Genomic DNA, 72089 nt, shown 5'->3' with positions numbered 1-72089 from the left:
TGAGAAGTAATCTCTATGGAGTTAGAGACGCATCCATTTGCGTCAAAGGTCCTAGATACATAACTGCTCAAGATATCATCTTACCGCCTTCTGTAGAAATCGTTGATACGGCACAACCTATAGCTAACTTGACAAAGCCCGTTGATTTCTGTATTGATTTACAGATCAAGAGAGATCGTGGATATCAGACAGAACTCAGAAAGAACTATCAAGATGGAAGTTATCCTATAGATGCTGTATCCATGCCTGTTCGAAATGTGAATTATAGTATTTTTTCTTGTGGGAATGGAAATGAAAAACATGAGATACTTTTTCTAGAAATATGGACTAATGGAAGTTTAACCCCTAAGGAAGCACTTTATGAGGCTTCTCGTAATTTGATTGATTTATTTCTTCCTTTTCTACACGCGGAGGAAGAGGGCGCTAGTTTCGAAGAAAATAAAAACAGGTTTACTCCACCCCTTTTTACTTTTCAAAAAAGATTAACTAATATAAAGAAGAACAAAAAAGGAATTCCATTGAATTGTATTTTTATTGATCAATTAGAATTGACTTCTAGAACGTATAATTGTCTAAAAAGGGCCAATATACATACACTATTGGACCTTTTGAGTAAGACTGAAGAAGATCTTCTGAGAATTGACAGTTTTCGTATGGAAGATAGAAAACATATATGGGACACTCTAGAGAAGCATCTCCCAATTGATTTTATTTTCTTCTTTTCTTTTTCGAGTTAGAATAAAAAGAAAACAATTTAGCATCTTTGGTACAATCTATATTTTCGCGAAATGGATCATAATAAGATGGATTTTAGGTATCTAGGGAAGATTCACTTGGAAGTAACTATTTCCTAGATACCTATGGTACTTCACGGTTGAATGAATCAAAAAATATCTAAAAAAGACCTAAAGTTAATGATTTATCAATGGGTAATGTTGCTCCAATACCTAACCAAAGAGCTACTACAGTACGGATTAAAAAACGGTCGTAGCTACTGGGCGGCGAAATGGATTTTGGAATTTATTGACATTCTCTAGAAAAGGTAATGTTAATAAGCCTGTTAGCACAGAAACCATTAAAAGAACGCCCAATAACTTATTGGGTACCGTACGGAGTATTTGAAACACGGGAAAGAAGTACCACTCGGGTAATATTTCCAGAGGAGTTGCAAACGGATCTGCCGGTTCACCAATCATTGATGGCTCGAGAACCGCTAAACCTACATTACATGCAATAGTACCTAGAATTACTACTGGAAAAATATATAAAAGATCGTTGGGCCATGCGGGTTCCCCGTAATAATTATGTCCCATCCCTTTAGCTAATTTAGCTCTTAATACAGGATCATTTAAGTATGGTTTCTTTGTTATTGGGATAGGTGAACTCTTTAGGATCCATCCCCCAAAGGAACCGGACATGAGAATTTATCATCATCCAGCTCGAGCAAGAGTGAAAGAAATAAGACCGCGGAAGATCCTTAATAGAATTAAGGTTTATAATGACTCAATGACTCTAGGCAAGAAAAGCTTTATCAGATTCTCTTTTCCGAAGTTGCACCTACAACTACTCATTGAAAATAATCCTATTCTTATGGGTAAATGCTCAATATCCAAGTGGGCTTACAAATTTGATCATGATCAATTGCTTTGTGGATTGTCTCATGTCTCTTGATTAGTTGGTATTTATCCCCTCAATATCGCAAGTTTCTTACCTCCAAACAAAATATTTACTTGTTACTAATAAAAAATCAAAAAGTTTAGCCTACATTCTTCCTTAGATCCCTTCTTTTACTTCGATAGTATTGCGGATCACAATCGATGCAAAGAAAATGAATGCATTTCCATACTATAATAAAAAGGTAAGTGTAATAAATAGAGAACTGGATCATGTCACATGACTTATTCCATTTCTACTCTATGGGATCTTACGGAGCCTGTTCATGGATGACATGGTTGCGGTATGATCATAGAAGATATTCTCCTCAAGTGAACCAGCCTATCCTTCCTAGGTAGGGGAATTACATGTTGATTGGATGCGGAGACACCTTTGGTTGTGAATTCTAATGTGGCAGATCCAATTCTTTATCTGCATGGCCAAATAAATAATTCTAGTCACACACTCCCATAATCCACCTTTTTTGTTTCGTAAAATTAACTTCAGCTATTTGTATAGTGGTCATATAACAATTGTAAGCAATGCATGTGTTTACAAGAAAGTGAGTGGGAGCTCTGTAGCATTTCTCATATTATATGTGGATGACATACTATTGATGGGAAATGATATAGAACTCTTGGAAAGCATAAAGGCCTACTTGAATAAGTGTTTTTCAATGAAGGACCTTGGAGAAGCTGCTTATATATTAGGCATCAAGATCTATAGAGATAGATCGAGACGCCTCATTGGTCTTTCACAAAGCACGTACCTTGACAAGATATTGAAGAAGTTCAATATGGATCAGTCCAAGAAGGGGTTCTTGCCGGTATTGCAAGGTGTGAGATTGAGCACGGCTCAATGCCCGACCACGGCAGAAGATAGAAAAAAGATGAGTGTCATCCCCTATGCCTCGTACATAGGGTCTATTATGTATGCCATGTTGTGTACCAGACCTGATGTAAACCTTGCCGTAAGTTTAGTAGGAAGGTACCAAAGTAATCCCGGCATGGAACACTGGACAGCGGTCAAGAATATCCTGAAGTACCTGAAAAGGACTAAGGATATGTTTCTCGTTTATGGAGGTGATGAAGAGCTTGTTGTAAAGGGTTACGTCGATGCTAGCTTCGACACAGATATGGATGACTCCAAGTCACAAACCGGATACGTGTATATTTTGAATGGTGGGGCAGTCAGCTGGTGCAGTTGCAAGCAAAGCGTCGTGGTGGGATCTACATGTGAAGCGGAGTACATGGCAGCCTCGGAGGCAGCACATGAAGCAATCTGGATGAAGGAGTTCATTACCGACCTAGGAGTTATTCCTAATGCGTCAGGCCCGATGGCTCTCTTCTATGACAACACTGGAGCTATTGCCCTGGCCAAGGAGCCTAGGTTTCACAAGAAGACTAGGCATATCAAGCGTCGCTTCAACTCCATTCGTGAAAATGTTCAAGATGGAGACATAGATATTCGTAAAGTGCACACGGACCTGAATGTCGCAGATCCGTTGACTAAACCTCTTCCATGAGCAAAACATGATCAACACCAGAACTCTATGGGTGTTCGATTCGTCACATTGTAACTAGATTATTGACTCTAGTGCAAGTGGGAGACTGTTGGAAATATGCCCTAGAGGCAATAATAAAATGGTTATTATTATATTTCCTTGTTCATGATAATTGTCTATTGTTCATGTTATAATTGTGTTATCCGGAAATCGTAATACATGTGTGAATACATAGACCACAACATGTCCCTAGTGACCCTCTAGTTGACTAGCTTGTTGATCAATAGATGGTTACGGTTTCCTGACCATGGACATTGGATGTCGTTAATAACGGGATCACATCATTGGGAGAATGATGTGATGGACAAGACCCAATCCTAAGCATAGCACAAGATCGTGTAGTTCGTCTGCTAAAGCTTTTCTAATGTCAAGTATCATTTCCTTAGACCATGAGATTGTGCAACTCCCGGACACCGTAGGAATGCTTTGGGTGTGCCAAACGTCACAACGTAACTGGGTGGCTATAAAGGCACACTACGGGTATCTCCGAAAGTGTCTATTGAGTTGGCACGAATTGAGACTGGGATTTGTCACTCCGTGTGACGGAGAGGTATCTCTGGGCCCACTCGGTAAGACATCATCAAAATGAGCTCAATGTGATCAAGGAGTTGAACACGGGATGATGTGTTACGGAACGAGTAAAGAGACTTGCCGGTAACGAGATTGAACAAGGTATAGGGATACCGACAATCGAATCTCGGGCAAGTATCATACCGGTAGACAAAGGGAATTGTATACGGGATTGATCGAATCCCCGACATCGTGGTTCATCCGATGAGATCAGCGTGGAACATGTGGGAGCCAACATGGGTATCCAGATCCCGATGTTGGTTATTGGCTAGAGAGATGTCTCGGTCATGTCTGCATGATTCCCGAACTCGTAGGGTCTACACACTTAAGGTTCGGTGATGCTAGAGTTGTTATGGGAAATAGTATGCAGTTACTGAATGTTGTTCGGAGTCCCGGATGAGATCCCAGACATCACGAGGAGTTCCGGAATGGTCCGGAGGTGAAGATTTATATATGGGAAGTCATCATACGGTCACCAGAAGTGTTCGGGGGTTTATCGGTATTATACCGGGACCACCGAAGGGGTTCCGGGGGTCCACCAGGAGGGTCCACCTACCCCAGAGGGCCCTATGGGCTGTATGTGGAAGGGAACCAGCCCCTAAGTGGGCTGGGATCCACCCCCCTTAGGGCCCATGCGCCTAGGGTTTGGGGGGAACCCTAAAGGGGGCGTCCCCTTGCCTTGGGGGGCAAGCCCCCTCCCCTTGCCCCCCCCCCTCTAGATCTCATCTAGAGGGGCCGGCCTCCTCCCCCCTTCACCCTATAAATAGAGGGGTGGAGGGAGGGCAGCAACAGCACTTCCAAGGCGCAGCCCTCCCTCTCCCAACATCTCCTCCTCCTCCGTTGAGCTTGGTGAAGCCCTGCCGGAGAACTGTGAGCTTCACCACCACGCCGTCGTGCTGCCGGAGTTCTTCCCCAACTTCTCCTTTCCCCTTGCTGGATCAAGAAGGAGACGTCCCCGGGCTGTACGTGTGTTGAACGCGGAGGCGCCGTTGTTCGGTGCTTAGATCGGAATCAACCGCGATCTGAATCGCTGCGAGTACGACTCCTTCATATGCGTTCTTGTAACGCTTCCGTTTCGCGATCTTCAAGGGTATGAAGATACACTTCTCTCTCTCTCGTTGCTAGTCTCCCCATAGATTGATCTTGGTGATGCGTAGAAATTTTTTAATTTCTGCAACGATCCCCAACAGAAGTTTGTGATTCCCGTAGCATGCACGTATGGTGAACCGTTATGTGATGAAGTCGGAGCATGATTTATTTATTGATTGTCTTCCTTATGAGTGGCGGTCGGGGACGAGCAATGGTATTTTCCTTACCAATCTATCTCCCTAGGAGCATGCGCGTAATACTTTGCTTTGATAACTAATAGATTTTTGCAATAAGTATGTGAGTTCTTTATGACTAATGTTGATTCCATGGATTATACGCACTCTCATCCTTCCACTATGCATTGCTAGCCTCTCTAGTATCGCGCAACTTTCGCCGGTATCATAAACCCACCATATACTTTCCTCAAAACAGCCACCATACCTACCTATTATGGCATTACCATAGCCATTCCGAGATATATTGACATGCAACTTTCCATCGTTCCGTTATTATGACACGCTTCATCATTGTCATATTGCTTGCATGATCATGTAGTTGACATCGTATTTGTGGCAAAGCCACCGTTCATAATTCTTCATACATGTCACTCATGCATCTTTGCACATCCCGGTACACCGCCGGAGGCATTCACATAGAGTCATATTTTGTTCTAAGTATTGAGTTGTAATTCTTGAGTTGTAAGTAAATAAAGTGTGATGATCATCATTATTAGAGCATTGTCCCAATGAGGAAAGGATGATAGAGACTATGATTCCCCCACAAGTCGGGATGAGACTCCAGGCGAAAAAAGAGGCCAAAAAAAGAAAAAGAAAGAAGGCCCAAATAAAAAAATGAGAGAAAAAGAGAGAAGGGACAATGTTACTATCCTTTTTCCACACTTGTGCTTCAAAGTAGCACCATGTTCTTCATATAGAGAGTCTCCTATGATATCGCTTTCATATACTAGTGGGAATTTTTCATTATAGAACTTGGCTTGTATATTCCAATGATGGGCTTCCTCAAAATGCCCTAGGTCTTCATGAGCAAGCAAGTTGGATGCACACCTACTTAGTTTATTTTGTTGAGCTTTCATATACTTATAGCTCTAGTGCATCCGTTGCATGGAAATCTCTACTCACTCACATTGATATTTATTAATGGGCATCTCCATAGCCCGTTGATACGCCTAGTCGATGTGAGACTATCTTCTCCTTTTTGTATTCTCCACAACCACCATTCTATTCCACCATAGTGCTATATCCATGGCTCACACTCATATATTGCGTGAAGATTGAAAAAGTTTGAGAACATCAAAAGTATGAAACAATTGCTTGGCTTGTCATCGGGGTTGTGCATGATTTAAATATTTTGTGTGGTGAAGATAGAGCATAGCCAGACTATATGATTTTGTAGGGATAAATTTCTTTGGCCATGTTGTTTTGAGAAGACATAATTGCTTAGTTAGTATGCTTGAAGTATTATTATTTTTATGTCAATATTAAACTTTTATCTTGAATCTTATGGATCTGAACATTCATGCCACAATAAAAGAAAAATTACATTGAGAAATATGTTAGAAATCATTCCACATCAAAAATTCTTCTTTTATCATTTACCTACTCGAGGACGAGCAGGAATTAAGCTTGGGGATGCTTGATACGTCTCCAATGTATCTATAATTTTTGATTGCTCCATGCTATTGTATTATCTATTTTGGATGTAAATGGGCTTTATTTTACACTTTTATATCATTTTTGGGACTAGCCTACTAACCGAAGGCCCAACCCAAATTGTTGTTTTTTTGCCTATTTTAGGGTTTTGGAGAAAAGGAATATCAAACGGAGTCCAAACGGAATGAAACCTTTGGGAACGTGATTTTCTCAACAAACGTGATCCAGGAGACTTGTAGTGGCCGTCAAGAAACAAGGGAGGAAGGCACGAGGCAGGGGGCGCGCCTACCCCCCTGGGTGCGCCCTCCACCCTCGTGGGCCCTCCGTTGCTCCACCGACGTACTTCTTCCTCCTATATTTATCCACGTACCCCCCCCCCAACATCCAGGAGCACCACGGAAACCTAATTCCACCGCCGCAACCTTCTGTACTCGAGAGATCCCATCTCGGGGCCTTTTCCGGAGCTCCACCGGAGGGGGCATTGATCACGAAGGGCCTCTACATCAACTCCATGGCCTCTCCGGTGATGTGTGAGTAGTTAACTTTAGACCTACGGGTCCATAGTTATTAGCTAGATGGCTTCTTCTCTCTCTTTGGATCTCAATACAAAGTTCTCCTCGATTTTCTTGGAGATCTATTCGATGTAATCTTCTTTTGCGGTGTGTTTGTCGAGATCCGATGAATTGTGGGTTTATGATCCAGATTATCTATGGACAATATTTTATTCTCCTCTGAATTCTTTTATGTATGATTGTTTTATCTTTGCAAGTCTCTTTGAATTATCAGTTTGGTTTGGCCTACTAGATTGATCTTTCTTGCAATGGGAGAAGTGCTTAGCTTTGGGTTCAATCTTGCGGTGTTCGATCCCAGTGACAGAAAAGGAACCGATACGTATTGTATTGTTGCCATCGAGGATAAAAAGATGGGGTTTATATCATATTGCATGAGTTTATCCCTCTACATCATGTCATCTTCCTTAAAGCATTACTTTGTTCTTTTGAACTTAATACTCTAGATGCATGATGGATTGCGGTCGATGTGTGGAGTAATAGTAGTAGATGCAGAATCGTTTCGGTCTACTTGTCTCGGACGTGATGCCTATATACATGATCATACCTAGATATTATCATAACTATGCTCAATTCTATCAATTGCTCGACAATAATTAGTTTACCCATCGTAATACTTATGCTCTTGAGAGAAGACACTAGTGAAACCTATGGCCCCGGGGTCTATCTTCCATCATATTAATCTTCCAACACTTCGTTATTTCCTTTGCCGTTTATTTTACTTTGCATCTTTATTTATCTTTATCATAAAAATACCAAAAATATTATCTTATCATATCTATCAGATCTCACTCTCGTGAGTGACCATGAAGGGCTTGACAACCCCTTTATCGCATTGGTTGCGAGGTTCTTATTTGTTTGTGTAGGTGCGTGGGACTTGATCGTTATCTCCTACTGGATTGATACCTTGGTTCTCAAAAACTGAGGGAAATACTTAAGCTGCTTTACTGCATCATCCTTTCCTCTTCAAGGGAAAACCAACGCAGTGCTCAAGAGGTAGCAGTGGACACACACCCATCTCAACATACGCATCTCCGCCACACCTAACTGTTGAACATGTCGCCTTTTAGTCAGACAACACTCAACGCCATACAACATTGTGGGTCGAACCGTCGTCCTATAGAACTTGCCTTTTAGCTTTTATGGCACTCTCTTGTCAGAGAGAATGCAAGAAGCTTGGCGCCACTTCATCCATCCAGCATTGATTCGATGGTTCACATCTTCATCAATACCCCATCCTCCTGCAGCATTGACCCCAAATACCGAAAGGTGTCCTTCCGGGGTACCACCTGGCCATCAAGGCTAACCTCCTCCTCCTCACACCTAGTAGTACTGAAACCGCACATCATGTACTCGGTTTTAGTTTACTAAGCCTAAACCCTTTCGATTCCAAAGTTTGTCTCCATGATTCTAACTTCCTATTTACCCCCGTCCGACTATCGTCAACTAGCACCACATCATCCGCAAAGAGCATACACCATGGGATATCTCCTTGTATATCCCTTGTGACCTCATCCATCACCAATGCAAAAAGATAAGGGCTCAAAGCTGACCCCTGATGCAGTCCTATCTTAATCGGGAAGTCATCAGTGTCGACATCACTTGTTTGAACACTTGTCACAACATTATCGTACATGTCCTTGATGAGGGTAATGTACTTTGCTAGGACTTTGTGTTTCTCCAAGGCCCACCACATGACATTCCACGATATCTTATCATAAGCCTTCTCCAAGTCAATGAACACCATATGCAAGTCCTTCTTTTACTCCCTATATCTCCCCATAAGTTGTCGTACCAAGAAAATGGCTTCCATGGTCAACCTCCCAGGCATGAAACCAAACTGATTTTTGGTCATGCTTGTCATTCTTCTTAAGTGGTGCTCAATGACTCTCTCCCATAGCTTCATTGTATGGCTCATCAGGTTAATTCCACGGTAATTAGTACAACTCTGAACACCCCCCTTGTTCTTGAAGATTGGTACTAATATACTCCGTATCCATTCTTCTGGCATCTTGTTTGCCCGAAAAATGAGGTTGAAAAGCTTGGCTAGCCATACTATCGCTATGTCCTCGAGACCTTTCCACACCTTAATGGGGATACAATCAGGGCCCATCGCCTTGCCTCCTTTCATCCTTTTTAAAGCCTCCTTGACCTTAGACTCCTGGATTCGCCGCACAAAATGCATGCTAGTCTCATTAAAGGAGTCGTCTAGTTCAATCGTAGAACTCTCATTCTTCCCATTGAATAGCTTGTCAAAGTACTCCCGCCATCTATTCTTAATCTCCTCGTCCTTCACGAAGAGTTGGCCTGCTTCGTCCTTGATGCATTTGACTTAGCCAATATCCCTCGTCTTCCTATCTCGGATCTTGACCATCTTATAGATGTCCCTTTCGCCTTACTTCGTGCCTAACCATTGGTAGAGGTCCTCATATGCCCGACCCCTTGCTTCACCAACAGCTCGCTTTGCATCCATCTTCACCATCTTGTACTTCTCTATGTTGTCTGCACTCCTATCCAGGTATAGGCGTCTTAAGCAATCTTTCTTCTCTTTAATCGCCTTCTGGACATCATGATTCCACCACTAGGTATCCTTATCTTCGCTTCTCCTTCCCATGGACACTCCAAACTCCTCCGAGGCCACCTTACGAATGCAAGTCGCCATCTTCATCCACACATTGTCTGCATCCCCTCCTTCCTCCCAAGGGCCCTCCTTAATGACCCTCTCCTTGAACGCCTGAGCTACCTCCCCCTTGAGCTTCCACCACTTCGTTCTAGCGTCTTTGGCATGCTTATCCCGCTAGACACGAATCCGAAAGCGGAAGTCAGCAACCACCAGCTTATGTTGGGGTACAACACTCTCTCCAGGTATCACCTTACAGTCTAGGCACGCACGCCTATCTTCTCTTCTCGAGAGGATGAAATCAATCTGGCTAGAGTGTTAGACACTACTAAAAGTCACCAAATGTGATTCTCTCTTTCTAAAGAGGGTGTTAGCTACAATCATGTTGTAGGCAAGAGCAAAGCTTAAGACATCTTATCCTTCTTGATTCCTGATGCCATAGCCAAAGCCCCCATGCGTCCCTTCAAAACCTGTGTTAGATGTACCCACGTGGCCATTGAGGTCTCCTCCTATGAATAGCTTCTCACCAATCGGTACACTCCTAACCATGTCTTCCAGGCCTTCCCAGAACTCCCTCTTGGTGTTCTCATTGTGGCCTACTTGCGGGGCATACGAGCTGATAACATTGAGAACCAAGTCCTCAACTCTCAGCTTGACCAGGACAATCTGGTCCACACGTCTCTTGACATCTATCACTCCATACTTGAGGCTCTTGTTGATCAAGATGCCTACGCCATTTTTGTTTGCAGCCGTCCCCGTGTACCACAGCTTGAAGCCGGTATCCTCCACCTCCTTCACCTTCTGTCCACTTCATTTGGTTTCTTGGACGCAAAGGATATCAACACCTCTCCTCACCGCTGCATCAACTAGCTCCCGAAGCTTCCCTGCCAGAGACCCTACGTTCCAGCTACCCAAGCGAATCCTCCTAGGCTCGGCTAGCTTCCTTACCCTTCGCACTCGTCGAGTTAAATGTGAAGACCCTTGCTCATTTCCCACTACATCCGGGCGCCGATGTAGCGCGCGCGCCACCTGGGGGGTGATGGCCTGGCCCTTGCCCATTTTCCACCACACCCGGGTTCCGATGTGGCGCGTCGCTAAGAGGGTTACACCCCAACGAAAATCTTTTGGGTTTCATCGCCATAAGAGTGGTTTAGTTTTACGTTGGCTCGCCAAGCCTATCAAAACCCTCCTCCTTTACCAAGGCTTGGGACCGGCTATGCTGAGACAACATAGGTAGATTTATTACATTATTTTCCATCACATGTATATAATACAATTGGCATTTGTTTCCTTGGAAATTAATTACTTTAAATTCCCGCTGCAACGCATGGGGTATCATCTAGTATATGATAAAGATAGACCTAGGGGCCATATTTTTCACTAGAGACTTCTCTTTTGAAAATAGCATACGGTGGGTAAACAAATTACTGTTGGGCAACTGATAGAAAAACGAATAATCATGACGATATCCAAGGCAATGGTCATGTATATAGGCATCATGTCTAAGACAAGTAGACCGACTCCTGCTTGCATCTACTACTATTACTCCACACATTGACCGATATCTACCATGCATCTAAAGTATTAAGTTCATAAAGAATGGAGTAACGCCTTAAACAAGATGACATGATGTAGACAAAGTAAACTCAAGCAATATGAATAAACCCCATCGTTTTATCCTTATTGGCAACAATACAAATACGTGTCTTTTCCCCTTCTATCACTGGGATATAAGTCACCGCAAGATTGAACCCATCACAAAGCACCTCTCCCATTGCAAGATAAATCAATCTAGTTGGCCAAACCAAATCAATAGATCAGAGAAAAATACAAAGCTATAATAATTCTACATAAAAGAGTTCAAAGAAGACTCAAATAATATCCATGGACAATTTGATCATAAACTCACAATTCATCGGATCCCAACAAACACACGCAAAAAAGGATTACATTGAATATATCTCTAATAACATCGAGGAGACCATTGTATTCAAGATCATAGAGATAGAAGAAGTCATCTAGCTGTTGGGGAACGCAGTAATTTCAAAAAAAAAATCCTATGCACACGCAAGATCATGGTGATGCATAGCAACGAGAGGGGAGAGTATCGTCCACGTACCCTCGTAGACCGTAAGCGGAAGCTTTATGACAACGCGGTTGATGTAGCCGTACATCTTCACGATCGACCGATCCTAGTACCGAACGTACGGCACCTCCGCGATCTGCACACGTTCAGCTCGGTGACGTCCCACGAACTCATGATTCAATAGAGCTTCGAGGGAGAGTTCCGTCACCACGACGGCGTGACGACGGTGTTGATGAAGCTACCGACGCAGGGCTTCGCCGAAGCACCGCTACGATATGACCGAGGTGGATTATGGTGGAGGGGGGCACCGCACACGGCTAAAAGATCAATGATCAACTTGTGTGTCATGGGGTGCCCCCTGCCCCCGTATATAAAGGAGCAAGGGGGAGGCTGGCCGGCCCTAGGAGGGCGCGCCAAGAGGAGGAGTCCTCCTCCTAGTGGGAGTAGGACTCCCCTTTCCTAGTCCCACTAGGTGGGGGAAGGAAGGAGCGGGAGAGGGGAAAGGCAAGGGGGGCGTCGCCCCCCCCCCTTCCTTGTCCTATTCAGACTCAAGGGGGGGCTGCCCTGGTCGGCCCCTCTCTCTCTCCACTAGGGCCCAACAAGGCCCATTAGCCCCCGGGGGTTCCGGTAACACCTTCGGCACTCCGGTTTTCTCCGAGATCACCCGAAACCTTTCCGGTGTCCGAATATAGCCATCCAATATATCAATCTTTATGTCTCGACCATTTCGAGACTCCTTGCCATGTCCGCGATCACATCCGGGACTCCAAACTACCTTCGGTATATCAAAACACATAAACTCATAATACCGATCATCACCGAACGTTAAGCGTGCGGACCCTACAGGTTCGAGAACTATGTAGACATGACCGAGACTCATCTCCGGTCAATAACCAATAGCGGAACCTAGATGCTCATATTGGTTCCTACATATTTTACAAAGATCTTTATCTGTCAAACCGCATAACAACATACGTTGTTCCCTTTGTCATCGGTATGTTACTTGCCCGAGATTCGATCGTCGGTATCTCAATACCTAGTTCAATCTCATTACCGGCAAGTCTCTTTACTCGTTCCGTAATACATCATCCCGCAACTAACTCATTAGTTGCATTGCTTGCAAGGCTTATAGTGATGTGCATTACCGAGAGGGCCCAGAGATACCTCTTCGACAATCGGAGTGACAAATCCTAATCTTGATCTATGCCAACTCAACAAGTACCATCGGAGACACCTGTAGAGCACCTTTATAATCACCCAGTTACGTTGTGACATTTGGTAGCACACAAAGTGTTCCTCCGATATTCGAGAGTTGCATAATCTCATAGTCATAGGAACATGTATAAGTCATGAAGAAAGCAATAGCAATATACTAAATGATCAAATGCTAAGCTAACGGAATGGGTCAAGTCAATCACATCATTCTCTAATGATGCGATCCCGTTAATCAAATGACAACTAATGTCTATGGTTAGGAAACTTAACCATCTTTGATTCAACGAGCTAGTCAAGTAGAGGCATACTAGTGACACTTTGTTTGTCTATGTATTCACACATGTACTAAGTTTCCGGTTAATACAATTCTAGCATGAATAATAAACATTTATCATGATATAAGGAAATATAAATAACAACTTTATTATTGCCTCTAGGGCATATTTTCTTCACTAGCTACTAGCTATGGACCCGTAGGTCTGTGTTAAACTACTCACACATCATCAAAGAGTAAGGGTGATGTAGAGGCCCTCCATGATCGAATCCCAGTCTGGTAGAGTGCCGGAAAAGGCCTCCAGATGGGATCTTGCGAGAACATAAACTTATGGTGACGAAAAAAGTGTTTTGGGTGGCTCTTTGTTGGTTTCCCGATTTCAAAGAATTTATAAAGGCGGAATTAGGTCAAACGGAGCAAAGGTGGGACCACAAGGCACCAGGGTGCGCCTACCCCCTCCCTCGGGCGTTCCCTGGTGGCTTGTGGTTACCTTCTTCGCCTTCTGAATTCCCCCCGAAGCTTCATGTCCAGAAAAAAAATCATCAAATTTTTTTGTGACATTTTGACTTCGTTTAGTACTGATTTCCTGGAAAACAAAAAATAGGCAAAAAACAACAACTGGCACTTGGCACTAAGTTAATAGGTTAGTCCCCAAAAAAGATATATAATGACATATAATTGCATATAAAACATCCAATGTTCATACTATAATAGCATGGAACAATGAAAAATTATAGATACGTTGGAAACGTATCACTGCTCTGGGCGTGGGCCTCCTAGGCACAATGTACACCATCGTCGACGCTCTCTCAACGACACATTCCCTAGGTCCGCTCAGGCCCTGTCGTTCACTTGCCGACTTTCCCTTGGCGCAAATGGGTGGTGATACATTTGTTTGTTTTGGCCTTTTTGTTGTAGAGGTCTCGACATTGGTTGTGGTGTGGCTTGGTTGCCCTGTGGGTTGCCTCATTGTCATTGGCATGAGGTTGGACTAGGAAAGTATGTGCCATAGTAAGCAGGGTGGGTGTGCATGGTGGGTGTGGCGGCTAATTCTCGTAATTTGTAATGGTCGAAATGCCTCGTACCCGCCTTCTTTGTTATTTATTCTTTAATACAATGGTACACATATTTATGCATATTCTACAAAAAATATCTCGACGCAATTGTGATGTATCATACCATTTTTATAGAAGGTAGTGAGCAATTACAAAAAGACTACCCCTCACTGCAAACAACAAGCATCGACAAACTCGAGACCATAGCTAATCTGAAGACTAGCCACCATAGCCATTTCAACCGCGCCACAAAAGGGTACCTCCCTAGACTGAACATCTCCGAAGAGCAACAACTCCAATGAAACTTTCAATGTCGACGCACAAACCACTCTTGAAGGCCTAAAGGAGTCTACGAGAAAGTGGCGGGACACGGTTACACCCTCAAGAAAGTCGTCCTATTGGGCTTACTAATGACACCTACGTTACACCCTCGAAGTTCAACCCAGAACAACGACAAGCACCGGAGGAACGTAACACTGAACTTCCAAGCCATGTCTCTAAACACAATGCTCTCAGCATAGGAACGATATCGAGGACCCTGCCATCGCAGGTCGGGATTGGGCAACACCGTCCTTGTTGGTTTGCTCCGCCGTCTGAGCCATAATCCGGAGCAGAATCCAACCACATTTGATGAGTTTGTTTAAATGCATGAACAAATTCGGCATCAAGCCAACCAAAGAAAGATTTGATTGAGCATCTCTGAATGGTTAAAGGGGACAACTAGTACCTATGTGCGAGTTAAATTCAAATATGAACTATTACAATTTGAATACTTTGTTGGATTGTAACATTTACATTAGAACTAGTGCTACATTTGAACATTTGAATATTTTTTAGCCAAACTGGAACTAGATATGCAACTATTTTGAGCGTGTGGACTTTAAAAAATTGGTGGCGGATGTATGCGGCTAACTTTGGATGGCCGACTCCCGCATTAGTGTCCGCGGACTGATGGATCTGTCTGCTGACGGATGTGATGTCCGGTTTGCGTGTCAGCGTTGAAGATGCCCTAAGGCCTTTCTCAGTGTCACACGATGTACATGTGCTAAAAGCATCTCCAATAGCTTGTCTATATGGATGTCTATACTCGTTTTCCACGACGTGAGCCCAAAATAGGCGTCCAACAGCTTGTCTATATGGTCATCCAAGTATACACATCCTCTAAATCGACCTCGACAATGTCCACGCCTGGACATTGTGAAGGCGTTGTCTAAATTCAGCTGCAGTCATAATTTCTCCCCCTCCCCCCTAGCGACGGCCCACATGTCATGGTCCCTGTATATAGACATTTTAATGCAAAACTGGAGCGTGTATACAAAGGGAATATTTTTAGACCATTGTCTATATGAATATATAGACATCCAAATATACACATGCTATTGGAGATGCTTTAAACATGCCACATAGACAACAAATCTGACATGACAAGGTATTTAATAGGAGAGAGAGGAGTTTGATGACCCTAGAAAAAAACCAATGCCAAAAGCACGAACCTATGCAAAACACTTCAATAAAATAAGTTTGCCCTATGCATGAAATATTTAGTTGTTAAACAACTAAATTAAGGAAGCTTAGCAACAACACAATACACACCTATGCATTGGGGACTTTACTTGCTATTTTTTAATGCATCTAGCATCCCATCTAAGAACTCATGTGCTGCAACAGCCTAAAGGCATCTTCAAAGTGGTCCTCAAACCTTCACTATATGCATGGACCATAGTGTCCAACCACTTTTGTCATCCAACACGGACCTGTTTATGTCCGCTTAGCAGTCCGAACATACAAATTCCGGTATCATAGAGACAGACACGGGGGTTTTGTTGGAGTCCGGACATTCAATTGATCAACCAAGAACCTTGGCGTGCTTCTCCTTTTTCTCTCTCTTCACATGCATGATCCTCCTCTAGTCTCTCTACTCCCAACCGAACAACACACCACAGCTTCACAAGTCCCACCACATGCATGGTCTCCCTCTACCCTCTCTCTTCTTCAACGGATTAATCTATGAATAATTTTGAATGGCTCGATCGACATAATGTTCATGGACTACATCCGAACATAAAAACAAACACATAGGGAAACATTTGCGGGTCAGCTTTGCGTCGCTACAGTGTTGATCTCCAAGTGAGATCATCCACGCGTGAGCCTAACCATAACCAGGGCACCGTTACACGTGATCAGAGAAACACATCGTCGTCAGAGGGTCTGTCTATCCATCTATCATCCTCTGGAGGCGCGCATCTACCTATCCGAAGGAACATGGAACATCACGACACGAAAGCACCCCCGTAACAGGAAATCGATCGACCTCGTGGCCGCGAGCCGCCCAGCGCTGCCGCTGCCCCGTCCGTGTGCCGACGCTGGCTGATACGATACTGCTGCAGAGGCGCCTGTGAGCCAAGCAAACGATCTCCCTCCCTCCCGGTCAATCGGCGGGAGCCGTCCCAGCCAAGCGAACGATCTCCCCGCCCGGCCACGCGGCGCTGCAAAGTATCCCCAGCCAAGCAAACGATCTCCCCGCCCGGCCACGCGGCGCTCCAAAGTATCCCAGCCAAGCAAAACTATCTCCGCGCGCCACAAGTATCTCGGTGGGTGCGCAGCTGCACGGCTCGGCGCAGCGCAAGTGGTGGTGGGTGGCGATCGGCCCGGCCAATGGCGGAGGAGCAAAGGATATTTGCGCATCTCCCTGCGGCGCCGGGCCCGCGCGTCAGGCCGTGGTGGGCTCCAGCCGCCGGGCCGCGACGAGAGTGGGCGGAAGGAGACCGCGGGCTCCCGCTGGTTTGCCCACGAAAGCGAAAGGCCGGAAGAGTCTGCGAAGCTACTACGCCTCCTGGATTATTTTTTTTGCGTGGAGAGTGGTATGGAAAGGTTGACGTGACATGACAAAATATAAGACGGAATGTCTTTTTTTTTCACCCAAGTCAACGGCGAGAGTAGAAAAGATCGAAATGCTGCTGCCTGGACGTCGCCGTCGTCAAACATATGAACCAGAGTGCTTTGCGAAAGTGTCGAGCACTAGCAATGGTAAAGCCATGGATCGCTGCCATTAAGCAAAGTAATAAAGCTAGTTCATCGCAAAAAACAATGAGTAAAGCTACTGTACAGGCCACTAACCGGACATGTGTTAGGGAAACTTTGGAGGGAGCATGTATTATATATGATAAGAAACTAATTAAGCAGCGATCGGTCCATGATAGTGCGTGTAACTATCTCGACAGCCAGCTGCACCTCACGAGCATGCTTAGGAATGCGCATATGTGCAGGTGAGATGGCAGCGTGCCAGCGTTAGCTTTACTACGGTTGTAGTGGAGTTGACTTAACCAGGTCCGTTTTTCGTACCACTTAATTCCAGCACGTTATTTATGCAAAATAACCAGAGATAGATAGAAGAGTGGCCCGGTGGTGTGGGCGAGCTGCATGAATAGACTGAATGCAGTGCAGAGAGGAAGCGACGGACCGTCCCAAAAATAGTAATTGGCCGTCGTGATCAGCAAAGCAAAGCTTTAACGCGAACCGTATCGTGTGAGACACCTCGACGTCGCACTCGTGCGGGCATCTGCGTCTACTAGCTGGACCAGCGCCCAAAAGTAGAAAAATGATGGAGTAATATCCCGGCGCGAAATATCATCAGCTCGGCCGTCGGGAGACAAGTCGATCCATCCATGCCGATTAAATTCCTCGCTCGAGAAAGAAGAAGAGCCGATCAAATTTCCCCACGCAACCCGTGTAGTAGATCAGACCGGATGGGCGTCCATGATCCATCCGTCGACGGCAGCTGCACCCAAATGATTAGCCTGGCCTGGACGGTTCCAAAGGCAGCCGAGCCGATCACGCACGTACTGACAAGTCCGAGCATGGGCGGCATGCCGCGTGGCAGGGTATTTCGGGCGACGCCGGAATGGATAAGCCGCTGCCCACCTGCTTGCGTTGGGCTCCGGCCGGATGCCGGTCGAGGCGGCACGCCGAGCCCGAAACGGCGACGCAGTGCGCGGCGCGCGGGTTGAGTCGTGTCGGGGTTTACCATGTCGGGCGCCTGTGTGTGAGAGGCGGCCGCGTGTGCCACGGTTCGACGAGGATAGCCACAGCCGCGGATGGCTAGCTAGGCCGTGTGCGTGACCAGCTCTCAGCCTCAAGACGGGGGAAGGATAGTATACTCGGAACAGATGGACCTTTCCGCGACTACAAATTTCTCCCTGAAATAACATGCGCCCATTCATGCTTCGGTACGAGCTGCCAAGAGTGCTGCTATACAAACGACGCTGCAGAGCCGATTTGGGGACGATACAGTCAATCTAACCATCCATGCAAAGGAAAAACTGCAGCACAGCCATTGGATGTAGCGTCGTCTTCAATGGGCGTGATTGCACGGTCCGCTCACGGATGCAATTTTGCATGCATATACCGTGTGCGCCGACGGGCGACGGCGTGTGCAAGTAAAACAAACTGAATGAAAGAAAAACACTAAAGGCAGTGAGCAGATTCGCCCCGAATGAGCTGCGATGTTTGGAGGAAAAACGAACCATTCTTCCGAATTTCGGGAGCTCCATTTATTTTGAGGGTCAATTTCGGGAGCTCCCACGACGCGCAAGGTAAAATTATCTCGTGTAAACATGCCGCTGCAACGGACGAAGTGTTTCGCTAACCACTACAGCTGCCAAGCGCTAGTGATTGAAAGGAACCCGGAATTTTTAAGAACCATTGTATCCACGCTATTCATTAGATTTTTGATTTTTTTTTTAGAAAATTGATTTGTTTATGAAAAAATAGTTCAACAAAATTTAAAAAAAGTTCATGAGTTTTAGAAAAATTTACGAATTTGAAAAAATAGTTCTTCAACTTCGATAAAAAGTTTATCGAATTGGAAAAAAGTCCATCCATTTTTTAGTTAAAATCACTGATTTCAAAAAACTTCACCCAAATTTTTAAATAAAGTTCGTCAAAACTGAAATAACTTAAAAGTTCATCAAATTTTAAAAAACATCAAATTGAATAAAAAAGTCATCAATTTTGAGAAAAAAGTTCCGATTTTCAGAAAAGTTCATGAATTTTAAAAAAAAATCATCAAACCACGAAGAAGAAAAATAAAAACAAAAAGCGAAAAAACATTAAAAGGAAAAAAGAAAAGGAAAGAAGATAGAATAAAAGATGGAAGATGATGTTATTTATCATACCGGGCATGTTGGCGCGGTGGTTGCTGCCGCATATGCAGAGATGGTCTAAAACATATTTAATAGAATCCTTTTATTGAGAACTTTCTCACGATTTGATGCAGATTCCAAACATTGCTTCAACTTACAAATAATGCATTGGTATGACTTTTAAAAAAATAGGTTCTTTAAGATCATAATCGTACAAAAACTGCACCAAAAGAATTGTATGTGTAGCATGCTTACTACTGAAATGAATTTCTGCTAGACCTCGGTGTGCACTTCTCTGTCGTGGCTGTGCCCAGTTCAGATGTTGTTGGGTCGTGCTGACAAATATTTCAGTGGATACGTCAATTATCTCTCCCGTTGTGACGCACGGGCATATGTGCTAGTGTGTACTAACGGGTGATGAAGCGCCAAATAGGAATTCGCCTGAATTTCCTATGTGACGCTCGATGCATCTTATTGTTGTTGTTTCACACAGAGCCGACAAGGAGCGATCCAACTAGACCGGCCAATTAACTTAGGTTTCTGTTTCCCTAGTTTTACTGGTTTTAGGAAATTCTAGAATTTTCTAGTTTTTAAGGACATTATTTTGTTTCGCATGGAGTCGATGAAGAGCGATCCAACTGGGCCAACCCATTTAGTCAGGTTTATGTTTCCCTAGTTTTTCTGGTTTTAGGAACTTTCTTGAAGGTTCCAGTTTTTAAGGACATGCTTTTTTTTTCTTTTCCTGTTATTTCTTTTATATTTTTATTTGTATTTTCTTAAAAGGTTTCCTTTTTGAAAATGTATTTGGAAATTAATAAATTTGTTCAAAATTTCAAAACATGTTTGCTTTCCAAAAATGTTCATGCTTTCAAATATTTTGTTTGGAATTTATAAAAAAGTTCCCATTAAAAAAATTCTTCAAGCAATAATAAAACTGTTTGGGTTTCAGAAAATATTCGTTTTTCCAAAAAAAATCACAAATTTTAAAAATGTTCTCATTTTAGAAAAGATTCAGTATTTTTTAAGTCCTTTTTTCAATTTGTTTTGCTCATCAGTTCAAAACTTGTTCGTGCTTTCAAAAATTGCTCAGAAATATTCAAATGCGCTCACCTTTTTTAAAAAATTGTATGGAATTATTAAATATTCCATTTTAAAATTTTGTTACACATTCAAAAAAGGTTCACATTTTCCAATTCAATAAATGTTTGATTTTTTAAATGATCAAAATAAAAGGAGACCAAAAAACCTAGCTACATTATCCGAGTCGCTACAATAGCGACCACGTACAATACTCTAGTCGCTATAGCAGCTGAACTTGTCTGGGTCGCTACAGTAGCAACGTCGTACAATACTCTGGTTGCTATAGCAGCTGAATTGCTACATTAGCCATGTTGATAAGTGCGGCTCAATGCTCGCGGCTCCACTTGGGCCGCCTAGTCGGGCAGAGCCCCTGTAAGTGTGCTCGTCTATTTGACGCAAAGCACGACACATAGGAGCTCCTCCATTCTTCTCGCCAAAAAACATTCAGACAAGTCATGGGCCCAAACCACATTGTGTGGGCCCGAAACTCAAATTTACGTAAGAAATGGACCGCCTCCTTCTCCCCTAAACTCCTCTAATGCGATTAATAGTCGCTAAAATAGCTACGTGGGCCATCTTAGTAGAGCTCATTTTTCTTCTCTCTTTCGGGCACACACCATATTGGGTGACACCACTGTGCTCCCTAGAAAAAAATGATGCTATATCATCAAGATAATACTTTTGGCATCGAAGAGTTGTTATCACATGTGCCAATGAAAGTTGCTGCAAACATGAATGATATTCTCACCATACAATGAAAAGGCGGTTAAGGAAGTTCTATTCCAAATGTTTCTAACTAAAGCTCCAAGGCCAGATAGTTTCCCCGGTCACTTATTTCAGAAACATTGGAATATTTGTGGTAATGAGGTGACAACTATAGTGCTGCGTTTGCTCAGTGGAGAGGACCCTATGTAGGATGTAAACAAAACGTTCATCGTCTTAATCCCTTAGGTATCTAACCCAAAATTCCGTACTCGGTTCATCCAATTAGCTTGTGCAATGTGATCTATTAAATAGCACCCAAGTACTCACTAACAGTCTAAAACAGATTCTTCCGAAAGTAGTCTCTGATGAGCAGTCGACATTTTTCCCTAGTAGGCTCATGCTGATAATGTCATTGCAGCTTATGAGTTGTGCCCGACCCCGGCAATGGAGGGCGATGATGGCGGCACGTCTTTGGCTCGCTTCAGTGCTTGTTGTCGTCGCTAGGTGGTCTATGAATTTGGATATAATTTTTATTATTTCTGATGTTTGTTGTACTATCATGATTGAAAATGAATAGATTGAAAGTTTTCTCGCAAAAAAAGAAGCTTATAAGTGCTTACATTTTATGAAAAAGAGTAAGGGTAAGAAGAATGGTCATTACGCTCTTAAGCTTGACATGATGAAGGCATATGACAGGGTTGCATGGAATTATTTACAAGCAGTCATACTGAAGTTGGGCTTCTCACAATGATGGGTGACAACTATTATGCGATGTGTGTCCCTCTATTTCTTTTTTAGTACTATTTAATATAACACGAGTACAAGAGTTTAAACCATCGAGAGGATTAAGGCAGGGTGATGGAGTTTCACCATTTTTATTCTTGCTTGCTACTGAAGGCTTGTCATGTTTGTTAAATGCTTCCAAAGAGGAGTATCATGTGGGGGTTTGGGTGGCAAATTCAGCCCCCAAAATTAACCATCTGTTGTTTGCCGACGACTCAATTCTCTTTTTCAAGGCAAAGCATGAAGGTGCAAAGTGGGTAAGGGACTGTATAAAAAAAATACTATGATGTCTTGAGACAAAAAGTTAATCTGGAGAAGTCCTCCATTTTCTTCGGAAAAAGGTGCCCAGAAGTATCAAGGCAGATTTAAATGCGTAGAATGAAAGCCTAACTAAGCGGTACCTTGGACTTCCTTCTGATGTTGGCAGAGAGAAAAATGGTGTTTTAAATACGTAAAAGATAGAATTTGGAAGAGAATTCGGAACTAGCTGGAAAAGTGTTTATCAGTAGGGGAAAGGAGATCCTCATTAAATCTGTAGCCCAGGCAATATCCACCTATTCAATGGCATGTTTTTGTTGCCTCATGGTTTATGCCAACACATAAATAAGATGTTACGACAATTCAGTGTGCATTTTACAAATGTGCAACATTTATTTGAAAAATATTCAACATGTATCATGTTCGACCTGTATACAAAAAATAATAAAAATACATATTTTAAAAAGTCAACATGCATTTGAAAATGACAAAAGAGAAAAAGGAATAAAAATTAAAAGGCTGATAGAGAAAAACATAGAGAAAGAAACAATTGTGTGGAAGGTAAAACCGGTCCTAGAGGCTTCCCAAAGACGCGATGTTGAACCAACCCACTAAAGCGAACGCCGTAGGCGAGAAGTCTGCAATAACTTAGGGGATATGAACGGACACGTGCGAATGGCCGGCTCATTTCCGGGTACTGCGTTTTTTTTTGCTAGGTTGGGTTTCTTTCATTTTTTACTGCCTTTTGTTTTTGTTTTGACTTCCTCCTTCAGTTTTCTATGTTTTCTTTATTTTTTCTGTTAATTTTCTATTTTTTCGTTTTCTAATTTTGTATTTTTCATTTCTTTTTTTAGTGGATTAAGTGGGAGCAACTAGTTAACGAGCGCTTTTTCGGGAGCCTCGCAACGATCAGCGCCACTTGGCGCGTTCTCAGCTATTTGCCACGTGTCGCGCTCTGGACGCTTCCTTCGGATTTTATTTTTTTATTTTTCCGCACGTGTTTTCGGCTTTTTAAACGGTTTTTTCCGGGTTTTTCTCGACGTTTTGGTTTCCCCCGGTCTTTCTTAGCACGTGCTTTAGCGAGAGTCACGACCGTGTCTTTCGGAAACGAAAAAAAACACATTTTTTTTCTTTCGCGAGAGTCACGGTTTTGCTTCCGTGAGAGGCACGGTTGTGCTTTCGCGAGAGTCACGACCGTGCCTCTCGGAAAGGGAAAAACAAAACGCGTTTTCTGTTTTTTTTTCTTTCGAGAGAGTCACGGTTTTGCTTCCGCGAGAGGCACGGTTGTGCTTGAAAAAATACGCGTTTTCTGTCTTTTTTTTTCTTTCGCGAGAGTCACGGTTATGCTTCCGCGATAGGCACGGTTGTGCTTTCGCGAGAGATGGAAAAATAAAACGTGTTTTCTGTTTTTTTTTCTTTCGGGAGAGTCACGGTTTTGCTTCCACGAGAGGCACGGTTGTGCTTTCGCGAAAGTCACGGCCGTGCCTTTCGGAAAGGGAAAAAATACGCGTTTTCTGTCTTTTTTTTCTTTCGCGAGAGTCACGGTTTTGTTTTCGCGAGAGGCACGGTTGTGCTTTCGCGAGAGTCACGGCCGTGCCTCTCGGAAACGAAAAAAACACGTTTTTTGTTTTTTTTTTCCTTTCACGAGAGTCACGGTTTTGCTTCCACGAGAGGCATGGTTGTGATTTCGCGAGACGTACAGACGTGCCTCTTTCGAAAAAGGAAAAAAACCATACCCCCGGTCAGGTTTTTTCGCCCGTTTTTTTCGTGAAAAAAAGAAGTTCGTCAAAACCTATCAACATGAGATCTAGTTTTAAAGATCTCAACGCGAGGAATCCAACGGTGAAAACGGTTCGAGATTTGGACACAGGGTTTAAGAGATAAAACGTTTTAAATAAACGAATCTACGAAAAAAGGGAAAACTCCCAGGTTGCGACAAGTGGCGCGCGGCATGTGTGCCACTTGTCGCGACCTGGGAAAGTGGAGTGCTCCTTGCAACGAGTACTCCTTAATTAGTGATTTCGGGATTAAGTTGTGCACTATTGGTTTTTCAAGAAGAATATTAAGTCTGTGAACCTTTTTAATGACACATGCACATTTTTAGCTTACATTGGGAGGTCCGGCGAAACAAATTAAGCATGAAGCTGCAGGTCGTGCATGGGGACTCGGGAAAGGATTTGTCGGTGGTGAGCTAGCGCTCCCGTGCCGGCTTGACGGCGGCGACCTGCAGTACACATGCATCCCAGGAGCAGGGCAAGGAACGGGTAACTAACTAGGTTGGCCGGCGGCGACGACCCATATACCAACCCAAAGGATGGATCTTGTCCGTCAGGCCATGGCCGACGGCGGCGGGCAAGAAGTACGGCAGGCAGGCAGGCGAGGAGACGGAGAGGTGGAGAAGACGAGGCTGGCGGTCGGGCGCGCACGCAGGTGAGGTTCTTCCCGACGTACGGACGAACGTTGGCGGCGATCAAGAAAGAAGGCGATCGAGAGAGGAGAGACTCGCGCGCGCACGTCTTGATGCGCGCGGTTGGGACCCGTCCGCCATGAGCGCCCTGGCGTGCACGTGGAGAGATGTGCGTTTCACTCCAAACCATCTTCCCCCCGGGCCGGGCACGCGGCGCTGCAAAGTATCTATCTCACCCAACCAAAACTATCTCCGCAAGGACTGGAGGAGTCTGCGAAGTTACCACGCCACGCCTCCTGGGTTTTTTTTTTGCGTGGAGAGTGGTATGGAAAAGTTGACGTGACACGACAAAATATAAGACGGAATGTCTTTTTTTTTCACCCAAGTCAACGGCGAGAGTTTTTTTTAAGGGAAAATACTGCCGCATTTATTAACTTACGATGTTCGGAATCTCATTCGACAAAACAGAAAGAACGATGTCCGGGGGAGCCCCCAACCAAACCTTACATAGTTCATCACCAACTCCTACTCTAGCTAGCTTATGCGCAGCAGCATTAGCAGAACGTCTAACCCAAGTCACCTTATAGTCGACAAAAGACCGCATCATGGATTTGATCTCCTCCACCAGTGGCCCGGACGCCGAGAGCTCCTTAGTGTGTTTCTTCAACATCTGCACGACTCCTTTAGAGTCTAGCTCGACATGCACGAGTGTCGCGTTGATTTCTTTTGCTACCTGGAGAGCCCGCTCACATGCCAAGATCTCAGCCACCTCAGGATCGACCACCTCCTGGAAATGGTGGCACATACCAGCTCTGAATGCTCCCATATGATCCCTTAGCACAGCACCACCTCCAGCCTTGTCTCCCATCTTGAATGTTGCGCCGTCGGAGTTCAACTTGATCCAACCCTCGTCCGGTGGCTCCTACTTCTGAATCTGCATGCGAGCCGGAGTGTTACCTGATGCGAGATGTGCCAGCTCCCGCTCCTCCATTTGCCTCAAAACCGAACCCAGTATTTCATGTGGGTGTTTGATCATTTTCCCTTCTCGTGTCTCGTTCCTCGCCAGCCATAGGCTATACAATGCCTGCACCGTTGCCTGCTTTGCTTCATCGGATGCTCCCGCCAGCCACTGTAGTAGCCAACGTGCTATCTCTCTCTGGGAGTCCATCTGGCATGGTGGGATCGCCACCAAATCTCCCTTCTCCGATCGAAATAGCTGCCAAAAAAGTTCAGAGTGTGGACACGCCCAAAACCGATGAAATATAGTTTCCTCACGCCCACAAGCAACACAGAAGACTCCAGGTTTTATCCTTCGTCGATGGAGTTCTGATCCAACTGCCAGTCTATTTGAAATTAGTCTCTAGAGATGAATCTTAGCCTTTCCAGGTGCATTCGTGCCCCAAAGGGCCATGTACGCCTTGTGTTTATTCACCGAGCTGAATGGCTCCGGCCGTCCGGAGCGCGATCTGCTCATGGCCATTTTCAGGTGATAAGCTGAGCGTATAGAGAAGATTCCATTATTTGTGAAATTCCAAGATTGGTAGTCATCAACACCCAAACCACCCACCACAATCTCCAGAATGTCGGTAGCATCGTCCGGGGTGAACATCTCCCTGACTCGGTCGCGATTCCAGCTTCTTCCATCCGGCAAAAGGAGATCGGCCACCTTCGTCACTCCAGGAATATACGTCTGTCCCAGCGGCTTCATGGACCCGCCCCTCGGGATCCAGTTACTGTGATGTATACTCACCTTGGAGTCGTCTCCAATTCTCCAAACCAAGCCTTCGCGAAGTAGATCCCGGCCATGCAAAATGCTTATGTAAGTGTATGAAGCCGTAGCAGGACACGTTGCGCTCAAAATGGATTCCTCTTTGAAGTAGCGCGCCTTGAGCACTCTTACCACTAACGCCTCCGGGTATTGTAAGACATGCCAGGCTTGCTTTGCAAGTAGAACCTGATTAAACGCTATCAGGTCGCGGAAGCCCATACCTCCATCCCTTTTAGAGGTGCACATCTTTTGCCATGAAATCCAATGTACTTTTTTCTCACCATCCTTTGCCCCCCACCAGAATTTTGACGAGATAGAATTCAGATTCCGGCACGTTTTCTTTGTGATGTGGAAACAACTCATGGTGAAAGTTGGTACTGCTTAGAGACCAGACTTGATAAGTACCTCCCTTGCCTTCTTTGAAAGACCCAAACCCTTCCATCCACTACATTTACGTTTTGAGCTCTCCGTTACATAGCGAAAAGTGCCCTCTTTTGATCGTCCAACCAGTGTTGGAAGACCGAGGTACCGTTCACTTAGTGCTTCCGAGGTCACCCCCAACACCGCTTTGAGCTCTTCCTTCGTTTTGTCCTGACAACCCTTGCCAAAGAAAATCGAGGATTTCTGCAAATTCACCTTCTATCCCGAAGCTTGCTCGTAACTCACTAAGATCTCCCTTAGAGTCTCTAGGTACTCAGTGGATCCCTCCAAGAACACAATACCATCATGTACAAAAAGGAGATGCGTGACATGGGGGCCAGTGCTCCCAAACGTCACTCCTTTCAGTCTATTTTCTTCTTGAGCTTTCCTCAACAGAGCAGAGAAACCCTCGACACAAAATAAGAACAGATAAGGCGACAGAGGATCTCCCTGTCTGAGACCTCGGGGGGTAAGAAACACCTAGAACATGCACCATTAAGCTTTACTGAGAAGCTTGCCGTCGTCACACACCGCATGATCATCTCTATCCATGACGGTGCAAAACCAAACCGTTCCAGCATCTGCTTTAAGAACACCCACTCAACACGGTCATAGGCCTTCATCATATCAAGCTTTATAGCACATAAGGGTCTCTTCCTCTTCCTGTTGCGAATGGCATGGACAGACTCATAGGCCACTAGCACGTTATCTGTGATAAGGCGCCCAGGCACGAAAGCACTCTGCTCCTCTGATATAAGCAAAGAAAGTATACCCTTTAATCTGTTGGCCAACACCTTTGTAGCTATCTTGTAAAGCACATTACATAAGCTAATCGGTCGAAACTGGGACAACAGCTCCGGGGAGTTGACTTTTGGAATCATGACTATCACTGTAGCATTAAAACCCTCCGGTGTAGCTACTCCACCCAAGAAATCCCGCATAGCTCTGCAAATATCATCCCGGAGCAGCGACCAGTGTCGCTGATAAAAGAGCGCGGGGAGCCCATCCGGCCCCGGGGCTTTAGTCGGCCCCATGTGAAATAGAGCCGTCTCTATTTCAGAATCTGAAATCCGTGCTGTCAACTCCGTGTTCATCTCCTGTGTAACCGCCCATTGAATATTTTGTAGCACTCCCTCCACCCCCACCGATCCTTCTGACCTGAACAACTCTTCATAGAACGAAGCTGCCATGGCTCTCATCTCCTCGTCCACAGTACACCTAGTGCCATCGGGTCGCCGCAAAGCCTTGATGGTGTTCTTTCTTTTACGATGCGATGCCCGGTTCTGAAAATACTTAGTATTTTGATCACCTGCCTTTTGCCAATCCACTATGGAGCGCTGTCTGTACATAATTTCTTCTCGTTCATATACCTCCCTAAATTGCTCTTCTAGCTCCCGAACCTCGTGCTGATAACATGAGCTAAGAGCCCGTTCCTTTGCTTCCAAGAGTTGGGCTTTCAACTGTTTGATCTTCCTCTGTATCGACCCAAATACCTCTCGCGCCCATCTCTGCATTGAGCCCGCCATTTTGCCAACTTTCTGCCAAACTGCCGTTACCCCCTCCTTACCCGTGCTCGCCGCTTCCCAAGCCTCCGCTATCATGGCCTCATACTGTTCATGTTTGGTCCAAGCCTCCTCATATCTAAACGGCCGATCCCCCATCCCCGGGCGCTGTGGATCCGTCTCCAACATACGCACCAGGAGAGCTTGGTGGTCCGATTCTTCACATAGTAGATGCTCTACTAAAGTCTCAGGAAACTAACTCAAAAAACCATCATTGCATGTGGCACGATCCAACCGAACCTGAATATTATCCTGTCCATCCCTTTTGTTATCCCATGTGTAGGGGTAGCCAGTAAAGCCAAGATCAGCTAGGCCGCAGTCGGCTAAGCAATCTCGAAAATCCTCCATTTGATTGAAGCACCTTGGGTTACCCCCCACTTGATCAGTACGGAAGAGGGCCTCGTTAAAATCGCCGACACAGAGCCACGGTAGATTATCTTGAGCCCGAAGAAAGCGGATAGCATCCCATGATTTTTTCCCTCAACTCGGTTTTGGGTTCTCCATAGAATCCAGTGATCCTATAGAGTTTACTCTCCCACTCGATCTCAGCATCTATAAAGTATTGGCACCACGGCCTCACTGTAATTTTAACATTCTCCCTCCACCACAAAGCCAATCCCCCACTTCTTCCATTGCAACTCACCGCAACTCCACTAGTGAATCCTAGACTCCATTTCAACCGTTCCATTGCTTTAGCTGATTTTTTTGTTTCTGAAAGGAACACCACCGCTGGGTTGTGAGACCTAATAAGGTCTCGCAGTTCGCCCACTGTCGAGTCCAACCCAGTCCTCGACAGTTCCAGGCAAGGAGATTCATTGCTCTCGGTGGCCCTGGGCGATCATTATCATCTCTGTCCCTTCTGCCTCTCCTTTTGGTATCCACACCTGCCTCGGCCTCCTCTTCCTATTATCCCCCTCTCTCCAAGAGGTTGGTTCCGAGCGACGTCTCTCCTGATGATCTGACATGTCCTTCCTCACGTAGTAACCCCTACGTCGTTCCCGATTCCCATGCATACCGGGTCCCCCCAGTGGGTCGCCCCGCTCCAGATCTGCATGGCGCCCATTATGTCCCCCCGAAGCATGGTTCCTGCTGTACCCCCTGCTGCCATCATTTGTTTTCTCTTCGCGCCTCGCCTCCCTGATATCACCCCTTTGACTTCCAACACACTGCTCCATTAGTTTACTTCTCATCTCCGCCTCCCTCCTGGCCTCAAGGTTGTCCCTGAGGTCTCTCCCACGTGTCATGTCTAGCTTCTCTATAGCTCTGTTTGGGCTGGATACTTCCTCTGTTGCATGCGCTGGACGGTCACCAGTGCGACCGTCCGAAGTGCGCGAAAATTCCGTTTGTAGATTTCTTTTTGTAGGCATATCCCTGACCCTCGGGTGCATGGTGTTGTTGTTAGTCGTCTCACCCGTGTGAGAGCTTCCATGGCTGTTCTGGCCTCCCATACCTCCAGTTTTTGACCCATCTTTGCTCCCATTGTTCCTCCCTGGGGACGGCCGAAGCCAGCCCCCCCCCCCCACTGTGACGACGAGTCAACTGGGGGATCGCACTCACCCCCCTTGTGGACAAGTCTACCGCAGTCAAAACAAAAGTGCGGTATCTTCTCGTAGTAAAAATCAAACCATGTCTTCTCCTCATCATCCTTCTTCTTCCTCAAGTAAATACCACGGATTAACGGTTCAAACACAGAGATCTTAGTCCGGTTCCTAAAACTCTGTCCTCTAGCAACTCCATCTTTATCCACATCAACTTTCATCGTCTCCCCTATCCAATCTTCCAATGCCCTCCCAAAGGCTTCAGTCCTCTTGTCTGGTGGCAGGTCCGAGATCCTTACCCACAATCAATTTTATCAAAAATCATCTCGGACGGTCTCTTATCTCCTTCATACTTCTTCATCACCAGCACACTGAAATCGAATTGCCAAGGGCCATTGTGTATGACATGCCTATAGTCACCCTCAGAACCAAAGTGAACTTCAAAAATATTAGGGCCAATCTCAGCAAACTTAGCTTCTCTGTGTAGACCCCAAGCCCTAGGCATCGTCTTCTCCACAACGGACATCTTCATAGGACAGGGAGAACAAACTTTACCTACAGCAGACCAACGGTGATCTTTACGGACAGTCGGGTGTGGGTCTTCGAAGACAAACCCCTCCTCCTCCTTGTCCATAAGCACCATGCCTCCTAACCTCGCCGAAAGACTTGCCGCCGCATCCGGCGTTTTGCTCTCTACGGGAGACTTACTCGCCTCCCTGCTAGCAGATCCGGCTCCCTTCCGCGCCGGCGTGGCCGCCGCCGTCCCAGATGGGATCGGTGTGGATTTGTTCGCCGCGTCGGCATCCTTCGCCCCTGCTTCTCCCGCCATGAGTGCCGCTCCAAAGTGCGGAGACACAAGTTGACTGGCCTGACTCACGGGAGACGTCGCCGCCGCCCCAAGCTTTGCCAGAATCCAACCACCCCAGTGCTTCGAAACCCTAACCCTAGCGAGAGAACGCGGTCGCCCTGGCGATCGCCTCCTATCACCCGTAGCGCTTCGAGACTTGGTGGACCCCCCGAGGGCTCGTCGGACTGTTCAACGAGCCACACATGTGTCAACGGCGAGAGTAGAAAAGATCGAAATGCTGCGGCCTGGACGTCGCAGTCGGCAAACATATGAACCAGAGTGCTTTGCAAAAGTGTCGAGCACTACGAGCATGGTAAAGCCAGGGATCGCTGCCATTAAGCAAAGTAATAAAGCTAGTTCATCGCCAAAAGCAATGAGTAAAGCTACTGTACAGGCCACTAAACCGGACATGTGTTAGGGAAACTTTGGTTTGGAGGGAGCATGTATATATTATAAGAAACTAATCAAGCAACGATCGGTCCACGATAGTGCGTGTAACTATCTCGACAGCTAGCTGCACCTCACGAGCATGCTTAGGAACGCGCATATGTGCAGGTGAGATGGCCGTGTTAGCATTTTACTACGGTTGTCGTGGAGTTGACTTAGCCAGGTCCGTTTTTCGTTCTTACGAAAACCACTTAATTCCAGCACGTTATGGATGCAAAATAACCGGAGATAGATAGGAGAGTTGCCCGGTGGTGTGGGCGAGCTGCATGAACGGACTGAATGCAGTGCAGAGAGGAAGCGACGGATCGTCCCAAAGATGAATGCAGTGCAGAGAGTAAATGGCTGTCAAGATCAACAAGGCTTTAAAGCGAACCGTATCGCGTGAGACACCTCGACGTCGCACTCGTGCGGCATCTGCGTCTACTTGCTGGGCCAGTGCCCAAAAGTAGAAAAATTATGGAGTAATCTCCTCCCAGCGCGAAATATCATCAGCTCGGCCGTCGAAAGACACGAGTCAATCCATTCCAAAGCGGCGCTCCCGATTAAATTCCTCGCTCGAGGAAGAAGAAAAGCCGATCAAGTTTCTCCACGCAACCCGTGTGGATCAGACCGGATGGGCGTCCATCCGTCGACGGTAGCTACGCCCAAATGATTAGCCTGGCCGGTTTCAAAAGCAGCTGTGCCGATCACGTACGTACTGACAAGTCCGAGCATGGGCGGCATGCCGCGTGGCGGGGTATTTCCGGCGACGCCGGAATGGATAAGCCGATGCCGGTCGAGGCGGCACGCCGAGCCCGAAACGGCGACGCAGTGCGCGGCGCGCGGGTTGAGTCGTGTCGGGGTTTACCATGTCGGGCGCCTGTGTGTGAGAGGCGGCCGCGGGTGCCACGGTTCGACGAGGATAGCCACAGCCGCGGCTGGCTAGCTAGGCCGTGTGCGTGACCAGCTCTCAGCCACAAGATGAGGCGCGCGGGGGGAAGGATGGACCTTTCCGCGACTAGAAAATTCTCCCTGAAATAACATGAGCCCGTTCATGCTTTGGTACGAGCTGCGAATGGGCGTGATTGCATGGTCCGCTCACGGATGCAATTTTGCATGCATATACCGTGTGCGCCGACGGGCGACGGCGTGCGCAACTAAAACAAACTGAATGAAAGAAAAACACTAAAGGCAGTGAGCAGATTCGGCCCGAATGAGCTGCGATGTTTGGAGGAAGAACGAACCATTCTTCCGAATTTCGGGAGCTCCATTTATTTTGAGGATCAATTTCGGGAGCTCCCACGCGCCCCACCTCATGGGCCGGCCCACGACGCGCACGTAATAAAATTATCTCGTGTAAACATGCCGCTGTAACAGACGACGTGTTTCGCTAACCACTACAGCTGCCAAGCGCTACTGATTGAGGAACCCGGAATGTTTAAGAACCATTGTATCCACGCTATTTATTAGATTTTTGAATTATTATTTTTAGAAAATTGTTTTGTTTATGAAAAAATAGTTCAACAAAATTTTAAAAAAGTTCATGAGTTTTAGAAAAAATTACGAATTTGCAAAAATAGTTCATCAACTTTTTGATAAAAAGTTTATCGAATTGGAAAAAAATCATCGATTTTTATTTAAAATCACAGATTTCAAAAAAGTTCATCCATATTTTGAATAAAGTTCGTCAAAACTGAAATAACTTCATGGATTTAAAAAAATCTACAAATTTCAAAAAAAGTTCATTAAATTTTAAAAAAACATCAAATTGAATAAGAAAATCATCAATTTTGAGAAAAAAGTTCATCGATTTTAAGAAAAGTTCATGAATTAAAAAAACATCAAACCACGAAGAAGAAAAAGAAAAAAAAGGAAAAGCAAAAGGCAAAAAAACATTAAAAGGAAAAAAGAAAAAGGAAAGAAGAAAGAAGAAAAGATGGAAGATGACGTTATTTATCATACCGGGCATGTTGGCACGGTGGTTACTGCCGCATATGCAGAGATGGTCTAAACCATATTTAATAGAATCCTTTTATTGAGAACTTTCTCACGATTTGTTGCAGACTCCAAATATTGCTTCAACTTACAAATAATGCATTGGTATGATTTTTTTTTTAAATACGCTCTTTAAGATCAGAATCATACAAAAACTGCACCAAAAGAATTGTATGTGTAGCATGCTTACTACTGAAATGAATTTCTGCTAGACCTCGGTGTGCACTTCTCTGTCGTGGCTGTGCCCAATTCAGATATTGTTGGGTCGTGCTGACGAATATTTCAGTGGATACGTCAATTATCTCTCCCATTGTAATGCACGGGCATATGTGCTAGTGTGTAGTAACGAGCGATGAAGCGCCAAATAGGAATCCCCCTGAATTTCCTATGTGACGCTCGATGCATCTTATTGTTGTTCTTTCACACAAAGCCGACAAGGAGTGATCCAACCAGACCGGCCAATTAACTTAGGTTTCCGTTTCCCTAGTTTTACTGGTTTTAGGAAACTTTAGAATGTTCTAGTTTTTAAGCACATTATTTTGTTTCGCATGGAGTCGATGAAGAGCGATCCAACTGGGCCAACCCATTTAGTCAGGTTTATGTTTCCCTGGTTTTAGGAACTTTCTAGAAGGTTCCAGTTTTGAAGGACATGCTTTTTTTTTTTATTTTCCCATTGTTCCTTTTATAGTTTTTCTTTGTATTTTCTTAAAAGGTTTCCTTTTTGAAAATGTATTTGGAAATTAATAAATTTGTTCAAAATTTCAAAACATGTTTGCTTTCCAAAAATGTTCATGGTTTGAAATATTTTGTTTGGAATTTATAAAAAGTTCCCTTTAAAAAAAATTCTTCAAGCAATAATAAAACTGTTTGGGTTTCAGAAAATATTCGCTTTTCCAAAAAATTCACAAATTTTAAAAATGTTCTCATTTGAAAAAAGATTCAGTATTTTTTTAAGTCCTGTTTTCCATTTTTTTTGCTCATCAGTTCAAAACTTGTTCGTGCTTTCAAAAATTGCTCGGAAATATACAAAATATGCTCAACTTTTTAAATTTTTTTATGGAATTATTAAATATTCCATTTTAAAAATTTGTTACACATTCAAAAAAGGTTCACATTTTCCAATTAAATTAATGTTTGATTTTTTAAATGATCAAAATAAAAGGAGACCAAAAAACCTAGCTACGTTATCCGAGTCGCTACAATAGCGACCACGTACAGTACTCTAGTCGCTATAGCACCTGAACTTGTGTGGGTCGCTACAGTAGCAACGTCGTACAATACTCTGGTTGCGATAGCAGCTGAATTTCTACATTAGCCATGTTGATACAGTGCGGCTCAATGCTTGCGGCTCCACTTGGGCCGCCTAGTTGGGCGGAGCCCGTGTGAGTGTGCTCGTCTATTTGACGCAAAGCACGACACATAGGAGCTCCTCTATTCTTCTCGCCAAAAAACATTCAGACAAGTCGTGGGCCCAAACCACATTGTGTGGGCCCGAAACTAAAATTTACGTAAGAAATGGACCGCTTCCTTCTCCCCTAAACTCCCCTAATGCGATTAATAGTCGCTAAAATAGCTACGTGGGCCATCTTAGTAAAGCTCATTTTTCTTCTCTCTTTCGGGCACACACCATATTGGGTGACACCAGTGTGCTCCCTAGAAAAAAAAATGATGCTATATTATCAAGATAATACTTTTGGCATCGAAGAGTTGTTATCACATGTGCCAATGAAAGTTGCTGCAAACATGAATGATATTCTCAATGCACCATATAATGAAAAGGCGGTGAAGGAAGCTCTATTCCAAATGTTTCTTACTAAAGCTCCAAGGCCAGATGGTTTCCCCGGTCACTTATTTCAGAAACATTGGGATATTTGTGGTAATGAGGTGACAACTATAGTGTTGTGTTTGCTCAATGGAGAGGACCCTATGTAGGATGTAAACAAAACGTTCATCGTCTTAATCCCTTAGGTATCTAACCCAAAATTTCGTACTCGGTTCATCCAATTAGCTTGTGCAATGTGATCTATTAAATAGCATCAGAGTACTCGCTAACAGGCTGAAACAGATTCTTCTGAAAGTAGTCTCTGATGAGCAGTCGACATTTTTCCCTAGTAGGCTCATGTCGATAATGTAATTGCAGCTTATGAGTTGTGCCCGACTCCGGCGATGGAGGGGCGATGACGGCGGCAGAACTTTGGCTCGCTTCAGTGCTTGTTGTCGTCGCTAGGTGGTCTACGAATCTGGATATAATTTTTATTATTTCTGATGTTTGTTGCACTATCATGATTGAAAATGAATAGATCGAAAGTTTTCACGCAAAAAAGCTTATAAGTGCTTACATCTTATGAAAAAGAGTAAGGGTAAGAAGAATGGTCATTACGCTCTTAAGCTTGACATGATGAAGGCATACAACAAGGTTGCATGGAATTATTTACAAGCAGTCATACTGAAGTTGGGCTTCTCACGATGATGGGTGACAACTATTATGCGATGTGTGTCCTCTATTTCTTTTTTAGTACTGTTTAATATAACACGAGGATAAGAGTTTAAACCATCGAGAGGATTAAGGCAGGGTGATGGAGTTGTTGGGGAACGTAGTAATTTCAAAATTTTCCTACGCACACGCAAGATCATGGTGATGCATAGCAACGAGAGGGGAGAGTGTTGTCTACACACCCTCATAGACCGTTCACAGAAGCGTTATATTAACGCGGTTGATGTAGTCGTACGTCTTCACGTCCGACCGATCCAAGTACCGAAAGCACGGCACCTCCGAGTTCTGCACACGTTCGGCTCTGTGACGTCCTCGCCTTCTGGATCCAGCAAGAGGGGCAAAGTAGTAGATGAGTTCCGGCAGCACGACGGCGTGGTGCGGTGTTGGTGAAGAACAATCTCCGCAGGGCTTCGCCTAAGCACTACGAAAACTATGACGGAAGATAAACTAGAGGGGACGGGGTTGCCGGCACACGGCTTGGTGTTTCTTGATGTGTCTTTGGTGCTAGCCCTACCCCTCTATTTATATGTTGCGCCCTGGGGTCGAAACTTGGAGTAAAAGCCTCCTCAAAGTCGGTTTCACCCGAAAGGCAAGAGTCCTTCTCGGACTCCAGGGCTAGACGCCAGGGTTCCCGGCGTCTACCCCCTAGACGCCAGGGTTCCTGGCATCTAGCCTCTGGTCTCCGCAAAACTTTCTTTTGCACTTTCCAAAAGCCTCGTGGGCTTTCCCCTTTGGCCCATATAAAGTGTTCTCATGCCCAAACATTTCGGGAAACATCCGGAACCCCTTCCGGTGAATTCCGGAACCCTTCCAGAGATCAAACACTACTATCCCATATATCAAACTTTATCTCCGGACCATTCCGGAGTTCCTCGTCATGTCCGTGATCTCATCTCGGACTCTGAACAACATTCGGTCATCAACATACATAACTCATATAGTACTATATCGTCAATGAACGTTAAGCGTGCGGACCCTACGGGTTCGAGAACTATGTAGACATGACCGAGACACCTCTCTGGTCAATAACCAATAGTGGGACCTGGATGCCCATATTGGCTCCTACATATTCTACGAAGATCTTTATCGGTCAGACCGCATAACAACATACTTTATTCCCTTTGTCATCGGTATGTTACTTGCCCGAGATTCGATCGTCGGTATCTCAATACCTAGTTCAATCTCGTTACCGGCAAGTCTCTTTACTCGTTCCGTAATACATCATCCCGCAACTAACTTATTAGTTGCAATGCTTGCAAGGCTTGAGTGATGTGTATTACTGAGAGGGCCCAGAGATACCTCTCCGACAATCGGAGTGACAAATCCTAATCTCGAAATACGCCAACCCAACAAGTACCTTCGGAGACACCTGTAGAGCACCTTTATAATCACCCAGTTACGTTGTGACGTTTGGTAGCACACAAAGTGCTCCTCCGGTAAACGAGAGTTGCATAATCTCATAGTCATAGGAACATGTATAAGTTATGAAGAAAGCAATAGCAACAAACTAAACGATCAAGTGCTAGGCTAACGGAATGGGTCAAGTCAATCACATCATTCTCCTAATGATGTGATCCCGTTAATCAAATGACAACTCATGTCTATGGTTAGGAAACATAACCATCTTTGATCAACGAGCTAGTCAAGTAGAGGCATACTAGTGACACTCTGTTTTGTCTATGTATTCACACATGTATTATGTTTCCGGTTAATACAATTCTAGCATGAATAATAAACATTTATCATGATATAAGGAAATAAATAATATCTTTATTATTGCCTCTAGGGCATATTTTCCTTCAGTCTCCCACTTGCACTAGAGTCAATAATCTAGATTACACAGTAATGATTCTAACACCCATGGAGCCTTGGTGCTGATCATGTTTTGCTCGTGGAAGAGGCTTAGTCAGCGGGTCTGCAACATTCAGATCCGTATGTATCTTGCAAATTTCTATGTCTCCCACTTGGACTAAATCCTGAATGGAATTGAAGCGTCTCTTGATGTGTTTGGTTCTCTTGTGAAATCTGGATTCCTTCGCCAAGGCAATTGCACCAGTATTGTCACAAAAGATTTTCATTGGACCCGATGCACTAGGTATAACACCTAGATCGGATATGAACTCCTTCATCCAGACTCCTTCATTTGCTGCTTCTGAAGCAGCTATGTACTCCGCTTCACATGTAGATCCCGCCACGACGCTGTGTTTAGAACTGCACCAACTGACAGCTCCACCGTTCAGTAAAAACACGTATCTGGTTTGAGATTTAGAATTGTCCGGATCAGTGTCAAAGCTTGCATCAACGTAACCATTTACGATGAGCTCTTTGTCACCTCCATATATGAGAAACATATCCTTAGTCCTTTTCAGGTATTTCAGGATGTTCTTGACCGCTGTCCAGTGATCCACTCCTGGATTACTTTGGTACCTCCCTGCTAGACTTATAGCAAGGCACACATCAGGTCTTGTACACATCATTGCATACATGATAGAGCATATGGCTGAAGCATAGGGAACATTTTTCATTTTCTCTCTATCTTCTGCGGTGGTCGGACATTGAGTCTTACTCAACCTCACACCTTGTAACACAGGCAAGAACCCTTTCTTTGCTTGATCCATTTTGAACTTCTTCAAAACCTTGTCAAGGTATGTGCTTTGTGAAAATCCAATTAAGCGTCTTGATCTATCTCTATAGATCTTAATGCCCAATATGTAAGCAGCTTCACCGAGGTCCTTCATTGAAAAACTCTTATTCAAGTATCCCTTTATGCTATCCAGAAATTTTATATCATTTCCAATCAATAATATGTCATCCACATATAATATCAGAAATGCTACAGAGCTCCCACTCACTTTCTTGTAAATACAGACTTCTCCAAAAGTCTGTACAAAACCAAATGTTTTGATCACACTATCAAAGCGTTTATTCCAACTCCGAGAGGCTTGAACCAGTCCATAAATGGATCGCTGGAGCTTGCACACTTTGTTAGCTCCCTTTGGATCGACAAAACCTTCTGGTTGCATCATATACAACTCTTCTTCCAGAAATCCATTCAGGAGTGCAGTTTTGACATCCATTTGCCAAATTTCATAATCATAAAATGCGGCAATTGCTAACATGATTCGGACAGACTTAAGCATCGCTACGGGTGAGAAGGTCCCATCGTAGTCAATCCCTTGAACTTGTCGAAAACCTTTTGCAACAAGTCGAGCTTTGTAGACAGTAACATTACCGTCAGCATCAGTCTTCTTCTTGAAGATCCATTTATTCTCAATTGCTTGCCGATCAACGGGCAAGTCAACCAAAGTCCATACTTTGTTCTCATACATGGATCCCATCTCAGATTTCATGGCTTCTAGCCATTTTGCGGAATCTGGGCTCACCATCGCTTCTTCATAGTTCGTAGGTTCATCATGATCTAGTAGCATGACTTCCAGAACAGGATTACCGTACCACTCTGGTGCGGATCTTACTCTGGTTGATCTATGAGGTTCAGTAGTAACTTGATCTGAAGTTTCATGATCATTATCATTAGCTTCATCACTAATTGGTGTAGGTGTCACAGAAACCGGTTTCTGTGATGTACTACTTTCCAATAAGGGAGCAGGTACAGTTACCTCATCAAGTTCTACTTTTCTCCCACTCACTTCTTTCGAGAGAAACTCCTTCTCTAGAAAAACTCCGAATTTAGCAACAAAAGTCTTGCCTTCGGAACTGTGATAGAAGGTGTACCCAACAGTCTCCTTTGGGTATCCTATGAAGACACATTTCTCCGATTTGGGTTCGAGCTTATCAGGTTGAAGCTTTTTCACATAAGCATCGTGGCCCCAAACTTTCAGAAACGACAACTTTGGTTTCTTGCCAAACCACAGTTCATAAGGCGTCGTCTCAACGGATTTTGATGGTGTCCTATTTAACGTGAATGGAGCCGTCTCTAAAGCATAACCCCAAAATGATAACGGTAAATCAGTAAGAGACATCATAGATCGCACCATATCTAATAAAGTACGATTACGACGTTCGGACACACCATTACGCTGTGGTGTTCTGGGTGGCGTCAGTTGCGAAACTATTCCACATTGTTTCAAATGTAGACCAAACTCGTAACTCAAATATTCTCCTCCACGATCAGATCGTAGAAACTTTATTTTCTTGTTACGATGATTTTCAACTTCACTCTGAAATTCTTTGAACTTTTCAAATGTTTCAGACTTATGTTTCATTAAGTAGATATACCCATATCTGCTTAAATCATCTGTGAAGGTGAGAAATAACAATATCCGCCACGAGCCTCAACATTCATTGGACCACATACATCTGTATGTATGATCTCCAACAAATCCGTTGCTCTCTCCATAGTACCGGAGAACGGCGTTTTAGTCATCTTACCCATGAGGCACGGTTCGCAAGTACCAAGTGATTCATAATAAAGTGGTTCCAAAAGTCCATCAGTATGGAGTTTCTTCATGCGCTTTACACCGATATGACCTAAACGGCAGTGCCACAAATAAGTTGCACTATCATTATCAACTCTGCATCTTTTGATTTCAACATTATGAATATGTGTATCACTACTATCGAGATTCATCAAAAATATACCACTCTTCAAGGGTGCATGACCATAAAAGATATTACTCATATAAATAGAACAACCATTATTCTCTGATTTAAATGAATAACTGTCTCGCATCAAAAAAGATCCAGATATAATGTTCATGCTCAACACTGGCACCAAATAACAATTATTTAGGTCTAATACTAATCCCGAAGGTAGATGTAGAGGTAGCGTGCTGACCGCGATCACATCGACTTTGGAACCATTTCCCACGCACATCGTCACCTCGTCCTTAGCCAATCTTCGCTTAATCCGTAGCCCCTGTTTCGAGTTGCAAATGTTAGCAACAGAACCAGTATCAAATACCTAGGTGCTACTGCGAGCATTAGTAAGGTACACATCAATAACATGTATATCACATATACCTTTGTTCACTTTGCCATCCTTCTTATCCGCCAAATACTTGGGGCAGTTCCGCTTCCAGTGACCAGTCTGCTTGCAGTAGAAGCACTCAGTCTCAGGCTTAGGTCCAGACTTGGGTTTCTTCTCCTGAGCAGCAACTTGTTTGCTGTTCTTCTTGAAGTTCGCTTTCTTCTTCCCTTTGCCCTTTTTCTTGAAACTGGTGGTCTTATTGACCATCAACACTGATGCTCCTTCTTGATTTCTACCTCCGCGGCTTTTAGCATTGCGAAGAGCTCAGGAATAGTTTTATTCATCCCTTGCATATTATAGTTCATCACGAAGCTTTTGTAGCTTGGTGGAAGTGATTGAAGAACTCTGTCAATGACACTATCAACAGGAAGATTAACCCCCAGTTGAGTCAAGTGATTATGATACCCAGACATTTTGAGTATATGTTCACTGATAGAACTATTCTCCTCCATCTTGCAGCTATAGAACTTATTGGAGACTTCATATCTCTCAATCCGGGCATTTGCTTGAAATATTAACTTCAACTCCTGGAACATCTCATATGCTCCATTTCGTTCAAAACGTCGTTGAAGACCCGGTTCTAAGCCGTAAAGCATGGCACACTGAACTATCGAGTAGTCATCAGCTTTGCTCTGCCAGACGTTCATAACATCTGGTGTTGCTCCTGCAGCAGGCTTGGCACTTAGCGGTGCTTCCAGGATGTAATTCTTCTGTGCAGCAATGAGGATAATCCTCAAGTTACGGACCCAGTCCGTGTAATTGCTACCATCATCTTTCAACTTTTCTTTCTCAAGGAACGCATTAAAATTGAATGGAACAACAGCACGAGCCATCTATCTCCAATCAAACATAGACAAGCAAGATACTATCAGGTACTAAGTTCATGATAAATTTAAGTTCAATTAATCATATTACTTAAGAACTCCCACTTAGAAAGATATCCCTCTAATCCTCTAAGTGATCACGTGATCCAAATCAACTAAACCATGTCCGATCATCACATGAGATGGAGTAGTATCAATGGTGAACATCAATATGTTGATCATATCTACTATATGATTCACGCTCGACCTTTCGGTCCCCGTGTTCCGAGGCCATATCTGTTATATGCTAGGCTCGTCAAGTTAAACCTGAGTATTCCGCGTGTGCAACTGTTTTGCACCCATTGTATTTGAACGTAGAGCCTATCACACCCGATCATCACGTGGTGTCTCAGCACGAAGAACTTTCGCAACGGTGCATACTTAGGGAGAACACTTATACTTTGATAATTTAGTGAGGGATCATCTTATAATGCTACCGTCAATCAAAGCAAGATAAGATGCATAAAAGATAAACATCACATGCAATCAATATAAGTGATATGATATGGCCATCATCATCTTGTGCTTGTGATCTCCATCTCCGAAGCACCTTCTGATCACCATCGTCACCGGCGCGACACCTTGATCACCATCGTAGCATCATTGTCATCTTGCCAATTTTATGCTTCCACGACTATCGCTACCGCTTAGTGATAAAGTAAAGCATTACATCACGATTGCATTGCATACAATAAAGCGACAACCATATGGCTCCTGCCAGTTGCCGATAACTCGGTTACAAAACATGATCATCTCATACAATAAAATTTAGCATCATGTCTTGACCATATCACGTCACAACATGCCCTGCAAAAATAAGTTAGACGTCCTCTACTTTGTTGTTGCAAGTTTTACGTGGCTGCTACGGGCTTAGCAAGAACCGTTCTTACCTACGCATCAAAACCACAACGATAGTTTGTCAAGTTGGTGCTGTTTTAACCTTTGCAAGGACCGGGCGTAGCCACACTTGGTTCAACTAAAGTTGGAGAAACTGACACCCGCCAGCCACCTGTGTGCAAAGCACGTCGGTAGAACCAGTCTCGCGTAAGCGTACGCGTAATGTCGGTCCGGGCCGCTTCATCCAACAATACCGCCAAACCAAAGTATGACATGCTGGTAAGCAGTATGACTTATATCGCCCACAACTCACTTGTGTTCTACTCGTGCACAACATCAACGCATAAAACCTAGGCTCGGATGCCACTGTTGGGGAACGTAGTAATTTCAAAATTTTCCTACGCACACGCAAGATCATGGTGATGCATAGCAACGAGAGGGGAGAGTGTTGTCTACATACCCTCGTAGACCGTTCGCGGAAGCGTTATATCAACGCGGTTGATGTAGTCGTATGTCTTCACGTCCGATCGATCCAAGTACCGAAAGCACGGCACCTCCGAGTTCTACACACGTTCGGGTCGGTGACGTCCTCGCCTTCTCGATCCAGCAAGAGGGGCGAAGTAGTAGATGAGTTCCGGCAGCACGACGGCATGGTGACGGTGTTGGTGAAGAACAATCTCCGCAGAGCTTCGCCTAAGCACTACGAAAACTATGACGGAGGATAAACTAGAGGGGACGGGGTTGCCGGCACACGGCTTGGTGTTTCTTGATGTGTCTTTGGTGCTAGCCCTACCCCTCTATTTATATGTTGAGCCCTGGGTCGAAACTTGGAGTAAAAGCCTCCTCAAAGTCGGTTTCACCCGAAAGGCAAGAGTCCTTCTCGGACTCCAGGGCTAGACGCCAGGGTTCCCAGCGTCTACCCCATAGACGCCAGGGTTCCTGGCGTCTAGCCTCTGGTCTCCGCAAAACTTCCTTTTGCACTTTCCAAAAGCCTCGTGGGCTTTCCCCTTTGGCCCAGATAAAGTGTTCTCGTGCCCAAACATTTCGGGAAACATCCGGAACCCCTTCCGGTGAATTCTGGAACCCTTCCGGAGATCAAACACTACTATCCCATATATCAAACTTTATCTCCGGACCATTCCGGAGTTCCTCGTCATGTCCGTGATCTCATCTCGGACTCTGAACAACATTCGGTCATCAACATACATAACTCATGTAGTAATATATCGTCAACGAACGTTAAGCGTGCGGACCCTACGGGTTCGAGAACTATGTAGACATGACCGAGACACCTCTCTGGTCAATAACCAATAGCGGGACCTGGATGCCCATATTGGCTCCTACATATTCTACGAAGATCTTTATCGGTCAGACCACATAACAACGTACGTTGTTCCCTTTGTCATCGGTATGTTACTTGCCCGAGATTCGATCGTCGGTATCTCAATACCTAGTTCAATCTCGTTACCGGCAAGTCACTTTACTCGTTCCGTAATACATCATCCCGCAACTAACTTATTAGTTGCAATGCTTGCAAGGCTTGAGTGATGTGTATTACCGAGAGGGCCCAGAGATACCTCTCCGACAATCGGAGTGACAAATCCTAATCTCGAAATACGCCAACCCAACAAGTACCTTCGGAGACACCTGTAGAGCACCTTTATAATCACCCAGTTACGTTGTGACGTTTGGTAGCACAGAAAGTGTTCCTCCGGTAAACGGGAGTTGCATAATGTCATAGTCATAGGAACATGTATAAGTTATGAAGAAAGCAATAGCAACAAACTAAACGATCAAGTGCTAGGCTAATGGAATGGGTCAAGTCAATCACATCATTCTCCTAATGATGTGATCCCGTTAATCAAATGACAACTTATGTCTATGGTTAGGAAACATAACCATCTTTGATCAACGAGCTAGTCAAGTAGAGGCATACTAGTGACACTCTGTTTTGTCTATGTATTCACACATGTATTATGTTTCCGGTTAATACAATTCTAGCATGAATAATAAACATTTATCATGATATAAGGAAATAAATAATATCTTTATTATTGCCTCTAGGGCATATTTCCTTCAGTAGTTTCACCATATTTATTCTTGCTTGCTACTGAAGGCTTGTCATGTCTGTTAAATGCTTCCAAAGAGGAGTATCATGTGGGGTTTTGGGTGGCAAATTCAGCCCCAAGATTAACCATCTGCTGTTTGCCGACGACTCAATTCTCTTTTTCAAGGCAAAGCATGAAGGTGCAAAGTGGGTAAGGGGCTGCATAAAAATACTGTGATGTCTCGAGACAAAAAGTTAATCTGGAGAAGTCCTCCATTTCCTTTGGGAAAGGGTGCCCAGAAGTATCAAGGCAGATTTAAATGCGTAGAATGAAAGCCTAACTAAGCGGTACCTTGGACTTCGTTCTGATGTTGGCAGAGAGAAAAATGATGTTTTAAATACGTTAAAGATAGAATTTGAAAGAGAATTCAGGCCTGGCTGGAAAAGTGTTTATCAGCAGGGGAAAGGAGATCCTCATTAAATCTGTAACCTAGGCCATATCCACCTATTCAATGGCATGTTTCTGTTGCCTCGTGGTTTATGCCAACACATAAATAAGATGTTACGACAATTCTGTGTGCATTTTACAAATGTGCAACATTTATTTGAAAAATATTCAACGTGTATCATGTTCGACCTGTATACAAAAAATAACAAAAATACATATTTTAAAAAGTCAACATGCATTTGAAAATGACAAAAGAGAAAAAGGAATAAAAATTAAAAGGCTGATAGAGAAAAACATAGAGAAAGAAACAATTATGTGGAAGGTAAAACCGGTCCTAGAGGCTTCCCAAAGATGCAATGTTGAACCAACCCACTAAGGGCATCTCCAGCCGTTCGCCCCCCAGGGCGCCTAAATAGAGCGGCCTGGGGGCGTGCCGACGCTAGTTCGGCCCCTGGGGGCGACCTTGCTCCCAGTCACGCCCCAAGCGCCGACCCCAGGATGCGAGAAATTTGAACTAGGTCGTTCCCGCTCACAAAAGACACCACAAATCCGGCGATCGGACATAGTCTGGCATTACAAAAAACAGAGCGCCGCACGCCGCAAGTTCGCGTGCGCAACGAATCACTCGGCGGGGTCGGCTCCAGGCGTTGGCGGAGTCGGCGTGCGCGGGCTCGGCGGTGTCGGAGCTGCTTCGGTGCTGGGCTATGTCGGTGCGGCTTCGGTACTGCTGGGCGGCAATGTAGAGACGTCGTTCGGGCTTGGCGTCCGTGTGCCCGTGGGCGCGGGAGCTGGCGTCGTCGGCGTTGCCGTCTGCATATGGTTCGGGATGAGGCCGCGCTCCGCTATGTACCACGCCCTGAGCTGCTCGTCGTTGCTCTGGAGCATGTCTGCCCCGCCCATCAGAAAAGCCATGTCGGTGTTCCTCTTCTTCGCGGCGACGTTCGTCCGGAGCAGGTCGACGTTGGTCCGGAGCAGGTCGAGCTTGATGGCGCTGTTTGTCATCAGCGACGACCATCGTGCCTCGGTCTTCTCTTCACGTAGGACGGCCCGGGCCTGGGCGTCGGCGAGGCAATGCTCGATGGACTCCTGCACTCGCGCGGTTGCCGCGTCGGCGTTTTTCCCCTTCTTTGCCAATTTGTGGCCGTCCGGCCACCCCTCTGACGCGCCCGGAGTCGTCGCGTACGGCTTGTATGTCTCCTTGGCCTTGTCGAGGGTACGTCGGACTTCCGCCCACTTCTCGCACTTGTCAATGCGCTTGTAGACGTGGAGGAACTTGAAGTCGGCGTCGAGGTTGTCGCGCCGATACATGGTGAACATGCGCAGCAACTGCGCGGAGGAACAAATAGTTGGCGGGCGGCGGGCGTAGACGACGAAGAGATGCGGGCGAACGGCGTGCGTACCTGATCCTCAACGCTGGCGCCGCTCTCCGGGCGAGCCGCGACCTCCTCGACGATTCCATGCCATTTGTTGCACGCCCCTGGATACGCCCCCAATTGATGCGGAGCATCCTATGATCATCCCCATGTACACTACGACTTCTCCCCAAGTCCCTAGTGCCCACATGTTGAGACCTCAAGTATACACCATTGGACACAAGGTGAACTCGCTCCTTTCCGAATCTTCCCTTTCCGCATGTAAGACATGGATGCTACCTCAAGCGCGGACCTTATGCATACTCAGGTCCATCCGAGGAGACCATGGAGAGCCTAAGGACCAAGGCCAAGTGTGCGCGGGAGCAAGGGAAGGAGAGCCAGCTGCTACAGCCCGAGCGGTACTACCGCCCACACCAAGCGGTACTACCGCTGAAGGCCCACAAGCGGTGCAACCACTCGACCACCGCCCAACAACCGGCCAAGCTTCTGTGATCGAGCGGTGCAAGGCCGGTGCAGCACCGGTTTATCCCCGTAACAGCCACCTGACCGGTACAACCGCCCCAAGCACCGGTACAACCGCTGAGCACATCAGGAAGCACCTCCAGGAACCCGCACCTGAGCATCCAGCGGTACAACTACCCCCATGACCGGTACTACCACCCTGCCTATGCGCAGTGAAAGGGGTTTCACCCCATGTATCCCCCAACTTACCCCTTGGACTATATATACTTGTCCCTTAGCTCCGTACTAGGGTTAGCATTGGTTTAGCTCATTTGAGAGATAGAGCATTGCTCATCCATATCGGATCTACTCCACGAGAGAGACCGCGGTGTAACACCCTCGATGCGACTATATCTCCCACGTGTCGAGGCACGACTTAGAGGCATAATCGCATTGAAGGCATATGTCGCAAGTCAGGTAATCATCACAAACATCCCATGTAATATAAATAATGAAAAGGGATAACATAGTTGGCTTACACTCGCCACGTCAATAAAGTACATAAATAACATACATCAACCAAACACTCATGGCCCGACTACGGCGCCAAAATAGAAGAAAACCCAACATGCGACACGGTCCCAATCACCCCCAACTGGGCACCACTACTGATCATCAGTAAAGGACACATAGTATCGCTGAGAGTCCTCGTCAAACTCCCACTTGAGCTCGTACGCGTCACCTAGAGCGGAATCACCTGGACCTGCATCTGGTGTAATAGTAATCTGTGAGCCACAGGGACTCAGCAATCTCGCACCCTCGCGATCAAGACTATTTAAGCTTAAAGGTAGGGGTAGGGCAAATATATGGAGCTGCAGCAAGCGACTAGCATATATGGTGGCTAACTTATTCGCAAAAGAGAGCGAGAAGAGGAGGCAAGGCGCGAGCGAGAAACTAGAGAACAACCTGCGCAAACATTACTCCAACACCGTGTCCACTTCCCGGACTCCGCCGAGAAGAGGCCATCACGGTAACACACTCGGTTGATTCATTTTAATTAAATTAAGGTTCAAGTTATCTACAACCGGACATTAACAAATTCCCATCTACCCATAACCGCGGGCACGGCTTTCGAAAGTTCAATCCCTGCAGGGGAGTCCCAACTTAGCCCATGACAAGCTCTCACGGTCAACGAAGGAATATACTTCCACCCGAGACATTCCGATCAGACTCGGTATCCCGGTACAACAAGACATTTCGACAGGTTAAAACAAGACCAGCAACATCGCCCGAATGTGCCGACAAATCCCGATAGGAGCTGCACATATCTCTTTCTCAGGGCACACTCAGATTGTCCTAGGTACGGGTAGGCCAGCCCAGAGTTGCCCCTGGTGGCCACCGGCAGCTGACAGGTAGACCAACACTCAGAGGAGCACTGGCCCGGGGGGGTTTAAAATAAGATGACCCTTGGGCTCCGGAAACCCAAGGGAAAAAGAGGCTAGGTGGCAAATGGTAAAACCAATGTTGGGCATTGCTGGAAAAGCTTTAATCAAGGCGAACTATCAAGGGAAACCCATTATAACCTAACCGCGTAAGGAACGCAAAAAATCCGGGAACATAACACCGATATGACGGAAACTAGGGCGGCAAGAGTGGAACAAAACACTAGGCGAGAGGCTGAGCCTTCCACCCTTTACCAAGTATATAGATGCATTAAGATAACAAGATAATATAATGATATCCCAACAAATAAATAAATGTTCCAACAAGGAACGGCCTTCAAACTTCACCTGCAACTAGCAACGCTATAAGAGGGGCTGAGCAAAGCGGTAACATAGCCAATCAACGGTTTGCTAGGACATGGTGGGTTAGAGGTTTGACATGGCAATTGGGAGGCTGACAAGCAAATGGTAGGCATCGTAGCATTGGCATAGCAAAGAGCGAGCAAACTAGCATAGCAAAGATAGTAGTGATTTCGAGGGTATGACCATCTTGCCTGCAAAGCTGTCAAAGTTGACTGGATCCTCGAAAGCAAACTCAACGGGCTCCTCATTAGCAAACTCGTCTCCCGGCTCTACCCAAAAAAGACAAACAAGCAACAAAGATACAATCAACCACGTGCAAGCTCAAACAATAAGATGTAATGATGGTATGCTATGCGGGATGCGATGCGGGATGCAAAATGCAAGATATGACAGGAAATGCATGAACCTGGCCTCAACTTGGAAAACCAAGTGAGCCACTGGAAAGATGAGATGAAATCGCTTGAAAACGATATAAAGATCGCCGGAATCGGAGTTACGGTTTAGAAATGGCAAGCGATTCAAAATTGGCACCGGTCTGCGATTTACAGCAAGTAGGCATCTAAATGCAATGAAATGAACATGCTACAGCACTCAAACATGGCAACAAAATACATGGCAGGGATTCATTCAAGATGCTTAACAAAAGTCTAGCACTGAGCTATGGCCAATTCATCCATTAGGAGGTTCAAACAAGCATGGCAAAAACGCAAATGGTAAAACAGATCTCAGACTTAGTGAAATTAACACTTGTCTGGAATCTCAAATCATATAGCCCTCTTCGGAGCAACAAAACAACATGCTACAGGACCTGAACATGACAAAGAAAGACATGGCATGGAGCTACTCAACAAGCTTAACAAAAGTCCCTTAGTGACCTTGAGCCAAAAGGGATCACAAAATAAACTAACGAGCACACGAACATAGCAAAAACATAATCAGTTTTCAGACTTACTGAAAACTGGGACATGCTGAAACATAACTCACGAAGGCATGTTTACGAGCTCGATGCACTCACCACGGTGCAAGTCATGGCAAGACAAGCATACATCTATTAAAAAGGCACAAAATTCAAGCTATACATGGCAAGAACAATGGTATAGCATGCACGGATCAACTACAATAACATCGGCAAAATCGCAAACAAGTTGACGATCTGCCCAGATTCACAACGAAGCAAAAGTAGAGCTCGATTGACTCAAGCTAGGGTGCTCCATATATGCAAACAAAGACATAGATGGATAGATAACTACAAGATTAACAAAACTCCTTTATTGATCATCCTAAATAGAGGCACGGATCACTAGGAAACGACCTGAACATATGGCATCGTGAACTAAACAATCCCAGGACTTAGTGAAAACTACTAAGTCCCTGAAAACAGATTTACCGGGTGCCTCACTTTGCAAGCTTGCACTAGGCACCACACACATCACAAAAATACATGGGTTGCACCTCTGGAAAGATGACAAATCCCTTAACAAAACATATGTAGGACTCATGGGCATATCATGCACACAACAATCATGGCAAAAATGACAAATGTCTAAGATGAAGTAGCAGATCTGACAATTAACTCACGAAGCCCTCTTCTAACAGCATTTTGGGCATCAAGATGACCTCAAATGAAAATGATGCAATGGAATGAAATGATGTACACTCTGAGGCGAACACTTTGATATGCTATATGCCCAAAATGGAGCTACGGATGCGGAGATATCATAGGTCAAAGATTGCAAAATACTGGAAAAACAGGGCAAAAGTCAACCCTAAACCGATCCGGATCTGGATCTGCGCGCAACCCGAGGTTCGCCGGACTTTGAGCTCCTGTTTGCCGGAGTGCTTGCCGGAGTAGAGGAGGAGGCCGGATCCGGGGCGTGGTCGTCGCAGTCGGACTTGGCGCGGTCGATGAGGGGGCGGCGAGGCGACGGTGACCGGATCCGGCGCCGGAGCGAGGGCGCGGCTGCCGGAGCGGGGCGGCGCCGGTGATGCCGCACGGCGGCCGGAGCAGATGGCGGACGGCGGCGCTAGGAGCTCGGGCGACGCTCGGGAGGAAGGAGGCGGGGCGAGCCGGCTGGGCCGCGGGGGCCCCGCGTGGGCTCGGGCGGGCCTCGGGCGGCGGCGGCGAAGTGGGGCTCGCCCGGGCCACGTGGCAGCTGCTGGTAGGCGGCGGCGGATCCGGACACGTCCGGCTCTGCGCGGACGTTGTCCGGCGGTGGCGGAGATCTTTTTTTTAGGGTTAGGGGGGAGAGGATCCGAGATTTGGAATGAGGGGTGTATATATAGGCATAGGGGGAGCTAGGAGAGTCCAAATGAGGTGCGGTTTTCGGCCACGCGATCGTGATCGAACGCTCTAGATGATGGAGCAGAGTTAGGTGGGTTTTGGGCCAAAAAGGAGGGGTGTTGGGCTGCAACACACACGAGGCCTTATTGGTCCCTCGGTTAACCGTTGGAGTATCAAACGAAGTCCAAATGATACGAAACTTGACAGGCGGTCTACCGGTAGTAAACCAAGGCCGCTTGGCAAGTCTCGGTCCAATCTAGAAATGTTTAATCCCCAAACACGAAAGAAAGCTAGAAATGACCACCGGAGGAGAATGAAGTGCCGGAATGCAAAACGGACAACGGGGAAAATGCTCAGATGCATGAGACGAACACGTATGCAAATGCAATGCACATGATGACATGATATGAGATGCATGACAACGAAAACAACACACGGAGACAAAGACCCGAACCCGAGAGAATAAATATAACTTAATGCCGGAAACGGCAAGAGTTGGGGTACAAATTGGGAAAGTTATATCCGGGGCGTTACAACACTCCACCACTACGAAAGGATCTCGTCCCGAGATCTAGGACTGAAAGAACGCCGGGTACTCAGAATGAAGGTGATCCTCGCGTTCCCATGTAGCTTCATGGTCGGAATGGTGTGACCACTTGACTTTGAGAAATTTGATTGACTTGTTGCGAGTCTTGCGTTCAGTCTCTTCAAGAATAGCAACTGGGTGCTCACGATACGAGAGATCTTCTTGGAGCTCAATGTCCTCGAAGTTGATGGTGCGATCAGGAGTCTTGAAGCACTTTCGAAGCTGAGAGACATGGAACACATCATGAACATTTGCAAAGTTTGAAGGAAGCTCGAGTTGATAGGCGAGGTCGCCTCTCTTGCTGACAATCTTGAAAGGTCCCACGTATCTGGGGGCAAGCTTCCCTTTGATACCGAAGCGACGAGTACCTTTCATAGGAGAGACGCGGAGGTAAACATGATCTCCGATCTCGAAAGCCAAATCACGGTGCTTACTATCATAGTAGCTCTTTTGGCGGATTGGGCTGCTTTGAGGTTATCACGAATGACTTTGCACATTTCTTCTGCCTCTGAGATTAAGTCATTACCCAAAAGCTGACGTTCACCGGTTTCAGACCAGTTGAGAGGGGTACGGCACTTCCTGCCATACAGAATTTCAAATGGGGCCTTGCCCGAACTGGCTTGAAAACTGTTGTTGTAGGAGAATTCAGCATAAGGAAGACAATCCTCCCACTTCATGCCGAAGGAGATCACACAAGCCCTGAGCATATCTTCAAGAATCTGGTTGACACGCTCGACTTGACCGATTGTTTGAGGATGGAAAGCTATGCTGAAGCGGATGTTGGTGCCCATGGCCTTCTGGAAAGAATCCCAAAACTTTGAGGTAAAGATGCTGCCACGGTCTGAAGAGATCACCTGAGGAATACCGTGCAGAGAGACAATTCGAGAGGTATAGAGTTCCGCCAATTGAGCTGCAGTGATCGACTCTTTGATAGGCAGAAAGTGAGCCACTTTGGTGAGTTTGTCGATGACAACGAATATAGCATCATTGCCACGCTTGGACTTTGGAAACCCAGTCACGAAGTCCATCTCAATGTGGTCAAACTTCCATTCTGGAATGGCAAGAGGTTGGAGGAGGCCAGCTGGCCTTTGGTGTTCTGCCTTCACTCTTCTACAGACATCACATTCATTCACGAATTGAGCGATCTCGCGCTTCATTCGAGTCCACCAATAAGCTTGCTTAAGGTCCTGATACATCTTCGTGCTCCCAGGGTGGATGGAGAGGAGAGAATTGTGAGCCTCGTTCATGATCACTTTACGAAGTTCACCTTTGGGTACAACAATTCGATCCTCGAAGAAGAGAGTGTCCTTGTCATCAAGGCGGTAACACTTGTACTTGGGTTGACTCTTGGCAATCCCAATCTTCACCTTCTTCACCATAGCATCAAGAAGCTGGGCTTGGCGAATCTGGTCTTCCAAGGTAGGAGAGACTTGAAGGTTGGCGAGGAAACCTTGAGGAACAACTTGCAGATTCAGTTTGCGGAAAGCTTCACAAAGCTCGGGTTGATAAGGCTTGAGAATCAGACTATTGCAATAAGCTTTCCTGCTTAATGCGTCAGCAATCACATTGGCCTTGCCTGGAGTATACTCGATAGTCGGATTGTACTCTTGAATCATTTCGACCCATCGAGTTTGCCTGAGGTTGAGATTAGGCTGGGTGAAGATGTACTTGAGACTCTTGTGATCAGTGAAAATGTCCACTTTTCTTCCCAATAGAAGATGTCTCCAAGTCAAAAGAGCATGCACAACTGCCGCCAACTCGAGATCATGAGTGGGGTAGTTCTTCTCATTAGGCTTCAACTGGCGAGAGGTATAAGCATCAACTTTCTTCTCTTGCATCAATACTGCGCCAAGACCTTGGAGAGATGCATCACAAAAGACCTCGTACGGCTTGGATTCATCAGGCGGAGTCAGAACTGGATCAGTGATCAATTTCTCTTTCAAAGTGTTGAAAGCAATATCACACTCCAGAGACCAAACGTACTTGACGTGCTTCTGGAGAAGATTTGAGAGAGACTTCGCGATCTTAGAAAAGTTCTCAACGAATCTTCTGCAATAGCTTGCGAGACCGAGGAAGCTACGGAGTTCTTCATGTTCTGAGGAGGTTCCCAATTCACAATTGCAGACACCTTCTCAGAATTCACGGCAATGCCCTTGGCAGAGATGATATGACCAAGATAAAGAACCTCATTGAGCCAAAATTCACACTTGGAGAACTTGGCGTAGAACTGATGTTCCCTGAGCTTATGAAGCACCAAACGCAAGTGTTTGGCATGATCTTCCTTGTTCTTGGAGAAAACCAGAATGTCGTCGAGATAGACCAACACGAAGTCATTGGTGTAGGGGTTGAAGATGAAGTTCATCATGCGAGAGAACGTCGGAGGAGCGTTGACGAGGCCAAAAGACATGACAGTGTATTCATATGAACCAAAGCTTGTCCTGAAAGACGTCCTGGGAATATCTTGCTCACGGATTCGAATCTGATGATAACCCATATGGAGATCAAGCTTGGAGAATACTTGAGCACCTTTGAGTTGTTCGAACAGCTCGTTGATGTTGGGAAGTGGGTATTTGTTCTTGATGGTCTTCTTGTTCAATGGACGGTAATCAACACAAAGTCGGTCCGATCCATCCTTCTTCTTCACAAAAAGAACACCACAACCCCACGGAGAAGAACTAGGACGGATGAGACCCATTCTCTCTTGCTCATCGAGTTGCTTCTTCAGCTCCTTCAACTCTTCAGGTCCGAGCTTGTAAGGACGTTTGCACACAGGTTCCGTACCAGGCTCAAGATCAATAACGAATTCAACTGGCCGGTGCGGAGGCATTCCTGGAAGCTCTTCTGGAAAGACGTCTTGATATTCGCAAACAACTGGAATCTGCGAGATAGCATCGAGTTCACCCTTCTCATTGAGAGAAAACAACCGGATTGTATCATCACGAGCGGCAAAGACAATTACATCCTCAGACGAATGAGTCAATTGAATCTGCCTGGCTGCACAATCAAGCCGAGCCTTGTGCTTAGAGAGCCAATCCATTCCGAGAATAAGATCAATATCCGAGTCGCCAAGAACCGTTGGAGAAGCCAGAATCTTGTAGTCACCCAAGGTGATGGTAACATCCGGAACGATGGAGTTAGCCTGCATGCGCTTACCAGGAGAGACAACTGCTAACGGACTAGGCAAAACTTGTGAAACCAATTCATGCCTAGATGTAAATGGCCTCGAGATGAAACAATGCGATGCACCCGTGTCAAAAAGAACTTTTGCCGGAATATCATTAACAGGAAGGTTACCCATGATGACATCTGATGAGTCCTCTGCCTGAGCTGCATTCATCAAGTTGATCTTAGCGTGCTTGGGGTTATGCTTGACCACAGCTGTACTTGCCGATCTCACAGGAGGAGGAGGAGGAAGACGCCTCTGGTTGAAACACTTGTTGGCATAGTGACCCTTCTGTTGGCACTTGTTGTACGTGACCTCTGAAAGTGGACGGTGGTACGGAGCACTCGATCTTGGAGGTTGAGACGAAGACTTGTTCTGAAAGCCAGGGTTGGGTGGGTGGGAAGAACCACTGCCACTTTTGCTCTTCTGATACGGCTGACGGAACGGAGGAGGAGGAAGCCAAAACTTCTGCTGCTTGGCCACTTGAGTAGAGGAAGAAGGAGTTGCTTCTCTGACTCACTTCTTGGAAGCATCACACCTCAACTGAGCAGCCTCTTGCTTCAGTGCCATGTTGTAGAACTCATCGTATCTCAACGGCTCAAAGAGGACAAGAGCGAGCTGAATTTCTTCTCTGAGACCACCCCTGAACTGGTATATCATGCTCTTCTCATCAGGGACGTCCTGCTTGGCAAAGCGGGCGAGCTTCTGGAACAACTTGTTGTAGTCATAGACAGACAAAGAGCCTTGCTTCAAGTTGCGGAATTCCCGACGCTTACTTTCAGCCACGCTTTGAGGGATGTGATGAGCTCAGAAATCTCGACGGAAATCATCCCAAGTGATAACACATCCACCTCTGGAATCCTTGTACTGCTGGAACCATTCTGCAGCCTGATCATTGAGTTGGAAGGAAGCGAACTTGACGAAATCTTCAGGCCTGACGTTGCTGCACTCAAAATGCTTACACAGATCCACAAGCCAATCGTCAGCATCGGATGCCTCAACACAATTGCTGAACGTCTTTGGCCCATTAGCAAGGAACTGGTTCAGTGTAGCAAAATGATTCTGATTGTTGCCTTGATTCCCTTGGCTGCCTTGATTGCGCTCTTGGAGAATTTGCATGATCAACTGTGTGTTTGCATTGGTTGCGGCCATCACAGCTTGCCATGCCTCCGGAGGAGGTGGAGGTGGTGGCGGATCTTGATTTTGATTCTGACTGGTGCTCTTAGCGGGAGCCATCCTGAAGAGGTTGACCACCGTTAGCACATAGACAGATAAATGAAGCTGAAACCAACGGAATGAAAATTGCAACAGAAAGTCTTCACATCCGAACAAAATGAATGAATGCATTCCTCTTGAAGTGGTCACATATCCATAAATTGAGAAGCCACATAGAATTAAGTAGAAGAAGTAAATCAACAAGGTACGGATCAAGAACGAATAATCGGTAAGAAATCCCAATCTCAAACCAATATCCGTGGAAGAAGAACTAGAGCTACTAGAATTCCCACCTATGAAACTCCCGAACCTTTCCGGTTATGCAATCAGGTGTTGGGGATACAGGGGAAGCATTATATCTCACCCAAACTAGCAAATCCTACATCCAACTGTATCCATCCTTCAACACATAACCAAGAAACCTTCGGAAACCATCTACCTCAACCTTCGAAAAGCATCCGTTATACAAGTTATGGCGATACTCCCGAACTCCCGCCCCAGTACTGGGTGGCGTCGAGGTTATCTCACCAACGAACTGCATAAAAGAGATTTTCGATGTCGGCGTACTAAACTCAGGTATTCCAGAACTGCAACGATAAAATTATGATGACAACACCTCAGAGCTCAACTCCCCGGGACACTTCCACTAAACCCCTGACAGGAGGCACCAAGACAGTGTTCTCATCATAAAACCATCGGAACGATTCCAAGATACCCGCGTGATCCTAATTTTTTTTTGTGAAATTTGAGAAGAGAAGAGTCAAAACTCCGCGTCAGGATGCCTTACCAGAGCGATGAGGAGACTGGGAAGTAAAAAGAATTCCTAAACTCTACGATATATAATTCCTAAATGACTCAAAACATTTTTCTAGACACAACTCGGCCGCTAAAAATGATCAAGCAATGGGGCTCCTAAGGTCGGGGAAGGCTCTAATTACCAACTTGTAACACCCTCGATGTGACTATATCTCCCACGTGTCGAGGCACGACTTAGAGGCATAATCGCATTGAAGGCATATGTCGCAAGTCAGGTAATCATCACAAACATCGCATGTAATATAAATAATGAAAAGGGATAACATAGTTGGCTTACACTCGCCACGTCAATCAAGTACATAAATAACATACATCAACCAAACACTCATGGCCTGACTACGGCGCCAAAATAGAAGAAAACCCAACATGCGACACGGTCCCAATCACCCCCAACTGGGCACCACTACTGATCATCAGGAAAGGACACATAGTATCGCTGAGAGTCCTCGTCGAACTCCCACTTGAGCTCGTATGCGTCACCTGGAGCGGAATCACCTGGACCTGCATCTGGTGTAATAGTAATCTGTGAGCCACAGGGACTCAGCAATCTCGCACCCTCGCGATCAAGACTATTTAAGCTTAAAGGTAGGGGTAAGGCAAATATATGGAACTGCAGCAAGCGACTAGCATATATGGTGGGTAACTTATTCGCAAAAGAGAGCGAGAAGAGGAGGCAAGGCGCGAGCGAGAAACTAGAGAACAACCTGCGCAAACATTACTCCAACACCGTGTCCACTTCCCGGACTCCGCCGAGAAGAGGCCATCACGGTAACACACTCGGTTGATTCATTTTAATTAAATTAAGGTTCAAGTTATCTACAACCAGACATTAACAAATTCCCATCGTCCCATAACCGCGGGCACGACTTTCGAAAGTTCAATCCCTGCAGGGGAGTCCCAACTTAGCCCATGACAAGCTCTCACGGTCAACGAAGGAATATACTTCCACCCGAGACATTCCGATCAGACTCGGTATCCCGGTACAACAAGACATTTCGACAGGTTAAAACAAGACCAACAACACCGCCCGAATGTGCCGACAAATCCCGATAGGAGCTGCACATATCTCTTTCTCAGGGCACACTCAGATTGTCCTAGGTACGGGTAGGCCAGCCCAGAGTTTCCCCTGGTGGCCACCGGCAGCTGACAGGTAGACCAACACTCAGAGGAGCACTGGCCCGGGGGGGTTTAAAATAAGATGACCCTCGGGCTCCGGAAACCCAAGGGAAAAAGAGGCTAGGTGGCAAATGGTAAAACCAATGTTGGGCATTTCTGGAAAAGCTTTAATCAAGGCGAACTATCAAGGGGTTCCCATTATAACCCAACCGCGTAAGGAACGCAAAAAATCCGGGAACATAACACCGTTATGACGGAAACTAGGGCGGCAAGAGTGGAACAAAACACTAGGCGAGAGGCCGAGCCTTCCACCCTTTACCAAGTATATAGATGCATTAAGATAACAAGATAATATAATGATATCCCAACAAATAAATAAATGTTCCAACAAGGAACGGCCTTCAAACTTCACCTGCAACTAGCAACGCTATAAGAGGGACTGAGCAAAGCGGTAACATAGCCAATCAACGATTTGCTAGGACATGGTGGGTTAGAGGTTTGACATGGAAATTGGGAGGCTGACAAGCAAATGGTAGGCATCGTAGCATTGGCATAGCAAAGAGCGAGCAAACTAGCATAGCAAAGATAGTAGTGATTTCGAGGGTATGATCATCTTGCCTGCAAAGATGTCAAAGTTGACTGGATCCTCGAAAGCAAACTCAACGGGCTCCTCGTTAGCGAACTCGTCTCCCGGCTCTACCCAAACAAGACAAACAATCAACAAAGATACAATCAACCACGTGCAAGCTCAAACAATAAGATGTAATGATGGTATGCTATGCGGGATGCGATGCGGGATGCAAAATGCAAGATATGACAGGAAATGCATGAACCTGGCCTCAACATGGAAAACCAAGTGAGCCACTGGAAAGATGAGATGAAATCGCTTGAAAACGATATAAAGATTGCCGGAATCGGAGTTACGGTTTAGAAATGGCAAGCGATTCAAAATTGGCACCGGTCTGCGATTTACAGCAAGTAGGCATCTAAATGCAATGAAATGAACATGCTACAGCACTCAAACCTGGCAAAAAAATACATGGCAGGGATGCATTCAAGATGCTTAACAAAAGTCTAGCACTGAGCTATGGCCAATTCATCCATTAGGAGGTTCAAACAAGCATGGCAAAAACGCAAATGGTAAAACAGATCTCAGACTTGGTGAAATTAACACGTGTCTGGAATCTCAAATCATATAGCTCCCTTCGGAGCAACAAAACAACATGCTACAGGACCTGAACATGACAAAGAAAGACATGGCATGGAGCTACTCAACAAGCTTAACAAAAGTCCCTTAGTGACCTTGAGCCAAAAGGGATCACAAAATAAACTAACGAGCACACGAATATAGCAAAAACATAATCAGTTTTCAGACTTAGTGAAAACTGGGACATGCTGAAACATAACTCACGAAGGCATGTTTACGAGCTCGATGCACTCACCACGGTGCTAGTCATGGCAAGAAAAGCATACATCCATTAAGAAGGCACAAAATTCAAGCTAGACATGGGAATAACAATGGTATAGCATGCACGGATCAACTACAATAACATCGGCAAAATCACAAACAAGTTGACGATCTGCCCAGATTCACAACGAAGCAAAAGAAGAGCTCGATTGACTCAAGCTAGGGTGCTCCATATATGCAAACAAAGACATGGATGGATAGACCACTACAAGATTAACAAAACTCCTTTACTAATCATCCTCAAAAGAGGCACGGATCACTAGGAAACGACCTGAACATATGGCATCGTGAACTAAACAATCCCAGGACTTGTGAAAACTACTAAGTCCCTGAAAACAGATTTACCGGGTGCCTCACTTTACAAGCTTGCACTAGGCACCACACACATCACAAAAATACATGGGTTGCACCTCTGGAAAGATGACAAATCCCTTAACAAAACATATGTAGGACTCATGGGCATATCATGCACACAACAATCATGGCAAAAATGACAAATGTCTAAGATGAAGTAGCAGATCTGACAATTAACTCACGAAGCCCTCTTCTAACAGCATTTTGGGCATCAAGATGACCTCAAATGAAAATGATGCAATGGAATGAAATGATGTACACTCTGAGGCGAACATTTTGATATTCTATATGCCCAAAACGGAGCTACAGATGCGGAGATATCACAGGTCAAAGATTGCAAAAATACTAAAAAACAGGGCAAAAGTCAACCCTAAACCGATCCGGATCTGGATCTGCGCGCAACCCGAGGTTCGCCGGACTTCGAGCTCCTGTTCGCCGGAGTACTTGCCGGAGTAGAGGAGGAGGCCGGATCCGGGGCGTGGTCGTCGGAGTCGGACTTGGCGCGGTCGACGAGGGGGCGGCGAGGCGGCGGTGACCGGATCCGGCGCCGGAGCGGGGCGGCGCCGGCGATGCCACACGGCGGCCAGAGCAGATGGCGGACGGCGGCGCTAGGAGCTCGGGTGGCGCTCGGGAGGAAGGAGGCGAGGCGAGCCGGCTGGGCCGCGGGGGCCCCGCGTGGGCTCGGGCGGGCCTCGGGCGGCGGTGGCAAAGTGGGGCTCGCTCGGGCCACGTGGCAGCTGCTGGTAGGCGGCGGCGGATCCGGACACGTCCGGCTCGGCGCGGACGTTGTCCGGCGGCGGCGGAGATCTTTTTTTTAGGGTTAGGGGGGAGAGGATCCGAGATTTGGAATGAGGGGTGTATATATAGGCATAGGGGGAGCTAGGAGAGTCCAAATGAGGTGCGGTTTTCAGCCACGCGATCGTGATCGAACGCTCTAGATGATGGAGCAGAGTTAGGTGGGTTTTGGGCCAAAAAGGATGGGTGTTGGGCTGCAACACACACGAGGCCTTATCGGTCCCTCGGTTAACCGTTGGAGTATCAAACGAAGTCCAAATGATACGAAACTTGACAGGCGGTCTACCGGTAGTAAACCAAGGCCGCTTGGCAAGTCTCGGTAGAATCCGGAAATGTTTAATCCCCAAACACGAAAGAAAGCTAGAAATGACCACCGGAGGAGAACGAAGTGCCGGAATGCAAAACGGACAACGGGGAAAATGCTCAGATGCATGAGACGAACACGTATGCAAATGCAATGCACATGATGACATGATATGAGATGCATGACAACGAAAACAACACATGGAGACAAAGACCCGAATCCGAGAGAATAAATATAAGTTAACGCCGGAAACGGCAAGAGTTGGGGTACAAATTGGGAAAGTTATATCCGGGGCGTTACACGCGGCCCCTCTACGGAGAAGATCCACCTTGGATTCAAGACCCCTTTACGGGAAGATCCCCTTGTGGATTCAAGACCTCCTCAGGAGAAGAACCGGTTACCGTGTATCGTCCCTAGTTGTCCGTGGATTCGTGTATCGTCCTATGTACTCGAGGATCTAGCCCATGTGTGACTTATTCGTGTCAGTATAGTGTTTTCCTCTTGTGTTTTCCTTCCGTTCATCCCCGTGTTCTTCGTGTTTTCCCTGGGATCTGCTCCTTTCGTGAAAGATCGGGCGATTAGGGTCTCTAACCTACATCATCTTGGTATTTAGAGCCACGTTGATCACGATTTCGGAGCCTCCCCTCGTTGTTTTCTAGCCTAATTTTGTTGTGTTCTTTCCCAATTTCGAAAATCCCCTCCAAAAATAGCCCCAATTTTTTTTTGTGATTTGTTGGTTTGATGATGTTTTGTTGATTTTGATCCATGGATTTGCTTGGTTTCAAGTGGATCTAGCATCTCCCCAAGTTTCCCCACCTTCCATCCACGAAATCCATCAAATTTTGCCCCCGAGATCATCCATTTCCGCCCCAAGTTCATTCCCGATCCAGATCTGAGAATTTTTCCCGACACCAGCGGTACAACCGGCCCCCGAGGCGGTACAACCGCTCCCCCATAACCTGATACTTCTGCCAGCTAAAACTGGAACCCCAGGACGCTCCAGGAGCGGTACAACCGCCCACCCAAGCGGTACAACCGCCCCTCCCAGTTTCAGCCTCGGCTGATTGACAGTTTTGACCATAACTTTCACATCCGGAGTCCGATTTTCGCGCTCTTTAGCTCGTTGAGTAGCTATTGACATCCTCCATCCATATAAATAGGTTTCAACACCATTTGACTCCATCAAATTTTTGGAATTTTGGCATCTTTGCCTAGGGCTTCCACCACATCATCCGCTACACCACCATAGCCTTCCACAACCTAACCAATTTTGTTCCCCATCACATTAGTGGTTGCTTGAGGAGTGATTTGAGTCTCCTAAGGTGTCTAGGCTACTTAGGGATGGTCTCTTCTTCATCAACCACCACCACCACTTTCGCATAGGCTTGACCACTATACACTCCGACCACCCAACTTAACCCAATTTTGCTTGTGTTGTGAGTTGTGTCTCCTAAGGTGTTTCGGCTACTTAGGGACCGTGCTTCCAACTCCGACACCGTGTATAGTCCACCACCTTACCCTGGACTTCCGCATTGCGTACTCCACAACCCATCATTGCCATTCCGCAATTCCATTGAGCTTCCACAAAATCACCACCGCATTCCCGCTACCACCATTTGACATTTGAGATTTTGAGTTCACGGTTTTTCCGTTTCCTAAGGTGTTTCAGCTACTTAGGGACGAGTCTCCATCATCTTGGTATCGTCATCAAGATCACCGCCACTCATCATCACCGCGGACGGTAACCTTCATATCATCTTGGTATCGTGGTACCCCTCGATTGTATATTCCCTTGCCATTGCATTGATAACCCCTAGCCCATTTTGCGTTACTTGCCTATCGAGACTAGCCTTTGAGTATTGCCGGCAACGTTACTTGTGCACATTAGTGGTCTACACCTTCCATTACATACATACCATACCATATCGGTATCATCTTGGTATCATATCATCCTTTGTGCCACAAGTTTGTTCCCGCATATATACACAATAGCTATCTTGGTTTGTGCATTTCGCAAAGTGGCCATACATATCAAAAAAATAGAATAAGCTTTTAAGCAAAAGAGTGAACAAAGAGCTTGTAAGCAAGTGCCATAGCATCATACCACATTGTCATATAAGATCATCTTGGATCATAACACCGGGAGCCATACATATATAGCATACTTGGGATAGAAGTTCATACATTTTGCATCTTATAGGTTGTGCACAAGTGTCGTATCCGCCCATTGAGCAATCGTGCTAGTGTCTCTCTTGAGTTGTGCAACACGAGCGTTTTCCGTGGATTCCACATTTTGTGCTCATCCTTGGTTGCACGACCCCATTTATCTATTCGTGTGTGTGTTTCTATGTACCACATATTGCTATTGGTCTACTTGTTACACTTGTGAATTTGTGAATCTATTTCAACATTATTGACTCTTGCTAACATTTTACATCAAATTTTTGTGCCACTATCCTCACCGAGCTCCACCATAAGCCTTATTTGTGTAGGTGTGAGAAACCGACAAGAATTGGTACCAATTGTGCTATTTCCTTGTCCACATTGGAGTGATCGTTGATCCACTTTCAACTTCGGTCAAGGTACATTTGGTATTCGTTCTTCTCTTTCTCCACTCATATTGGCTCGAATCTTGTGATGGATAGGCAAGGCATTTCATCTCCGGTATTCCGCAACAACGACGGCGTGTACAACTACATCAACAACAAGCTTTCCGCACAAAAGGAGGAGCAAGATGCTAGGATGGAGGAGATTCGGACCTTGTTGATCAACCGTTCTTCCCCTTCATCATCCTCAAGGCGGCAACGTTCAAGTCACAAGTCTTCGGAGCGCAAAAATGATGCATGCGCAAGGCGTCCACGTCCACATCTCCATGGCAACCACCATCATGTTCGTGATCCACGTAGTCATGAAGGACAAGTCACCTCCAAGCAACATGTGCACGACGACGACGAACGACATCTACATTGAGCTCAAGCACAACAACGACAACATCATCATGAAGATGCTTGAGATGCGCCTACCTACAAGTCGCAACAAGCCCCACTTCACGCCAAGTCCAAACTTCATGACCACAAGAGAAGACCGCGAGACAAGCACCACCAAGACGGAGCTACGGCTACACCAACCACTTTGGCATCTTCGCCAAGCGACTTCAAGGCCTCTTCACCTTCGGATATATGGCATCTTCGCCAACAAGCACCTCAAGACTACGCTCAAGAGAAGCTCCCCAAGCTCAAGTCCGCGACTTCCACGAGCTACTACGACCTCGACATCGACCACACGATTCCTTTCTATGAGACTCAAGAACCCGATGAGTATCTCGAGTGGGAGCGTTTGATGGACGACTACCTCAAGCTACATCAGGTCCCTCCCGAAGATCAAGTGAAGTGCGCCACAAGGAACTTCCACGACTACGCGTCCACATGGTGGCTTCACACACCTTTGGAGAGCTACGACATGAGTTGGCCCAAGACGAAGAGAGCTTTGCGACGAGAGTTTGTGCCTCCAACCTACACGGAACAACTTCAACGCCAATTGGAGAACACCATCCAAGGATACAAGTCCATTGACGAGTACTTCAAGGAGATAAAGATTGCCTTGCGACGAGCCGGCGTGAACGACCCCATTTCGATGAAGTTTCACTTCATGATGGGATTGCACAACGACATCTCCAAGACGATCTTCCTCAAGAACTACAAGTCCCTCAACGACAACTACATTGGTGCTCTCAAGGCGGAAGAAGAACTCATGAGGGCCAAAGTTTCTCTACCCCAAGCTCACTTCGCGATGACCAAGCTTCATGAGAACGAGCATGAGGCTAGTACCACCACGATGTCCAAGCCCGACGAGCTCCAAGATGATACTCCCAAGTTCGACGCCATCCCTCTTTGTGGAATTGACGATGCCGAGTCCTCCATGACTCTTTTTCAAGACGGTGCGGCGACGAGTACGACTACGGAGACCCTCAAGGACCAAGCTTTGAAGGCGAGCGACAAGGTGGCGAGCAAGGATGATGTGCCATCTTCGGCCTTCATACACGGTGGCGACAACGAGATGGTTGAACATGGGATTTTCCCTTCGACCACGGCGACGTATGATGACTTGAGTGACTTGTGCCACCATATTGAGAGTGATAGTGACTTCACCACTAACCCCATATATGTGTTGCCACAATTCCCATGTGAGGAGAGCCACAACCCCCACCACTTGAGTGAGATGAGTGACTCCACCATATGTGAGTTTGAGTGCACCTATTCGGAGGGAGTGAGTGAACCACCACATAGAGAGAGTGAGTTAGTTGATAGGTCATGCGAGGCCACTTTCAACACTAACGACTTGACCTCTACCTCTATTGTGTCTTCTCATTTGGTGCTAGGTCCCATCTATGATGACGCACCGATTCACAACGACTATGTCCTACCTTTGGACAAGACGATGGCCATGGTGGAATATGATGCACCCCCCACATGGTTCCATCAAGATGAAGATGACCACCATTTGGTCTTTCCCACCTCACCTACACCACTTGAGTGGAATGAAAACGGTAACATAGGTGACGGTGATGCTCTAGTCCCTCTAGTGGACATTCTTGACATTGATTGCTTTCATGATGTTGATCCCCCTATTGACATGCTTCATGCTAGTATGATTTCCCCATGCGATGATTTACCCATTTATGATGAGTATGATGATTGCCATGTGGAGTCTCTTAGTTGTGATGCCATGTTACATAGGATTTCTTGTGCTAATTCTCTCAGTCACATCATGTTTGCCAATCCGCTTGATTTGTCATATGCTATGCATGAGATCAATCACATGTCATATTTGCAATCTCTTCATAGTGACTATGCATATGCCATTAACATAAACCCAATTTGCACATATGGCATAGATGACAAGCCCATGGTTATCGGCATTTGTTTTTCTTGTGATGATATTGATATGCTCCCTTTGCATCCTTTATCTCATATGCCATACCATGATCACCTAGCTTCGGATATGCATTGTTTTGGATGTTGTCCATTTTCTCCATATGATGTTTCCGATATTGCTCATGAGGAGACCCCCATAGTTTCCTCATACATTTTAGGAGATTTTGATAACTCCCATCCATTGCATGATCCTTATACTTGTATGCTCAATTTGCATCCCCATCGTGTTATACACAATAACTATTCTTTCATGATGGATGACATGTTCTTATACCATGCATCAAATTTCTTTGAGCGATGCTTATCTTGTGCTAACTCTCACGTGCACATACACATCATGATGGATGATGTGTACATTTACCACACACACAATTTCTTTGGTTTGTGTTTCTTTTGTGTAGGTACCCATGAATACTTGTCAACCTCGCAATCCCACGAGTTGACAAAACGAGCTCTAGAGAGCAACGATGACTTGGGATCCCATGGATTGTCTTTCCCATCGCTCTCTTCGCGCAATTCTTCTACATGACCCTCATTTGTCTATGGGTTATTGTCCACTACATACTCTATGCCCATCTTGCCATGTTCACTTTGCATGATATGCTCATTACTATGCTTTTGCCATACATTCGTGACCCATGCTTTGCATTACACATGATGATTGATTCTCATACTTGTATGTGTATTTGCAAGCTTGGTGGAGATATTGCTTGCTATTGCTATGTTTGCTTTGTACCCCATGCCTATGATGATAATTTCATCTTGCTTTGTGTTCGTGCTTGCGATATGTCATGTGCATTGCCTATGCCTATTATTTGCTCTCATGACATGATTGCCATGATTTACTCTAGGATGTTGCATCTTCGCACTACTAGCTTGCACGACTTGATTACTATGCTTGACTTGATTGCCTCACACATGATGAACAATTGCTCTTTCTATTGTGTTGAGTGCCACACTATATTCACTACACCCCATGCACATTATGCTTGTATTGTCTTGCACTTGACCCATGTGTTTAGACACTTCATTTTATTTGGTGTTGTGAATGATTCCTATGCCTACCATAGACCTTTCATTGAGCACTTTGTGAATGCTTACTATGAATTTGAGGTAGATGCTTCTTCTCTTGTCACACATATTTGCATCACTACCTCACATTCACATGCTTGTCCCCATGATTTCTTTGCTTGTTCTAGATTGATATGCTTACATACCACGTCACAATCCTTTGTCACACCATATGCTTTGCATGATGACTACACTTGTCTGGTGAATCACCTCTTGAATGCTTGGTTTTGCACTAACGCTAACCACATTTATTTTTCCAAGTGTTTGTTGTCCTTGCTCATTTTGAAGGAATCACTAGACGGTGTGACATTGGAGAGTGCCCACTCCAAGCTTGACGATGATGACTACTTGGTGAACATCCGCTTCTACACGGCGAAGCCATCTCTTTCCCATGGTGATTTGGTTTTCGATCCGAGGTCGGATCTTTCCCAAGGGGGAGGGGATGATGCGGAGCATCCTATGATCATCCCCATGTACACTACGACTTCTCCCCAAGTCCCTAGTGCCCACATGTTGAGACCTCAAGTATACACCATTGGACACAAGGTGAACTCGCTCCTTTCCGAATCTTCCCTTTCCGCATGTAAGACATGGATGCTACCTCAAGCGCGGACCTTATGCATACTCAGGTCCATCCGAGGAGACCATGGAGAGCCTAAGGACCAAGGCCAAGTGTGTGCGGGAGCAAGGGAAGGAGAGCCAGCTGCTACAGCCCGAGCGGTACTACCGCCCACACCAAGCGGTACTACCGCTGAAGGCCCACAAGCGGTGCAACCACTCGACCACCGCCCAACAACTGGCCAAGCTTCTGTGATCGAGCGGTGCAAGGCCGGTGCAGCACCGGTTTATCCCCGTAACAGCCACCTGACCGGTACAACCGCCCCAAGCACCGGTACAACCGCTGAGCACATCCGGAAGCACCTCCAGGAACCCGTACCTGAGCATCCAGCGGTACAATTGCCCCCATGACCGGTACTACCTCCCTGCCTGTGCGCAGTGAAAGGGGTTTCACCCCATGTATCCCCCAACTTACCCCTTGGACTATATATACTTGTCCCTTAGCTCCGTACTAGGGTTAGCATTGGTTTAGCTCATTTGAGAGATAGAGCATTGCTCATCCATATCGGATCTACTCCACGAGAGAGACCGCGGCCCCTCTACGGAGAAGATCCACCTTGGATTCAAGACCCCTTTACGGGAAGATCCCCTTGTGGATTCAAGACCTCCTCACGGAGAAGAACCGGTTACCGTGTATCGTCCCTAGTTGTCCGTGGATTCGTGTATCGTCCTATGTACTCGAGGATCTAGCCCATGTGTGACTTATTCGTGTCGGTATAGTGTTTTGCTCTTGTGTTTTCCTTCCGTTCAACCCCGTGTTCTTTGTGTTTTCCCCGGGATCCGCTCCTTTCGTGAAAGATCGGGCGATTAGGGTCTCTACCCTACATCACCAATGGTTCGCCATCGCCTTGGAGCCGCGCTACATGTAGACGCCTTTGAAGTAGGGGTCGACGAGCTTCCGCTCATCGAACTCGGCCTTGATGCGGTCCCAGTACGTCTCGAAGCTCTGGTTCGTGCCGGTGGTCGGGTCGAGGCAGACGACTTTCCATGCTTCGGCGAGGCATTCCTCCTCCTTGGATGTCCACTTGATGCGCGGTTCGCCTGGCCTAGCCGCCCGCTTCTTCTTCTGGCGCCCCTTCGTCGGATCAGGAGCCGGCTCCTCCTCCTCCTCCTCCTCCTCCTCCTCCTCGTCCTCCTCCTCCTCGGGTTCCTGCGCTTCGTGCGCCCCCTCGCCGTAGACGTAGCCGAGCTCGGCCTCCATGTCGCCGCTGAGATCCACTACCTCGTCCTGGGTGGCGAACTCGGGAGACGCAGCGGCCGCGGTCGATCCTGTCGCGATGATGTCGTCCATGTCGGCTCCTGTGTCGTCAGTGTCGCCGAGGTGCGAGAAGGGCAGCGGTCCACGGCGGAGATGGGGCGTCGGTGTGGACGCGTAGGCGGGCGGCGAGTAGTTGTATGGAGGGTACTGCATGCCGACGAAGGCGGGCGAGGGTGTGCGCGTCGTGGGGTGGCCATGGGGGAAGGTCATGTTTGGGTTGAACCCACCGTGCGCGTCGCCGTCGGCGTAGCCGGGCGACGACGATCCCCATGGAGATCCGCCGCCTTGCTGTCCCCAGGGCGCGTACTGGGCGTGGCTGACGACGGGTGGATTCATCATCCCCGCGTGGTCGACCGGTGAGGAGGACGCCGCCGCGCGCGCCGCGTTGTCGCGGGCCTTCTTGGCGATGGCCCTGTTCCGCCGGTCGGCGGTGACTGCGTCGCGTCGCTGAACTTCCACCCTCCACTCGGCGTTCGACATGCCCGGTGGCTTCAACGGCGGCGCCCTCGGCTTCCTCTGCTTCGGCTGGGCCACGGTGCCAGTCGTGGTTGCCGCCGCGCGCGGCATGGCGGCGACTGGAAGGCGAGCGGGAGGGGGTTTGGCGGGAGAAAGGGAGGGAATGGCGGGAGGAAGGCGAGCGAGCGGGAGGGATGCGAGGGAAAAGCGTCAAGAAACGGCGGGAAAAGGCCCTTGGGTCGCCGCCAGGGCGGACCCACACGCCTTTTTCGCTTGTGCCGGCTCCCCAAGCGCCCCCCCAGGGCGCCGGGTTCGGCCTGGGTCCGCCGGCACCAGTTTTGGCCCGAGCCGGCGAAAAACGGGCTTCTGGGGGCGCGACTGGGCCGTTTTTTTGGCGCTGGCGCGGCAAAAACTCCTGGGGAGGGCCTGTTGGGGGCGCGGCTGGAGATGCCCTAAGGCGAACGCTGTAGGCGAGACTTCTTTCGGTCTGACGTGCGAATGGCCGGCTCATTTCCGGGTACCGTGGTTTTTTTTTGCTAGGTTGGGTTTCTTTCATTTTTGTACTGCCTTTTGTTTTTGTTTTGGCTTCCTCCTTCAGTTTTCTATGTTTTCTTTATTCTTCCTGTTAATTTCCTATTTTTTCGTTTTCCAATTTTGTGTTTTTTATTTCTTTTTTAGTGGATTAAGTTGTGCACTATTAGTTTTTCAAGAAGATTTTTAATTCTGTGAACCTTTTTAATGACACATGCACATTTTAAACATGATACAAACAGTTTTTAATATGTGAGGATTTTAAATGCATGCACATGTTAAAAAGATGATCCAAAAGTTTTTTGAATATCTGAATGTTTTAAATGCATAAACATTTTTAACCACGATCTGAACTTTTTGTAACATATTAACATTTTGGTAAACATGATCAACTTATTTAATACAAGATGAATAAACACATGCACCTTTAAAAAATGCATTAACATTTTTCTTAAGACGTGAACATTTTTTAATGTGCAATGGTGTTTTGAACAGTGAACGTCCCCCCCCCCCCCCCCCCCCCCCATAAATGTATTAAACAAAAGAATCAAGAGAGGACTAAAACCCAAATGTGCCTGTCAATACAATCCCCCTTGAGGCAATTTGCATGCTATTCTCCCCTTAAGGAGATCTCATCGCCTCCTTAAACATGTAGCTAACGAGAAATTCCCCCCTCAAGAAAAGAAGCTAACGAGAAATTGGGTCTTGTAAACAAGTTTTGTGCACAATTCAAAACCCACACGAAATCGTGTCTTCTAAACAACTTGCATGGATGTACATTGTTCTGCAAAGGTTCGGGAGCAAATTTTGGAACAAGAAACTCTCACCAAGCAACTCATAACCCACAAGAATCTAGGGGAAAAAAGAACACCTCTCCCTTCCCAAGAGGGAACAAGTTGACGTACGACAATGATTTCAGCAGGAGCCTACACCCTGAAGTATACATACAGAACACACAAAAGAGAGACGCCGCAAGTTACGCTGGCTGCCATGTACTACACGTTTCCACTTTTTCTTCACCAGATCCCAGGTAACTTGCAGGTTGCTAACTTGAGGCTTCAGCCCCACCACTCACCACTAGACCCCAACCAGAGCCCCAACACCAACAGATAACCTCGGCGTACGCAACGTACGTCTTATTGCCGCTACAGCTTAATCAGTGTACGTACATACCAACTGCTAAGCTGCTACCAGCCTGACTACAACAACAACAGCACTACGGTACAGTAAAAGCACGCACGCATGCATGGAGCGTTCGTGGGTGGGTGGCCTGGCCCTAGCCGGGCGCACGCGGCTGGGCAGTGCAGCGCATGCTGCTACCAGATGAAGCTCATCTCGGCGCTGGCGCGCGCGGCGTCGTCGTCGTCCCGGGAGGGGGAGTGGACGTGCCGCCCCTCGTAGGTGGTGATCACCATGCGCGGGTCCTCCGCCAGCCGCTCCACCCGCTTCTTCACCCGGCACTTGTCCTGCGTACACCGGTAGTAGCTCCTGCGTCCACAACACACAACATCCTTATCATCAGCTTAGTTTTCTACTACGCCATTTCTTTAAAAATCATTAGGTTTGCCATTTTTTTCAATGCTAGCTACTTCCTCCGTTCCATTATATAAGATCATTTTTAACATTAGTGTAGTGTACAGAAACGCTCTTATATAATTAAACGGAGGGAGTAGAATAGAAGACAATACATTCTTTAGTTCTAAATATACGACGTTTTGGCAGTTGAAGAAGTAGCACATCACAGGCGGTCATATGCATGGTACTGTACTTTATATTCTGCATTTTGTGAATATTCAGAGAGGTGTAGACACGTAGTAGGTGAAGTACCGATGCTGGAAGAAACCCTCAATCATGGCCTGACAACACAACACATGGAAAGAAAGAAATAATATTCCGATGGACGGATGGGGATGATAAAATTCCAGGCCAGCTACTACTAGTCTGCAGCTATCATTCCTCGTCTCACCCCGAGGGCTAGGGGCATAGATTGACAAAGATGTGGTAATAATTGCCGAGTACAAAAAATCTTGGGCCCTTTGCAAAGGCTCAAATCCACCCCTTTCATCATCATCATCCCTCCCAGGGCCGGCCCCCTTTACCAAACAGCAGAGATTCCCCCTCTCCCACAGCCAGCTAGAGCAAAGCACGTAACTAAAATTAAACAAATTAACACACACAAAATCGAAAACCCATAGCTGGACACGAGCACATCTTAGTAAATCCAAATAAAATAGCAAAATTATAAAGAAAAATCTGAAATTTTTACACATCAAAGATAAACAAGTTTCTCTCTCTCTCTCTGCGCGCGCGCAAATTTTCATGCCAATGTGACATAGGAGGAGCTTGGGTCAACAAAAACAAAATCAGTGCTCCAAAATAAAAAATCCTGAACCTTTCTCCAGACTCCTTTGTTTGCTTTTTGTCCTGAGCTCCATGATGTCATATCGCTAGGAATTTTTGCAACAAAATTTGTGCAGCTTTCGTGCAAAATAATTTCATTTTGCTATTTATTTTGATTTTACAATTCACCACC

The 72089-nt window shown here is 46.0% G+C and overlaps 1 protein-coding gene across 1 annotated transcript in view; it reads right to left on the bottom strand.

The window, feature by feature from the left end:
• Positions 1–70323: 70323 nt before the first annotated feature.
• The window catches only part of LOC125542981 (uncharacterized), a 6093-nt gene continuing 4327 nt past the window's right edge, over positions 70324–72089 (bottom strand). The window contains exon 3 of the mRNA XM_048706223.2: positions 70324–71044. Within this exon, the coding sequence (XP_048562180.1) occupies positions 70873–71044 (172 nt within the window). The 3' untranslated portion in view covers positions 70324–70872. The remainder of the gene's footprint in view (positions 71045–72089) is intronic.

This window comes from Triticum urartu, chromosome 3A, assembly GCF_056163025.1.
Source record: "Triticum urartu cultivar PI428250 chromosome 3A, HENAU_Tu73, whole genome shotgun sequence".
Taxonomy (NCBI): Eukaryota; Viridiplantae; Streptophyta; class Magnoliopsida; order Poales; family Poaceae; genus Triticum; species Triticum urartu.
Note: the sequence above shows the minus strand (reverse complement) of the source record. Positions and strands in the feature narration are given on the sequence as shown.